The 60,948-nt window shown below is 54.3% G+C and overlaps 2 protein-coding genes and 1 non-coding gene across 6 annotated transcripts; 2 read left to right on the top strand and 1 right to left on the bottom strand.

Annotated features, from left to right (window-relative positions):
* The first annotated feature begins 3,676 nt into the window (after positions 1–3,676).
* On the top strand, positions 3,677–3,785 carry LOC136131703 (U6 spliceosomal RNA). Its single transcript, XR_010656430.1, has one exon. It is a non-coding gene; the product is annotated as a U6 spliceosomal RNA (small nuclear RNA).
* An 11,047-nt stretch (positions 3,786–14,832) lies between these two features.
* Positions 14,833–26,455, top strand: WASHC1 (WASH complex subunit 1). Its single transcript, XM_065887441.1, has 10 exons — positions 14,833–14,981; positions 22,936–23,047; positions 23,234–23,380; positions 23,531–23,667; positions 23,929–24,064; positions 24,219–24,420; positions 24,506–24,670; positions 25,294–25,476; positions 26,112–26,180; positions 26,316–26,455. Exons 1-10 carry the CDS (start codon positions 14,833–14,835, stop codon positions 26,453–26,455), a joined length of 1,440 nt encoding a protein of 479 aa, XP_065743513.1.
* A 1,156-nt stretch (positions 26,456–27,611) lies between these two features.
* On the bottom strand, positions 27,612–55,526 carry DDX11 (DEAD/H-box helicase 11). Of its 4 annotated transcripts, XM_065888295.1 has the most exons (27): positions 55,383–55,526; positions 51,753–52,001; positions 51,228–51,314; positions 50,775–50,923; positions 44,896–44,901; positions 44,275–44,320; positions 43,407–43,514; positions 43,155–43,242; positions 42,585–42,796; positions 41,006–41,158; positions 40,178–40,224; positions 39,783–39,862; positions 38,893–38,937; positions 38,725–38,792; positions 35,775–35,813; positions 35,492–35,603; positions 35,226–35,357; positions 34,627–34,739; positions 30,607–30,679; positions 30,183–30,286; positions 29,412–29,561; positions 29,082–29,150; positions 28,863–28,963; positions 28,431–28,515; positions 28,077–28,155; positions 27,742–27,896; positions 27,612–27,641 (listed from the first exon to the last, which is right to left on the bottom strand). In XM_065888295.1, the coding sequence occupies exons 1-27, from the start codon at positions 55,524–55,526 to the stop codon at positions 27,612–27,614; spliced, it is 2,724 nt and encodes a 907-aa protein (XP_065744367.1). The 4 variants fall into 4 exon arrangements, with proteins under 4 accessions (XP_065744367.1, XP_065744368.1, XP_065744370.1 ...); XM_065888296.1 differs by lacking the exon at positions 44,896–44,901; XM_065888298.1 differs by lacking the exons at positions 29,412–29,561; positions 44,896–44,901.
* Positions 55,527–60,948: the final 5,422 nt, after the last annotated feature.

Genomic DNA, 60,948 nt, shown 5'->3' with positions numbered 1-60,948 from the left:
GCCTGGAGCACAGAGCGGGGGTGAGGGGGGACAACTGACTGCAGGAGGTGGGGGTGAGGGCACGGGCTTTGCGGGAGCAGTGGGACTGCTCTGTACCTTGATTGTGATGGTGGTCACACAGCTATACGCATGTCAAAACTCTCAGAGCTGTACAGGGAAATTGTGAATTTTACTGCATAGAACTTAAACCTTAAAAAAAAAACAACCCACAATTTCTAAACTGAAGCCATGAGTATAGATAAGATTCACTAAGTGAAAAGGATAGAGTGAGAAGAAAAGAGAATGTGTGTGGCAGGGTGGGTGGCTGCTAATCTTACCTACAGGAAACAGGTGTCATTACCCCCATCTTGCATGTGAGAAAAACGAGGCTCAGAGAAGTGAAGTGCCTTCCCTAAGATCACACAGTACTAAGGAGGAAAGCTGGGCCTTGAACCCAGAGCCATCAACCAGGCCTGGGCCCATGGCTGAGCGTGGTCACCAAGCAAGGAGAAGCACCCCAACTCCTATTCTTTGAGGAAGAAAGGCAGTGACCTTGAGGACTGAAAAACCATGTGCTGTTCTCTGCATATGAAAATGACGCTTCTTGCCCATCACCGATCCCCGAGGGTCTGGGATCGCTGCGCTGGCTCTGCCCTAAACCTGCCATATTCCCTCCACCAGCACCCCCCCCCCCACAGTACCCAAGGGAGCCCTCACAAGATGACAGGCCAGGGTTGGGGGCTCTGCTTGGGCCTGTCAGACACCCAGAGAGCCACGGTGAGATGTGCGGCGGAAAATCTCCAGCTGCAGGGGGGCCTGCTTCTCCGTGGTGGGCCTCCCTTCTGTGTGTCGACCCGGGGCCCCAAGCACCTGGCAAACAGCAGCTCCCTCATCTCTGCCTGGTCAGAAAGTGGCCGCATTCAGCGCCTCTCCCAGCTGGAGCATATGCCCCAGGATATGGGGCACTTTGGTGGCAGAGCTGGATTTGGACCTACAGCTGCCGCTTCCTACTCCAGGGGACCGGGCTCCTAGGGAAACTTCCCGTGAGACACTTTCTCCAGCTGCGGACGGTGAGTCCGGAGACCTCCCTTCTGATTCCTAGATCTGGAATGAAATACCTGAGTGACCCGGATTAAGTTCCTGGGTCACGTGAGAATCTGGGTGTCTCGCGAGCATAACGAGGGTCTGACGAGGGGCACCTCCTTCACTACAGACCGCTTACCAGGGGTAACGTTATGTCAGCCTCTTCACATACCTGGAGCAATTCGATGTATCCTCATAGAGCTATTTTATGCAGTCCATTCCCCACCTGCAGGATCCTATTTTCTCTTTTTTTTGGCCGCGCTGCGCCGCACTGCTTGTGCGACCTTAGTTCCCCCGACCAGGGACGGAATCTCAGCCCTCGGCAATGAGAGTGCAGAGTCCTAACCACTGGACCGCCAGGGAATTCCCAGGATCGTATTTTATATAATGAGGAGTGTTTCCGGGAAAAGCATGTCCGAAGTTGGAGTCTGCAGACATCTGACAGCCAGAAAATGCCCTCCAGCCTCCGTCTCTTCCTCTGTTATCTTAACTTTAACCTCATTCTTACTGCAGCCTCCACCAATCTCCCTGGTTCATTTAACTTCTCTGCTAGTATTTGATGGGCAGCTCCTATGATCTGGGGACGCAACGGTAAAAAACAAACCAAAAACCAAGCAAAAATGATTTTTAAAAAGAATTGGAGAAAAATAAAGAAGAAAGAGGGGTAGGGAGTATGGGAGTTGGGTAGCGGTGAGTTGCCATTTTTAAAAGGGTGCCCATGGAAGGCCTCACTGTGATGGCAAAACTTTAGCCATAATCTGAAGGGGGCAAGGGAGTGAGTCCTGCTTTCAAGTGCAGGAAGAGCGTTCCAGGAACAGGGAACAGCAAATGCCACGGCTGGGAGGCAGATGCTTGCCTGGTGGTTTGGAGATCAGCAAGTGGGCCCTGTGGCTAGTGTGGAGTGAGCCAGGGGCACAGTGGCTGGAGATGAGGTCAGAGAGGTGCAGGTGAGGCTCAGACTGAGGACAGCTCAGACTGAGGACGGTGTCCGTTCTCTTCTGCTAGGAACAAATGATCGGAAACTTAGCAGCTTCAAACAACACACATCAGCTCATGGTTTTTGAAGATCGGGAGTGTGGGCACAGCTTAACTGGGTCCTCCGTAAGACGGCAGTCAAGCTGTGGGCCAGGGCTGGGTCCTTATCGAGGGGCAGCCTTCATATCGTTGCCAACTGCTGGACGGAAGGCCTCAGTTCTTGCTGGATGTCAGCTGGACGTGTCTTCCAGCTGCTTGCTGTATGGCCCTCTCCATATGGCAGCTCGCAACATGGCAGCCTCCTTCTTCAAAGCCAGCAAGGGAGTCAGTGCTCTAGCAAGACCAGTGTAACGGTCATGGATGTTACATACTCTGGATACATAATCACATATATACTGTCATCTTTGCTGTGCTTTATTGATTAGAAGCAAGGCACGGGCCCTGCCCACACCCTAGGGCGGGGGGTTATACAATGGTGTGAGTCCCAGGAGGTGGGATCATGCGGGTCACCTTAGAGTCTGTCCACGCTGTCCTCTGTCCCTCAGTGACTCATGTCCAAAATACATTCACTTCCCTCCCAAGACACCCTAAAGCTCAGGGTCCAGCATCTCATCTAAATCGGGTTTAGGTGTAGGTGAGTTTCCTTTAGGTATTCCTCTTACCTGGTCTGTACAACTAAAGATGCAAGTTATCTGCCTGCCCACACATAGCACACCACGGCAGGACAACAGCTACAGACATTTCTGCTCAAAAAGTAACAGGGGAGGGTAACAGGAGAGGTACAGAGGAATCGCTGGTCCATAGAGGTTCTGAAATTCACTGAGCCAATGTTGGGTGTCCCCTGCTTAGGTTTTGTTTTGGCTTGTTTTAATTATTTATTTATTTCATTTTTGGCTGCGTTGCGTCTTCGTTAGACCCAGGATCGACACAGACAATGCTGCAGGAACTGACACAGACAAGGCTCCTGTCCATTTCCGAGGGACACCCCCTGCACTTCCCCAGGGATGAGGGGATGAGGACTCCCCTCCCCCAGCAGGCTGTAGCTGCTCCCCTTCACATCCTGCCCCTCAGGGGGCCTGTCCCAACACACGCGTGTCAGCCCACTAAAGCAAACAGCATTTGGACTGCCAGTCCCTCTGTCGGCAAAACTTGCTAAGTTTATTTATACATGATGTTGAGACTGAGACTACAAAGAGAAATAAGACACGATCTGTGTGCTGGAGAAGCTTCCGGTCCAGTGATGGTTATACCGCTGGAGGTGAGACCCACTCTGCCAGCACCTAAGGAAGACGGGGGAGAAGGGCACAGAGGGTACGGAGGGGCACAGGGACACCTGAGCCTTATGAGACACACAGCAGACACGGCCGGCCCCGTGAAACACATTCTCAACATGGCCAGGTCGAGTTGTCTCTGCCCTCTTCCAGCCCCCACTCCCTTCCTACCCCCAACCTCCACCCCGGCATCAAGCTACCTTTGGCCCTGCCCCAGAGAGCCTTCCACCCTGCCTTGCCACCTGAAGCCGGTTAGGTCTCTCTTAGCCTTTCCCTCTAGAGAAGAGTTGTCCAACAGAAATACAGTGTGAGCAACGTGCATGATTTTTAAATTTCTAGTAACCGTATTTTTTTAAGTAAAAAAAAAAGTGCTTTTGCTTCTGCAGCACGTATACTAAAATTGGAACGATACAGAGAAGATGAGCGTGACCCCTGCACAAGGAGGCCATGCAAATTTGTGAAGCGTTCCATATTTTTTGGCCTCTATGGGAAAAGAATCTAAAAGAGTGGATATATGTATAACTGATTCACTTTGCTGTACACCTGAAACTAACACAATATTGTAAATCAACTCGACTCCAATAAAAAAACTTTTTTTAAACTTAAACAAGTTTTTAAAAAGTGAAATTAATTTCAATAATATATTTATTTAACTTGTATCTAAAATATTATCATTTCAACATGTGATCATGTACAAAATTACTGAGATCCTTGAAAAAAAATTTTTTTTGCACTAAGTCCTGCGTAGTTTTACACTTACACCACATTTCAATTTGGATGCTAAATTTTTGTCGGATATATGTGGCCTGTGTTCAGATTTCACAACGTTCACATTGAAAAGTAAGTTCACATACTCAAATTATCTCACCAATACTTATGTTTTCCAATAACTAAATGGAGAGAGTAACAACTTCTAAATTTTTAGTGAAAATTAAGCACATTACTAGTTCGGTTCCCCAGTTGCACACACAGAAGCTGCATTTCCAGCGCTCGGACACTCACCTGTGACTAGCGGCTACCAGAGTGTAAGCCTCTGCTGTCTGGGCCCCAGGTCCGGCACCCACTTCGGGCTCTCTCCAGTCACCCAGACTTACCCAGACCCTCTATGCGCACATCTCCATTCAAAAGGGGCTCCCCTTCCTACCCACACCCCAGCCTGTGGGAGCCACCCACGACTCATACGCGTCCCTGGTCCCCTGGCACACTTTCACCTACCTGGTCCTCCTACCAAGATTAAGCCTCCACGTATAGACATCAGCGTATCAGAAAGCCAATTTGCATAGGCAAATTCAGGATCTGGAGACATATTCCCCCCACAGATTGGGGACCCAGGAAATCGGGCCTTGTCCTCCAGTCACCCCCTGGAGGAGGTGGGGCTTTCAGAATTTGCTGGGTCAGTGAGACGGAAAGGAGGACGGGAAAAGCACCCAAGCCTGGGTGGCAGGATGGTGGAGAGAAGAGGGGCTCCTCGGGGTGTAGGTGAGGGGCTGGGGGGAGGTACATTTTACATATGGTTCATTGTGTTGGAACGATTTGGTTGTGAAATAAGCACCTTAAGGGATTATTTTATATTTCTTACTTTAAAATTTTTATAAATTAAATTCTTTCCCCCAGTCTGGGTTTTTTCAAGCTTCAGATCTCTGGCTGGAATTGATTTGCATAATCCCACCTCTGAGATTGAGCCCCGCCCCTTAGGACCCCATCTTGCCTGGTCCAGTCTGGAAGCCTCTCTGCTGGGCATTCACCTTTCCCCGTCTTCCCACTGTGGGCAGCCCCCCTTTTCTGGCCTCCCCCTCCCTGGGAACCAACCCCGCCTCGCTGCTGCTGAGAGGCTGGGATAATCCTCCCTGAGTTATTTCAAGGATTAGTCCTGCTGCCCTGTGTCCAGCTCCCACACGGTGGGATTTCAGAGCGGTGGACACCGTGCCAGGAAGGGGGTGCGGCTCCTGAAACGCAGATCCACGCAGGGTGGTGAGCCCCAGACTGTGGGTTCCAGGTTCCTTAGAGCACATCCTGGCGTGTGGAGTTTAGCAGGAAGAGGCAGGCAGCCTGCCAGGCTACGAGCTGGAGAGTCAGAGCCCGAAGCCCTAGGCCCTCAGTCTCTGCCTTGAAACACACACACACACACACACACACACACACACACACACACCCCAACCTCATGACAACTTTCATAGACTAGGTGGGTCCTTTTGACTTCGCGGGGACCTTCCTCCATAAAAAATATTAAAAATCATATTTTCTATGTTGGTACACAGATGACTATATTAAGATATCTTCTTCCATCTGAAGGTCACTTTTCTTCTGATTTTAATGAAAATACGTTTGTGGTCCTCCGAAAGTACTGTGTTACTGTTGGCCCTGCCTGCGCCCCACCCTCTGTTCCCAGCCCTGGTCCTTCGAGGCTGCACAGGAGGCTGGGATTGGGGGTGGCAGGAGAGCCGTAAGGTCCGCAGGTGGGTCATTTTGGACTCAGGGAGGCATGGACTCTCCCTGCCCCCTTCCCTCTGAAAACGGAGAACTTCCTCAGCTGGGAGAGCCAGGTGCTGCCCCAGGAAGGACGAGTTCCTGGTTTCACGAGTCCTTCCTGCCCCACCCCACCCCCGCGCCCTCCCCGCCCCCGCCGATGCCACCGACGACAGGTAAGTCTGAGGAAATCTGAGGGAGTCCAATTTTAGCATCAGAAAGGGATGGCTTCTTCCGAGCCCATCGGCCATTAGACTTCAGGCTCAAGTCCCAACTCCCTACTATGACACATGAGACCCTCTTTGGGAGGTGATATAATAGAATGAGTGAGAGTGTTTATTAACAGGTGGACCTGGCTGAACTTGGGACAAGTTCTTAAACCTCTCAAAGCCTCATTTTCCCCCCAGTGTACATAGGAATGACGGGACTACTTTCCTCACCAAATTCTTATAAATATCGTATGCATACATGTGCTTTGCACACAGTGAAACTCTATATACTCGTTAGGAAATAGGATTGTTATACAAAGCAAATATACACAGGAGATCTCCCACCTCTTCTCCACAGGTCAGACACCCTATCATAACTGAGACTATAGATGAAAAGTACTAGGTGCATTGCCCGGCACAGAGCAGGAGCTCCAGAAACGGTACCCGGTATTGTGGTCTGGTTCCTACTACTTCTCTAATCTCATCCCCACCTCCCCTCTGCCTTGAACTTCAGCGACACCAAACTGCTTATGGCCTTGTGTCACGTCCCACTCCACACCAGCTGCACATTTTCTCACCTCCTGATCACTGTAGCAGAAACTGGCTCATCTATGCATAGACTGTATTTCCCAGCCTCCCCTGCACTTAGATGTGGCCATTTGAACAAGGTCTTGCCAGTGGAAGAGGCACAAGAGTAATCCATGCTGCTGCCAGGCCTGTTGCATCAAAACTCCCACATGCTCTTCATGTTCTTTCCCTTCCCAACCCCAGAAGCCTCATGGTGAAGGCGGCAGAGCCATAGGTGGAAAGAACTCAGGTGCCTGAGTTAAAGCATGAAGGAAAGCCGTCCACGGACTTGGGTGTTCCATTAGTGAGAAGTGATGGAACTGTTTTCAGTTTGTTGCAGCAGCTAGCCTTACCTTAATGAATAGACTCCTGCTGTCTTGTGTTCATGGAATGCCTATAACCCCACCCTCCTTCCCTGGGGTAACTCCTGCCCATCCTTTAAGCTTCATCTCTGGCATTGCATCCTTCAGAAATCCTTCTCTGAGCAAACTTGAACAAAGGTTGGGTGTCTCCAGCAGACACTGCACAGTTGACTACCCTCCTTCTATCCTCTCCTTCCTAATAGAATCCCTATTTTGTTCAGGGAAGTAGTATCCCCAGTTACAATACTTACGTCCCAAGACTCCTCTGTACCTGGCTGCAGTCACGTGGTCCAGTCCTGGCCAATAAGATGTAAGAAGAAGTTGCTGGATGGAGATTGTTAGGGAATCTTTCCTAAAAAGAAGTAGATTGGGGGCTTCCCTGGTGGCGCAGTGGTTGAGAGTCAGCCTGCCGATGCAGGGGACACGGGTTTGTGCCCTGGTCCGGGAAGATCCCACATGCCATGGAGCAGCTGGGCCAGTGGGCCATGGCCGCTGAGCCTGCGCGTCCAGAGCCTGTGCTCCGCAACGGGAGAGGCCACAGCAGTGAGAGGCCTGTGTACTGCAAAAAAAAAAAAAAAGTAGATTGGGCCCACATCTGCATTTTACCATTTTGCTTTGTCCTTCCTTTCTTCCCACCTGGAAGTCAGATGCAGTGTACAGAATGGAGCACACATATTACAAGCATAAGGATGAAAGCCACATGCTAAGGCACAGTAGAAAGAAGAGTCTAGGTTCCTAAAGCCACCACGGATCAGCCCCGTTCCGCTTACCTCCAGTTCTCTTGTAACGTGGAAAATGAAACTTTTTTTTTTTAATTTTTAAAATTACTTTTTATTGGAGTATAGTTGCTTTACAATGTTAGTTTCTACTGTACAGCAAAGTGAATCAGTTATACGTATACATATATCCCCTCTTTTCTGGATTTCCTTCCCATTTAGGTCACCACAGAGCACTGAGTAGAGTTCTCTGTGCTGTACAGTAGGTCCTCATTAGTTATTTTATACATAGTAGTGTATATATGTCAATCCCAATCTCCCAATTCGTCATACCCCTGCTTCCCCCCTTGGTATCCATAAGTTTGTTCTCTACATCTGTGTCTCTATTTCTGCTTTGCAAATAAGTTCATCTGTACCATTTTTCTAGATTCCACATATGAGCAATATTATATGATATTTGTTTTTCTCTTTCTAACTTACTTCATTCTGTATGACAGTCTCTAGGTCCATCCACGGCTCTGCAAATGGCACAATTTCATTCCTTTTTATGGCTGAGTAATATTCCATATACATGGAGAAAGCCATAATTCAAAAAGATACATGCACCCCAATGTTCCTTGCAGCACTATTTACAAGAGCCAGGACATGGAAGCCACCTAAGCATCCATCAACAGAGGACTGGATAAAGACGGTGTGGTCCATATATGGAAAATGAAACTCCTAAGGCTTAGAGCCCTGCAGTGAAGTTCCTGTTTGGCACACTTGAACGCGCGGGCCCCTGCCCCTGCTCCCCAGCGCCTGCTCCCACTCTGCTGCTCTCAAAACTCCATCACACGCTGGCCATCATGCACTCAAGGGGCTGTTTCTCTGACTTGTCTGAAGACACAAAGCAAACACTCAATAAACGTGTGCTGAGAGAACAGTGACAAGGGACAATGTGTGGCTTCCTCATCTTTCTTCTGAAGAAAAGAAAAAGGAATCCCTAGGGGACACACAGAAGAGGCCCTCGGCCAGTGGCCTCCCTGCCCCTTCCAGCGCAAGCTCCACACCAAGGAGAGTGCAGAAGTACAAGACGCAGGCTCAGCCCTCGCGTGGGTGAGGTCGGGGAATGCAGGATAACCACAACTAGTACTTAGCGCTTCTTATGCCCCAGCATCGTCCTTCTGTTTCGTTTTGTACAGTGAGGTCAAAGCCACATAAAACTGTTTTAAAGTGAACAATTCAGTGGCATTTGGTGCATTCACAGTGTCGTGCAGCCGCTCTTTCTGTGTAGCTCCAAAACCTTTCATCACCCCCCAAAGAAAACCTTATACCCGGGACTTCCCTGGCGGTCCAGTGGTTAAGACCTCGTGCTTCCACTGCATGGGGCACGGGTTCGATCGCTGATCAGGGAACTAAGATCCCCGCATGCTGTGCAGTGTGGCCAAAAGTTTAAAAATTAAACCTTATACCCGTGAAGCAGTCATTTCGCATTATCCCTTTCCCTCAGCTCTTGGAAACCACCAATCTGCATTCTCTGTGGATTTTCCTTTTCTGGATGTTTCATATAAATAGCATCACATGCTGGGCTAGCAGAGGCAGGTGGGGCCCCGGTGTCCACATGTTAAGATGACACTTAGCTTTTCTTTATCCAGACTGAGGTCAAAGGTTCCCTCTGTAGCTCGAGTGGCTGAGGTTAAATGTCTCTGCAGTCCAGCTCCTAGGAAATATTTATTTTATTATTTTTTTAATTAATTAATTAATTAGGTTGCACTGGGTCTTAGTTGCAGCAGGCGGGCTCCTTAGTTGTGGCATGAGAACTCTTAGTTGCGGCATGCTTGTGGGATCTAGTTCCCTGACCAGGGATGGAACCCGGGTCCCCTGCATTGGGAGCGGAGAGTCTTATCCACTGCACCACCAGGGAAGTCCCAGGAAATCTTTAAAATTAAGTCTGGGATGAGCCTGTCACCAGCAGATTTGGTAGAGATCTTTGATGAAGTGTGGGTGAACGGTCTGGAGGGTGAACTGGCTGCTCTGGACTGGGGGTGCTGTCTTGCCGCACTTTTGTGAGAAAACACAGCCAGGTTGGATGTGTGATGTGGGGCATGTGGGCACGTGTCTATGTACAGACAGACATCCTGGAGCCTTTTGTGTTCGAGTACACTTTACAGATCACAGAGCACTTAGATGCCCTTTATCTGCAGCTCTCTAAAGGAGGCAGGGCCAGCACTCTTAACTGCAGTTTATAAATGGGGCAGCTGAGGCCCCATCGGATGACTTGCCCAAGGTCGCACAGAGGACGAGGGGCGGAGCCCCAAGCCTGCGAGCTTTCTGTCCAGATACCTTAAGCTGCTTAGTCATTGCTCAGGTGGAGTGAGGGGGAAATGAGCTTGCAGGTTGTATTAGTCAGAAACAAAACACCGTAGAGTGGCTTAAACAGCATAAATTTATTTTTCACGGTTCTGGAGGCCGGAAAGTCCAAGATTAAGGTGCCGGCTGATTTGGTTCCTGGAGAGAGCTCTCTTCCTGGTTTGTGATGGCTGCCTTTTCCCTGTGTCCTTAGTAGTGGAAAGAGAGTAGCCTTTCTCATAAGGGCTGTAATCCCATCGTGGGTACCCCACCCTCATGACTTCATCTAACCCTAATTACCTCCCAAAGACCCTGGCCCAAATACCGTCACACTGGGGGTTAGGGTGTTAACGTATTAATTTGGGGCGGGGGGACGCATTCAGTCTGTAATACATGTGCAAACCCATCTCTTACCCATCATTGGTGGGAACCATGTGCTACAGCCTGCAAGTCATTGGGGTGTTCTCATCAAAAGAGACAATTAACCTAACTCTCTCCCAGGGACGGACGCAGAAGTCGGGCAGGGAAGGAGGACAAAATTCGGAGAGTATTAGGAAGAGAGTAGGGTTGCCAGATTTAGCAAATAAAAATATAAACAATTCTGAATTTCCAATAAACGAGGAATGATTTTTTTAGTGTAAATGTGTCCCATACTTCGTTTGGGACATACTTATACTAAAAAAAATAGAAAACTATTTGTTTTTTTTTTCATCTGAAATTCAAATGACCTTGGTGTCCTGTATTTTTATCCGGCAACCCTAAAAGAGAGGGGCCAAGAGTTTTGAGGCAGGCCAGCGGCCCTCACAAAGTACTATCACAGGGTCTCTGGACAGATTCTTGCTTTACATATTTAACTTTTTAAAAGTCTTTTTAAAAACCATTGAGCTTTTTTTTTCTTGGCGTAACAAAAACGTAACATAAAATTTACCATTTTGACCACTTCTAAATGTACAGTTAAGTGGCATTACGTACATTCACATCGTGGTGCAACCATCACCGCTACCAATCTCCAGAACTTTGTCATCATCACAAACTGACAGGTCAAAGAAAACCAGAGCCGCACAGTCATTAAAGGGGTAAAAGCAGATTTTATTCAGGACTTTGCAACAGGGGAAAAGAGAGGTCAGTACAGAACAGGGGTCAATTCCAAATACAGCGTGGACAAGTGGGGACTTTTAGCCAAGGAGCCGGATTGGGGGGGATGGAAAATTACTAAGAGGGTTGGGTAATTCTTGGCTAGGATTCTTGCTGCAGGCAGTCAGGTGAGGGATGGGACATCACCTGGGGACGGGGGAGGGAGGCATTTGGTCAGATAAGAGGGCGGGGGTGGGGGGTGGGGGGAGGTTCTGGCTAAAACGAGTAACAGGATCCTCGCTAAAACTGGGCGACGCAAGTGGAGGCCTAGTTGGAAGAGGATTCAAAGGAGCCCGACTAAAGTGTGGTCCAGGAGAAAACCGTCACGAGCTCTGTACCCGCTAAACAATAACGCCCCCTCCGTAACCGCCGTTCTGGCTCTCTTAGGATCTGACGGCTCTGAACACCTCGCACAGCGTGGACTCGTACAGCTTTTGTCCTTCTGTGTCCGGCATTTATTTATACTTTTTAAGGCGGGGCGGGCACCGGGCGGACCCTGCGGGGAGCTCGGCCCGCAGATCCCAATCCCAGAAAACCCGGGCTGAAAGAGAAGGGGCAGTCAGTCAAGTACGCCTCCGAGCCTGTGGGTGGAGGGGGCGCGGAGGGAGGGGAGGGGCTGCGCGGGGAGGGGCGGGGCTGCGCGAGGAGGGGCGGGGCTGCGCGGGGAGAAGGGGCAGAGGGCGCCGGGGTCGTGCTCGGTGGCGGGGCGAGGAGCCGCTGAGGGGCTGGCGGCGAGCTGAGGCCTGAGGGATCGAGGCGCGGGCGGCTAGGGCCCCAGAGCCGCGGCGCCGAGCGAGCGGAACTGGCGGCTGGAGGCGGGGCCAGAGCTCGGGGCCGGGAGCGCCGGGGAGGCGGAGCGGGCGGCGGCGGGGCCCGGCCGGCGGAGCGGAAGCGGCGGGCGTCGCGCAGGTGAGGGCGCGGGCCTGGCCGGGACGCGCGGGGCGGGGGTGGGGCCGGTCGCGGAGGGGACGGAAGGAGGCGGGAGCGGCTCCGGGGGACGCCGCCGGGCCGGGAGCCGAGGCGGGAGGCCCGGGCCCGGTGACTTCCGCCTCGGCCGCCGGCTGGCTGGCCGACCCGCGGGGCCGGCCTGGGCCTCAGTAGGAGGGTCGGCGCCCCCCGCCCCTGTCGGTTCGCGGGGAGGGCCCGGCTCTCGGAACGAGCTGCAGTGGATGCTCAGACCCTCCGTTTGCGGCCACCCCTCCCGGCCCCTGGATGACCCCACACCGCTTTAACCCTGCTTGGGTCCCCGTTGCCTGCCTCCGAGCTGGGTGTCGGACGTGGGTCGCGGGAGGGATCCCGAGCACTTCGAAATTTATCAACAGCATTGTGAGAGCGGGTTTGCTCTATGTTCATTTTTCTGGGGGAATCCACAGTTTTTACCAGATTCTCTAAGGTAGCGCCGTCCCATAGAAATATTATGCGAGCCACATATGTGACTTTAAAAGTAAAAGGAGACGGCGAAATTAACTTAGTGATGTGTTTTATTTAGCCCACTGTATTTAAAATATGGTCATTTCAACATGTAATCAATATTTAAAATCTTAGTGAGATACTTTACATTCCTTTTTTACTAGGAAGTTTGAAATTTGGTGTATATTTTACACGTACACTACATTTCAGGTGCTCGATAGCCCACGTAGCCAGTGGCTCCTGTATTGGACGACAGGTCTGAGGTTTTCATTCCGGGCCTGCAGGCTCGAGTCCACACTCCTTGCCGTGGTATTCAGTGTTTTTCACGGTCTGGCCTCTTTTTTTTTGTTGTTACTTAGCCAAGGATGGTTTCATCCTCATTGCCCAAACCACTTGCCCTTCCCCTTCACACCTTTGTTCAATTGTCCTTTCTGCCTGGGGTGCTCGCCCTGCCCTGTCTCCCTGGGTCTGGCAGGGAGGTACAGCTTCTGCTAAGAGCTATTCCTGACTCCCCTGACCCCAGAAGGGGTTTGTCACTCACTCCTTCCTCGATGTCCCCTAGCACCGGATTCGTGGCTGGATTAGAGCACTTAGCACCTGCTGTTTAATTGTTTGCCAGGCTGTCTTCACAGCTAGTGTAGCGTCCTCTTCCATCTTTGTTGCGATCATGGCCAGCACCTGACAGTCGACGAGCACTGGTCAGCAGACAGGAGTAAAGTGCTAAACGAAGCTGTAGTGTTTCCTAATTCCTGAACAGACCTGCTCCTTCCTCGCTTAGGAGCTTTGTGCCTGTTCTGCCCCGTCGTGCATGGACACGCACACAGGGTGTGGTGACTGACCGTGAGGAACACGTCACGAGATGAGCCCAGAAAGTACCTTCTTTCTGCCTTTTACTCCCTGAGGTACAGAGCTAAGTTAGGACTCCAGGCAGATTTGCATCAGTGTAAATGCAAAGAGGGATGGGGGTGGGATTTTTGAAAGGCATGCGAGTTCCCAGAGGGTCAGGTTCCTCAGGTGATTTGGCATCAGCTGGCTCCACTTTGGTCATTTGATAGGTGGGAAGAGAAGTGGGGAGGTGAGTTACTCCTGGGCCCTGATGAGGATTCTCTGCAGGTTCAGGTCTAGGAAGCTGAGGAGCTCACTGCTGGAGAAAAACTTGGAGAGCAGAATGGTCATCTCGGACCAGGAGAAGTGCTGGCCTAGGAAGGGTAGGCAAGAACAAGTTGGGTGGAAGGAAGGGCAGGGGAGGCCAACAGAGGATAAGCTCCAGCTTGCTGAGGAGATTGGCATGAAACATTGAGAATAACCACTTCTCAGAGGGCAGTGCCATTCTCAGTCTGTAGGATGAGAAATGGAAAGAATCAGAGATTCAGAGAAGGCAAACAACTTACCCCAGGTCACACAGCACTTGAAACTCAAATGAAGCCTCCTAAACCCTCCATGCCACACTTACCCAGCCCCACCCACACCTCTGTTGCGACCAGGGACCCCAGCGTAGTGCCTAGAAGAGCAGGTCTGGGGCACAGTGCCAGGCCTGCTTAGTGTCTTCCTCACTCTTCTACCGAGGGGCTGCGATTAGGCCTATTTATAGGGGCTTGGTGCCTTAATATTCTGCCCGATACCTCTCGCCAATCAAATCAGTGCCGTCTGCAGTGTGATTGCTGCTTTGGTGGCACCAGGGAGCGGAGTTAATTAAACCCAGTATAAATAGACTGACTGCCCCCCTCTTGCAGTTCGAAGGAGTGTTTTTCCTTCCTGTCCCCTGCCCCCATGTGCCCCTCCTTCTTCCTGGCCCCCCTTAGCTCTGGCCTGGGAGAGCAGAGCCCGGACATCCTTAACCCTGGAGTCTCCAGCCACTGCCTGTCCTGTCTCGGGAGCAGGACGCTCGAGTCCACGTTGTCTGTGCTTTCCCAGACCCGGGTACCGTTTGGGAGTTGACACAGGCAACTTTCCCCCCAAACCCTTCCCTCTTTTTCACTCTGCAGCCAGGGTTTCTTTCTTAATTCATCTAGGCTTTGGAGGTTGAAGTGAGATGAGGTGGGGAAGGGGTGCCTAGCTGGGTTCCAAGTGCCTCCCAGCAGCCAGTCAGCATTGCACCTCCTCTGAATGCTTCATGTCAGTCTCTGGCCCTTAGCAACTTCCCTCCCTCGTTCACCCAACAAGCTTCAGCAGAACACCAGCTCCTGTGAGCGCCCAGCCTCCCACCCAGTGCTGTGTCCCCCAGCCCCACCCCGTGCAGACTGCTGGGCGGGGGGCTGTGCGCCCATCACCTCGCCCCGTGGCAGGTGGGTGTGCGGGTAGTCCTGATGCTCAGTTCCCACCCCCAGGCACCATGACCCCCACGGGGACTCAGAGTCCGTTGGCCGATCAGACCTACGCGGTGCCCCTCATACAGCCAGACCTGCGGCGAGAGGAGGCCATCCAGCAGGTGGCGGATGCCCTGCAGCACCTACAGAAGGTCTCCGGAGACATCTTCAGCAGGTGGGTGCTGCTGCCACCCTCACCTGATCGGGGGCTGCTCCCCGCCCTGGGCAGTCATCTCTCCAATCTCAGAATGCACCCTCTCAGAGCACCCCTTTTGGTGATTCTTGGTCCTGAGGGGGACCCAGCTGGCTTTCTTGTGCCCAAGGGGCCAAGCTGGGTGCCCAGCTTCGAATTTTATCATAAGAGCTCACTACCTCCTGTCCCTCTTAGCCCCTGGGTTCCTTGTGCATCCACCCAGTGGTGGTACAGCTCTCCCAGCTCATGCTCTTCCCCGCACTGGGGGGCCCTGTTCCTTCGCTTATTCCCACAGTCAGCGAATATTCGCCCAACACTTCTTGTGTGCAGGGCTCTGTGCTACTCTCTTTAGTTGCAGCAACGACTAAGGCAGCATCTCTGCCCAGCCAGAGGATATACTCCAGCAGCAGAGACAGACTCTAATTGATTAATTGCATGTTAGTTAATTAAAATGGTGGCAAAACCTATTTTTAATATTTTTGTAACAACTAATATTTGCATCACGTTGACTGTGTGCCACCGCTGGCCTGAGTGTACTCACTCGTTCAGCCCTTTGTCCTGTACGGGTCCTATCTTTCTCTGGCCATGAGCAAGCTGAGAGGGGCATAGAGCTTCTCCTTCCTGGGTGCCCACACCGTGCCCCCTGAAGGCTGGAGTATTTGACTGCCTGACTCAGGTCCCTCTGCTGGTCAGGTCTCCCACACCGTCCCCTGCTTGTACCCCAGACCAGGAACTCCGACGCTGCGGCATGCAGTCTCCTCCCCCACCAACTGGAATTCCACCTCTTCCAGAAGCCTTCCCCGATGGGGGCAGACAGTGGAGTCACTGTCTGTAGCTGGACACAGTCCAGACATTAGATCCACCTGACTCTTTTGCCTCTGGGCTGCCCACTAATGCACCTGCCTGCCTCACGCCTATCCCGGATGTAAATGTACCCGAGGGCGGTGCCCCGAAGTAGTTAAGGGGGTTGACTCTGGAGCAGACTTCCTGGGCTCCAGTCTGGCCTCCCCATTTGCTTGCTCTGTAACCTCGGGCAAGTTACTTAACCTCGCTGAGTCTCAGTGTTCCCATCCATAAACTGGCAGTAATAATGGTACCTTCCTCAGAGGACTGTTAAGATGAAATGAATTGGAACATGCCAAGGAATTGAAGTGCCGGCATATAGTAAGCATTCAGGACATGTTCCTTCCTCTTACCTGGTGACGTCATCTCTGCTCATTTGCTGCCTATTCTGGCCCTCTGTTAACCTGCTATCAGTAGTTATAGGAAGTGTTAGGTGCCCCTTCTATGCTAATTTTTGTGCTAAATATGCCCAAGGAACACGTAAGCCAGAGGACACAGGCCTTTAAGAGCCATTGGTCCCAGGTTATGGCCACCCCATACCTCGTGATTGAAACGGATGCTAGAAACAATCCATCAGAAATATTGGTGTTTCCTCACCAAGATTGTGACTGCGTGCTTGCCTTTCTGTAAGGGGAGCATTGGATTTTTAGCATACTTTCCTTTCCCTTCCTGGTGTTTGGCACCAGTGGACATTTTCACGTTCCTCTGACCCTGGATGGGGTGAGCAGAGGGCAGGAAGGCCGTCTCGTGGGGAGGGAGTGGCGAGTTGGTTGAACATAGGCTCGGCGTGGCCCAGGGATGGTAGGATGCTCCCAGGAGCCTGGTACCTGCATCCACGCTTCCCTCACCGCTGGGTTCCAGGTCCCCCCATTGACCCCCCACCACGTGCCCAGCATTCAGGTCAGAGGGATACTAGTGGTGTGTGGCATGGGGTTCCCGTCCTCAGGGACGTCGTCGTCTAGGATGGGAAAACAGTCATCAGAGCTGATTCTGAGCCGCGTAGCATGAACTGTGTGAGCTCCTAGGGGCCTAGAGGCGAGAGAGACAAGAACTGGCAGCACATTTATCAGTCAGACTCCCCAGACCAATAAGCAGAAGTAACCCGTGCATAGAGCAGCCTTTGGAGCTGCGGGGCTAAATGCTGTCATCAGGGCCTGGTTTTGCTCTCATCCCATCCCTGCCCGCTACTTCTGGGTTGGCCCCATTCCCAGACAGGCCTCGCTCTTGCAAGGTAACCAGTGGGCCCAGCGTTCATACTCAGGCCCAGGTCCAGCAGGAAGGAATGTCTTCCTCTGCAGCAGTTCCCTCGGAAGTCCCGCCCTCCCACTGGCCTGGCCTGGTTCTCCTGGCCATCCCAGAGCCAGTGGCTGGGGCCGGGCCGGCGGGGAGGGTGACACAGCAGCTGGCTCAGACCTCGGTCACATGCCTTATCCCCAGGCCCTGGGTTTAGCCCCACCCAAAGTGCGGGACCGAGGCTGTGGGAGCGATGGCGCCCCCATAGGAAGCAGGCTGTTACGGAACGAGGAGGGAGCAGATGCTAGAGAGGAAAACCAGCGCCTGCTCCCCCAGGTCAGGGAAGGCCTCCTGAAGGAGGGGTGCGAATGGGGCCACGCGGAAGGGTTCTGGCGAGGCCGGGTGGGGAACGCCGCCTGAGGGCCCTTCGCTGGGGCCCGTAATGAGTGCCAAAAGCTTGAGGCCTGACTGGAGGGCGGTGCGCCCCGGGCCGCGGGGCCCTGAGTACCTGAGTGTCGCCTGTCCCAACGGTCCACTCCTTCGCTGCAGGAGGGGGCTGAAAGTCAGCCCTCCGTGTGTCTGTGCCCTTGGGAGCCCTCCTCCCGCTGCAACGCTGGGGACGGTCCCTGGTGGAAGGAGCGGGCAAGAGGATGTGGCTGAGGGGAGGGCTGGGACGTGTGAGTCAGGACCGTGGGGTTTCGCCCAGCTGGATGGGGCTTTGAGCTTGAGCCCAGGGTTTTGGGAGCCCGGATAGGTTCTTGAGCCGGAAGTGATGGGACAGAAGTGTTTGGGGAAGGTTCATCAGGCAGCCGTCCCAGGGGAGCCGTGCTGTGGGCAGGGAGAGGCTGCGGTCGGGGTGTGGGGGCGGGGTGGGGGGGGCTGCAGGTAGGGAGGCGGATAGGAGACACTGCAAATGGAATAACAACAGGACCAGATGACGGATTGGGAACAGGATGAAGGGGAGGGAGGGGTCGGGGACGACAGGGAGTGGAGAGTGCCAAGCCCCGCCCCCCATTCTGCAGCAGGGGCTCCTCTGTTCTTACGGGCTTTTGCTGAGGGATGTGACCCCAGCTTGGAACCTCTCCCCTTGAACGTGCTCCTCTCGCAAAGGAGAGGCGGCGGGTGGAGAAGAAATGCTTGATGTCTCTGCTCCCCGCCTCTCCCCCCAGCTCAGGCGCAGGCCCAGCCCCTCAGCCCCACCCGGAGCCTGTGCCCCCAGGCAGGTGAGCGTGTGGAAGGTCGGTGTCCCCAGCTGGCTCCTTCCTCCTGCTCCTTGCAGCCCCTCCCTGGCTTGTCCTCCTGCCTAGCAGACCTGCCCTCACCTGCCCATCATCAACTGGGAGAAGCCAGCCCCAGGGTACCCGCCCAGAGATGTCCCCTGCTGCACATGACTTCCATGAGGGCAGAGGGGTAGCAGTGGGGGCAGGGCAGACTGGGACTGTGTGTGGGCTTGCCCTCCCCGGCGGCCCCAGCCCGGCCACTTGGCCTTTGCAAGGCTCCTTCCCTTCCTCTCCTCTTCCTTTCCTCCTCCTTTCTCTCCTCTTCCCCCCTTCCTCCCTTTTCACCTCCCCACCCTTCCTCCTCACTTCCTGCTTCCTCTTCTTGGGCTCTTCCTCCCTTCTCCCCGCCCCCCCCTTCTCCCTGCTGACCCGCACCTGGTGCCTTCCAAGGTTAGGAGGCCTCAATCAGCTGCCCGCATAATTAGCAGATCATTCTTAATTACCCCAGCGAGTGGAGAAGATAAAGGGGAAAGCAAGAGCTGTTCAGGGGACCGGCTGGGGGGTGGCGGGTAGGGCTGGCGAGGGGAGAAGCAGCAGCAGTTAGTGCCAGGGGAGTGGCCCTGTCACAGCAGCTGACTGGGGTGATGATTGGAGGGTGTGGCAGCCCTGCAGGGGCCAGGGGCCTGCTGCGGAGCCCAGGCACTGTCCTGGCCCCCTAGGTGTGTCATTGGCCTTGACCACCTCACCCCCAGGCCCCAGCCAGAAGAGCTCTCTGTGCTCCACTCCCGTGGTGCTCCCTTGCAGAGTGCTGTTTCCTCATCTGGAACTTTTCACTGCCTGGAGCCCCTCACCCCTCCTAGTCTGTGGGTGGTAAAGGTAAATGTTGACCAAGTTCTTGGGACATGTCGGCTTGTACAGCTCATGAGACATCCAGTCTCTCACTTTGACCTTTACAGCAATTCCACGATGTAGAAGTTACAATTCCTGTTTTTCAGCTGAAGAAGGTGAGACATAGATCAGTTAAGTGACTGGCTGAAGGCCACACTGCTGCTCTCCCCAGGTCTGTGGGACATTGTAGTTGTTTATCTCCTTGAGAGCAGATATGTGTTATCTGATGCATCTCTGTCCCAGGCTCTCAGCAGACTGACTGAGCCAGTTCCTTCCCTGCTGGTGTCCTGGTGACATGCTATAGGGACGTGGCTCCAGTGATGAGCCTGGAAACTGACCTGCCTGAAGCCAGCCACCAAGCCAGGGGCTCTAGATAAGGAGCGGCAAACAAGTCGCCCTCTTGCCACCAGCCCCGCTAGTGGTGGGTGTTGTGGGTGTTGCTAATCACAGGCCCCGTGTGGCCCAGCAGGCCATCCTAACACTGCCTGCCAGGCGGGAGAGATGACGCACAGATTGAAACCTTCTCACCCTTGGCCTGAGATTGGGCTGCCTGGGGACTTTGTCAACAAGCAAGGCGTTACTTAGCCATCCTAGGCTCTTGGATAAGAAAAGAACCCTGGAAATCCCATCCTCCATTCCCCCTGTCCCACACAGGAATCTCCCCTGGAGCATCCCTGACAGGTGGGCATCCAGCTGGAATCTGATTGCTTTGCAAAGCCATGCAGCTGTTTACAAGAAAGTTCTCCTTATGCAGAACTGAGAGGTCTGTTTCCATGTAACTCCTCCCACCGGCTGTAATGTGGCTCACTCTCTGGGGTGACAGAAAGTCTAATCGCTTTTCCGCCTGACAGCACTTGTGATCTTTCTGATATCTGAAGGGGATTTTCATATTCTCAAAGTCATCTCATCTTCAGCCAGAACATCCTTCAGTTATCTTGTGTGATGTGAGCTTCCCACCATCACCCTCCTCTGGTTGTTCGTTAGCTTGTCATTTTGTATTCAGCCAGGATGTTACGTGTCAGGCGTTGTCCCAGGTGCTCGAGATGCAGCTGTGAATCAGACAGACCCTGTGGTCTAGAAGGGACTTCAGAGTCCTCTTAACGTGTGGACCCAGTTTGAAGGGGACACGGCTGTGGACGAGGTGGGCGTCTGGCGTAGATGAGCTCTGTTTTCTCCGTAGTGCCTGCAGGAGAGTGGGCGTTCCCTATTTATTGAAGGAAGGTGGGAAGATCTCAGGAGCTGTGTGCTCTGAGACCTCACTTCCTTTCCAAGTTGCTTAACGTGCTTTCAGCTCATAGGTAACCGAAACCTCCGTCCTCTGTGTTTGTACCCTTGGCCTTTTAAACCCGAATGCTGAGCTTCACATTCATTCCTTGTCAGTCTCATCTTTTCTGGCCTCCTGGCCTTTGAGGATCCGTTTGGGGGCCTCCCCATTTGATGCCCCAGCTCACGTCGCACGAGTGCGGCGCCCTGCCAGAGACCTTCGTGCAAGGCTGAGATCAGTCCATTCTTCAGCCGTGCCTTTGGGGCGCTGTTGTTCTCTGGCTCTGATTTTTCCTAAATGTGCTCTCCTCCGGCCCCCATAGCTCCATCTTGTCCGCGGGATTTTGTGAGAAGCCGTCAGAATCCTTGCTGACTCAAGCTGCACTGTGTGTTACGGTTTTCCCCTGATCTGCCAGTCTAATAACCTTGTCAGAAAAGAAATGCTATGAATTTAGAACCGTGCTGGCCCCGGGGACCCGCCTCTTCCATTTCAAATTGCTTACGACCCTCTATTTAATAACCCATTCCGGAAATTTGCCAGAATCCATTGTTAAGCTTGATGTTTGTAACTTGGAGAAATCAGATGGAAGACCCAGACAGAGCCGGCTGTGTCTGGCTCCAGTTCCGACGTCACTCCCACCCTCCGTGGCACCTTTGAGTGGAGCGGTTACATAACTGTGAGGTTGCTTCAGCCCCGGGCCGCGTAGGGCTGAGCCTGGAGCCACAGGAACTGGCCTGTGTGCAAGCAGGGAGACCGGTCTCCCTGCCGGAAAGCTGGGGCTCGGACAGGGTGCTGGTTCTGCGTCTCTCCCGGAAGGAAACCGTGCCTCTTGTTCTGTCTGCCTTGCTGCCCCACTCAGACCAGCCTGTCAAGGAAAACTAAGCTGGTTTGGGTCCCTGCTCGTAGGCCAGCCCCTGCATCCCCGAGCCCTTGCACACAAGGGGCCCGGAGTAACCAAGGAGATTTCATCAGGGGTGGAGACCCCTGGGTTGTGAAGCTGGCCGATCAGGTGTGTTCTCTGGGGGCTAAAACATTCTAAAGTTGGTGGGGGTGGTTTAAGAAGGTTGGGCCAGAGTCTTGACTGTTCACTTCAACCCGTTAAAGGAATCCTAGAGTTCCCTGGCCGCGTGGTCTCTGACCCCAGGGACCGCGGCACTCCTCGGCCATCCACTCACTGTGTCCTCTGGCCGTTCCCCGGGAGCTGAGCTTGCAACTCTGCCTCGTCTCTCATGCCTCGCTGTGTGCTCACTCCTGCCCGGTGAACGTGGAGATGTGACCACCGCTGTGGATGTGGAACACGGTCGCCACGGGCAGGTGTCCCTGGAGGTAGGGGAGCACTCAGGGGCAGGACGCCCTGGCAGGGGAGCCGGAGTCCCCGTGCAGTGAGAAGTACCTCGTGTTGCTGAATAACGCAAGTGAGGCTCGTGTGCGTTTATCTTTGGGGCACATGGTGTTAGCCATTCAGTAACTGCAGAGGGACCCCTGCAGGTGCCAGGCACTGTTCCAGGCTCTGGGAACACAGCGGGGAACAAAGCCCTTAGCCTAGGAGTACACAGGAGACGTGTGGTGACAGGTGGCTCTGTGTAATGGAAGAACCGGCTGGGGGTTGGAAAGTGACAGGTGCAGCTTTAGGTTCCGTGGTCGGGGAGGCTTCGGCGAGGGGCTCAGTGAAGTGAGGGACCAGCCGTGTGGGTATCCGAGGAGACGGCAGAGGCCACGTGACAAGGCGGTGTGTGGCATGTTCAGGGAGTGTAGCAGGGCGCTGTAATCCGGGGAGGGGGCAGTGGCAGCCCCTAGGCAGCTCGACCACAACCATGAGAACCACGATGGGGACTTGGATTTACCAAAAGCTGCCTCTTATGTGCCGGGCAGTTCCTTGTGGACAGCTCCAGGACTTGAATTCAGGCCCAGTCTTGCCTGTCACTCAGCCCTGCTGAGCTCTGGTTTCCTCCACGTAAGTCATGACGATTCTGCCTCTGCTCACCTGGGCCTGAGGCTGAGAACCCCAGCAGGCAGGAACCACGTCCCTTCAGGTGGCACGTACAGGTGCCAACTTGGGGCCAAGGTGATTGCCCATCCCTACCCAGAGCTCCAAGGAACTTAATACAGTCTGTTCCTAGACGCTTCAGGTTGGATGGTCCTCGTAGAGGTCACCTGGGCAGTTCTAAGATCGGGCCTGACAGCAGGTATTGCTGTGTTTTAAGAGTCCTTACCCGAGGACCTCCGTGGCGGTCCAGTGGTTAGGACTCCGCGCTCCCACTGCAGGGGATGCGGGTTCGATCCCTGGTCGGGGAACTAAGATCCCGCACGCCTTGTTTTGGAGCACTGCCAAAACAAACACACGCAAACACAAACAAAAATTTAGGCAAGAGCCCTTACCCGAGCCCCTAGCTTCGCAGGTTTGCCGTTAAAAGCAGAAGGGGTGCAGGAGGCTGCAGAGGCTTGGGGAGCAGCCTTCAGCCCCTGTGACTTTTTCTTCCGGTGGCAGGATCTCCCAGCGAGTAGAGCTCAGCCGGAGCCAGCTGCAGGCCATTGGGGAGAGGGTCTCCTTGGCCCAGGCCAAGATTGAGAAGATCAAGGGCAGCAAGAAAGCCATCAAGGTAGCGTGTGTGGCCCTGTCCCTCTGGCTGGTCGGCAGTCCCAGAAATCCCCTTCCCTCCCCTCTCCCCATGCCTCTGAGGCTGCCAGCTCCCTGCTTCAGCCACATGGCAAGCTTTCCTCCTGCCCAGGCTGTCTGGAACTTCTCAGGCCCCCTGAGGAAGTGCTCAGACTCCCCGTGTACACAGGTGTTCTCCAGTGCCAAGTACCCTGCCCCGGAGCGCCTGCAGGAGTACAGCTCCATCTTCACGGGGGCCCAGGACCCTGGCCTGCAGAGACGTGCCCGCCACAGGGTCCAGAGCAAGCACCGTCCCCTGGACGAGCAGGCCCTGCAGGTCTGACGGGGGTGACCTGGGCACTGGGGAGGAACTGAGGCCCACCCCAGGGTTCTGTCCCCCGAGGACTCTGACTGCAGTGGGGGAGGTCACTCTGGCCTGGTGCTGAAACCCACCATCCCTCGGTCATTTCCCGTCACCCCACCGCAGGAGAAGCTGAAATACTTCCCCGTGTGTGTGAGCACCAAGCCAGAGCCTGAAGATGAAGCCGAGGAGGGGCTGGGGGGTCTCCCCAGCAACATCAGCTCTGTCAGCTCCTTGCTGCTCTTCAACACCACGGAGAACCTGTAAGGGCGGTGCGGGGGGGCGGTGCGGGGGGTGGGTGGCCTGGCTTAGTGGGGGGCCAGGGGCACCAGACTTGGGTGCCGCAGAAGTCTGCAACGCGGGAGCCACGAGGCTCCTGACCAGTTGGTTTTGCCTGGTAAGGCCTGGGAGGCCGTGGTACAAACTAATGGTGGCCCCGATGAGGTAGGAAAGGTGGTCCAGACCACGGGCCTAGAACAGATGCCGGATCGCCTGACCTCCTGACCTCCACCCCTCCTCTGTAGGTACAAAAAGTATGTCTTCCTGGACCCCCTGGCTGGTGCCGTAACAAAGACCCATGTGATGCTGGGCGCGGAGACGGAGGAGAAGCTGTTCGATGCCCCATTGTCCATCAGCAAGAGAGAACAGCTGGAGCAGCAGGTGGAGAGGGATGATGCTTGGGTGGGGGAGGGGACGTGGTGCTGCCGTGTGGTCCTGGCCAGGGGTCTGCTGAGCCCCTCACCCCGGCCGGCTGTGGCGGGGATGCGCGAGGCCGCTGGCTGCCCGAGGCCCGCCACATCCCCCGGTCCCACAGGTCCCAGAGAACTACTTCTACGTGCCTGACCTGGGCCAAGTGCCTGAGATCGATGTGCCGTCCTACCTGCCCGACCTGCCAGGCGTGGCTGACGACCTCATGTACAGTGCAGATCTAGGCCCCGGCATTGCCCCGTCGGCCCCTGGCCCCATTCCAGAGCTGCCTGCCTTCCACACGGAGGTGGCTGAGCCTTTCAAGCCCGGTGAGCCGAGAGCTGGGAACGGACTTGGGCGGGAGCACCCCTGCTTGGCCACTTTCTCGCACAGGCACCTTCTCACGCTTTTCCCACCTAGAAGATGGGGTGCTAGCAGTACCCCCGCCGCCGCCGCCGCCGCCACCACCAGCTCCGGCCCTGCTGGTCAGCGCTCTCCCACCTCCGCCCCCAGCCCAGACTGTGGCCCCGCTGGGACAGCCAGCCAGGGAGGATGACAGCGGTGGCGCATCTCCTTCAGGTAGCAGCGGCATAGGGCACGCGGGGCAGGGAGGGGGGGTCTGCTTTCTCTGAGGGTGCCCCTCATTTCTGGATCCCTGAAGGATTTTCTGTCGCTTAGTTAAGTGGTCATAAATGCTAGATTTTCAGAGTAGTTCCAATTGCAAACTCTTGTTCTACTGGGTTCATAACAGCAGTTTCAAACCATGTCTGTGGAGCCTGGACAGGGGGAGCCATGGGCCCCCCATTCCCCCTTAAACCAGCGGGGAAAAGGGGGCAACTAATAGACATGGAAAACTACAGCGACAAAGTATCCACGTGGCCCTTAAGTTGTAGGGTTTCAGTTTTACTCCTGTATCTCCCAGTCCGTCTCCAGCACCCAGAAGTGGCCCAGAAATCCCGTTGGCGCCTGTGTTAAGTTCACTCAACACACTGGTGACTCCCAGGGTCCACCTGTGCAGCGTGGCACCTAAAGCAGGTGGGGCTGCACAGGGACCGGCCGAGCCCGGGCAGATGCAGGCAGCGTCCAGGCCCCGAGTCTCCCGAGGCGCTGCCTCACCACTGCCACCTCGCCGAGGAAGAGCCCTTCCTCAGACACCGCCCAGAGCCGCCTCTGGGCCGCACGGCCAGGCCCTGCCTGAGCAGCCTCTCTTCCTTGCACCCTTCCCACCCCAGTCCAGGGAGCGCCCAAGGAAGTGGTTGACCCCTCCGGTGGCCGGGCCACTCTGCTGGAGTCCATCCGCCAGGCCGGGGGCATCGGCAAGGCCAAGCTGCGCAGCGTCAAGGAGCGCAAGCTGGAGAAGAAGAAGCAGAAGGAGCAGAAGCAAGGTGCGGCCAGACCCGCGCGGGAGGGCTCCTTCCTGCTCCTGGAGCCTGCTCAGTGGAGCTGTTCTCTCTACGCCCGTAGGGGACAGAGCCTCGGCCACTCAAACTGCAAGAGCCTTCTTAGACTCTGCCAGTTGTCCAGGAAACGGGCAGGGACCTGGGATGTTTTTAGGGACGGAGACCTGGCTAAGTCCTGCTTCTCTAGGCCTCTGAGACTCTGGATTACGTCAGCTGTGAATCCCCATGGCTGACATAAATACCACACCTGGGCCTAAAGCAGCGATGCCCTGGGAGTCCAGTCCTGAGTTTTGAGTCCCAGCTCTGCTTCTGAGCTTTGCACTGTGACCCCAAGCAAATTGCCTAATTTCTCTGGGCCAGATTCCTCATCTGTCCAGTGAGGCCGCTCGTCTGTGCCCTTGTCTCACAGGGTAGCTGTGACTGTTGTTACTCAGAGGTTACCTGTGTTCTTATGATCACTGACCAGAGCTCCAAGAGCTGTGGTGACACATGGCCGCGGAAGGGCCGGGTGCGTTGACAGCACAGAGGACACTGATTGATAGAGCCCTCAGGGTGTTAGGCAGGCTGGATCTGGTCCACCCCAGCCCCTTCATCTTCTCCCCATGGCTTTCCTGTTGCAGTGAGAGCCACCAGCCAAGGTGGAGACCTGATGTCGGATCTCTTCAACAAGCTGGCCATGAGGCGCAAAGGTAGGAAGCAGGACGCCGCTGCCTCCTTGGCTGAGGTCGTCCACATCCTTTTTTCTCACTGTTTCAAGTCTCTAGAGCCCGGGTGGACTGGTGCCCCAAACCAGCCCCCCTCACTTTCCACCTTTGCCCTCCCAGGTATCTCCGGGAAAGGACCCGGGCCGGGGGCCGGCGAGGGGCCGGGAGGGGCCTTTGCCCGAATGTCGGACTCCATCCCACCCCTGCCTCCCCTGCAGCCAGCCCCGGGAGAGGAGGATGAGGATGACTGGGAATCCTAGGGGCTCGCTCGCTCCGCCTTCCCCAAGCCCCCGACTTCATCACGGACAGGCTCCCGGGAGGGAAGGGGGTCACAGAGGACCGGTCAGCTCTGTTGCCTGGAGCTGCTTCAGGGGCTGCGCTCTGCCTGTGCCTCACCCAGCCCCTCGGCCGGCGCGCGTGCCTTTTCCCTAGAGACGCTTTGCGGAGAAACAGTACGTGAGTCAATAAAGAAGTATGACGCCAGAACCGAGCATAAACCAACAGCGCCCTCTTAATTAAGAGACCACAGCTGCACAAAACGCAGGTGATGTCCCTCCAGGCCGGGTCTCAGGTAGCGGGGGCAGGGAGAGGTGCGGTCAGCAGGCGCCAGCGGAGGGAGGGACATTTCCACGCAGGAAAATATGTCTCAGTGGCAGACACGGGGTCGCTAAAAATAGCCTCGTTGAGAGCCTGATGGCCCTCAGCATAATTGCTGATGTCAGGCGAAGAGGAGTCTCCGCGTGGGCTCCAGTGCTGGTGCTGGTGGGGAGGGAGGGAGGTGGGGGGGGGGGGGGCCCTGCCTGGGAGGACCTGGAGCCGCCGGGAAGCTGATCCTGCTGCAGGGCCGGGAGCGGGCATGCAGGAAGACCTGCGGACAGCGGGCGGGAGTGGGGAGCAGTTCTTAGCAACTCAGAGCAAGAAGGTGGTTAGGGTGAGCAGAAGCCCCAAGAGAGGGTGAAAGGCCTAGAACAGCTACTTTTAGTGAGAAAGGAGAGGGAGGGCGGGCCTGCCCCACCTCCCTTCTAAGAATGTGGATACTGAGAAGCAAGCAAGGGCAGAGATGCTGTGGCCTCCACAGTCGCTCACAAAGGCCGGCCGGGAAGCAGGTCAAGGAGCTGGCCTCCGGGCCGTGCCGAGTGGAAGACAGGCTCAATTCCAGGGAGAGCAACTGCCCTGGGACAGGCCCAGGAATGGTGGGGCACTGTTCCTTCAGGATCAGCCTCATTTTCTCCTGTTGGCTTCTCCACCTATTCCTAGGTCCCGGCAGCCCACTGATTCCAAAAGGGGGCTACCGCGCTCGCCACCTGGGCTTCACAACTTCTTAGGCAGGATCACTGCAGACCAGGCCCAAGACAACATTTCTAGTGGGCGGGGTGAAAGGAGGGCCTGGTGACCAGGCAGTGGTGCAGCCATCTGTCAGGAAGAGCCAGACTTCTCTCTATGAAACTGTGGAGAGAGGAAAGACAGGGAGACACCGGCTGTGGGCGGGGCGGGGTGGGGCTGGGGGGTGGGAGGTTCTGGGGACAGAGAGAAAGGCAGGACTGACCTTCCGCAGAGCAGCAAAGGCAGGGCCAAAGGTGGCTTTGACCTGCACGCGGTCCCGGATCCAGGCCGGCAGCTTTGCCAGGATAGGAGGGCGGGCGTACCGCTGGTCCAGGAGCACGATGCTGGCAAAATCCTTCTGGTGCCTGATGGCCCTGCCTGGATGGGGACAGAGGTTGGGGGTCTGAGTTAAACCTGCCTCCCCCCACAGTGCGTTTCTACTGTGTCCCCTTCCCCTTGCTCAGCGCTCGGGCTGGAGAGATGGCAGGTGAAATCCCTCCTTCCTGTCGCCTCACTCTCCAGCCAGCCATCTCGCCAGCAGCGTCAGCCCAGGCTCACCTATGGATTGGTTGACGGCCTTCATACACAGGTTCTCCACCAACGCCTTCCCAGGGGGCACCTGGCCTGGGGCTCGGGGCTGGAAAGGGCAAAGGAGGTGACCCGTCAGAGCGGACTCTTGCCTCCTCCTAGTGTTTTCGGTGACAGTGACACAGCCGGGCTCTGGAGCGGGACCCGTGGGCCTCGTGGGCACAGCAGCCGGCATGATAGGTGATGGCATGGAGAAGCTCAGGGGCTGTGGAGGGGCGTACTGTCGCTCTGGAGCAAACGGGACACACGCGTCCCAGGGCAAGGGGGAGTCACAGCCGTGGGGTGCCCCCTCCCTTCATCCTCAGAGGCACTGGCGGTACTCACAAGGGTCTGGTCCAGGTAAGCCATCTTCTCCTGCAGCTCTGCAGACCTGATGCTGGGGAAGGGCATGCCCACCATGACCACACACCTAGGGCGGAGGCACACGCGAGTCACGGCAGCTGGGCGGTGCCCAGGACAAGGGGCCCGTCCTCACCCACACCTCCACTCCACTTCCTTCCGCCTCTCCCTCCCCTCGTCCCTACCACCTGGAGAGGGTTTTCTCAGCGGAGGTATCTGGTCTAAACCAAGGAACTGAGTTCTGATCAAGTGAGGGGCTGCCTGATTTTCCGCCTGGCCCCAGAGGGCCAAGTCCAGAGTTGCTGCATCCGTGCGCCTCGCGGGTGACGGGCCTGAGCAGTCAGCCCGGGTGTGGACTCCGAAGGCGCCAGATGGGTGGGTGTCAGAGCCGCGGGAGATGGGAAGCCCACCCCTTACCGGCCAAGGTTGTCAGAGAAGTTGATGCCTTCACTCATCTTCCCTCCGACCACGGAGAACATCAGGGCCCCTGTCACCATGCCCCCTGCCTGGCCACAGTGCTGCAGGAAACACCCAGCCCAGAGCTGCAGAGCCAGGGCGTGGACGCCAGCCACGGTACTTTCAGCTGCCAGCGCCACGTGCCCTTTGGACCCAAGGCCTCAGAACCACACCTCTTACCTGAATGCACCTGGAATACTCCAGCAGCACCTGCTCCACCTGGTTCACTCTCTGGGGCTCCTGAAATATCTGAAGGTAAACATATAATGTCTCCCAGAAAAGGGTTTCAGAATGCCTGGGTCTTGGGTGGCTCTTGGCCTTCTGTTTTCCAGACTGGGGACTGGAGAAGCCCACAGGGCCAGGGCCCTTGGGGAGATCCCTTGGATGGTTATCAGGGATTGGAAGCGGGGGTGAGGAACTAGCGGAAGCCCCTGCACACAAGAAATCCAAGGAGGAGCTCTGGGTGCCAGCGTCCTCTCGAGTGGGAAGTCCAGCGGAGCAGCCACTCACCTTCTTCCTGACAGCCAGGCGGGCCAGCAGGCCACTCTTGTCCCAGTGGGCGTGGACCTGGCGTTGGTACGCATAGGAGGGGAAGAAACAGACCACCCCTCCCGGCACCACGTTGCACAGGTTACAGAGGATGCGACCCGTCTCATCCATCTAGGGAGGAAAGACAAGGAACCCGCCACGGAGCCATTCCTGAAGCCCCCCAAAAAGGCTCAAAGCCAAGTATAGCAACCCACGGGTGACTGCGGGGGAGGGGGGCACGGCCAGGTGGCTCCCTGGGGTGGAATGTGCCACCCTCCCTACCACACACCCGATGATGCTTCTGGTGCCTGGTAGCATCTGTGACACACCACCGTGCTGGCACACCAGAGCTAAAACCCACTGTGGGATGCCGCTCAGTCCACTGTTCTCCAACTCCCAACATCCTGGAGGGGATTAAGCCCCGTCTGTGACAAATCAGGCACTGAAAACCCCAGGCATGCCACTAGAGGTGTGCTCCCAACACCCGCATTCCTGCCAGGCGGAGCCCACAAAGCCGGACGGCAAGAGAACCAAAGGCGCGGAGCAGCCTGCTCGTGAGCTTCGTTTAAAGAAAACGTCCTCGGCAGCCGGAGGCATGAGGCTGGGGATGGCTCAGACCTTCCGTGGTAAACTTCTAGATCCTGCCCACCCTGTGCCAGCTGTGATGCTCGGCCCTGGGCAGGGTGCCCCCATCCCTAAGTCTGCCTCCTGCCCCCGCAAAGGCCGTGGGAAGGCAGGCTGCCTGGTACAGACCATCTGAGGCAGCTCTCTCTTCTGGTACGTGAATTCCAGCTGCTGGTTGGAGGGCCCGCTGCAGATGACGAGGGGCAGGATGTTGTCTGCAGGGATCACGTGACCTGGCGAGACCCAGTGAGGCTGAACTGGAGTCGACTGTCCCGCAAGGCAGAGTCCAGGAAGAGCTTCCCCCGACCCTGTCTTCCAGACTAGGAAGAGCAATTCACGGCCCCCGCCCCCCACCCCGTTTCCACACGGGACCGACTCGGCGATGCCCAGGCCTCTCCGTGCAGACACAGGGGACGCAGAGCAGGAGAGCCCAGAGATGGGGAGCTCACGAGGAAGCTGCCCTCTTGTGGCCTCAGCCCCCAGGCCTGATAACAGCACACGGCTGAACACTGACACGAGGCCCAGCCCCGAAACCCTGGGCATGGGTCCTCACCACAGGAGAACTCCACCACGCGCTCAGCTTCCACCCCGGCACACGCCAGCAGCTGCTCCCGGAAGTCGGACACCTGCAGACCACAAAGCCAGCTCTGTCATCTCCCAGAGGCCTGGGCCAGGAGGCGACAAGTACGTAAGAACAGAAAAAAGAGGCAAAAGGAAAGGCTGCTAACAGATTCATTAAAAGAAAAAAAATAAATAATGATACCCAGTGTTGGCAGCCTCATTTAAACCACTTGTGGGAACAGCAAGAGAAATTCAGCAATTTGAAACAGTGGTTCTAAACCCTGGCTATGCAACAAAATCACCACTTGGAATTTAAAACATATATATATGGTCAGGGCCCAGCCCAAACTATTGAATAAGAATCTCTAGTGGGAAGACATATGCATTTGTATTTTTAAAGAGCTCCGGGTTTTCACCTATCAAACTGGCAAAAATCCCAAAGTCTGACTGCTCTCTGGAGAACCAGGCATTCTTATATGTTGCCTGCGGGCCACAGGCTAGCACAATTCCTGTGGAAGGGGGATTTGACACTATTTAACAAAGTAGACATATTTTTACTTTTTAACCCACAGTCCCCTATCTAGGCATCTCCCCTGAAGTACAGCTCCACAAACCAAACATATGCGCAAGGACAGTCCTTGTGAGGTTATCCGTAACATCCTGCATTTCAAGAGAGACTGGCCGAAGGAGCTACCCTATCTCCCCCAGCAGACGACCCCGCAGCTAACAGAAGGAACGCAGACCACCCTGTGCACTGCTAACGTGTGATCGCCAGAGCATGCTGGGAAGTTAAAGCTGACTGAGCTCCCTTTAATGTAAGAAAGGAAAGGGAGGGCTTCCCTGGTGGCGCAGTGGTTGGGAGTCAGCCTGCCGATGCAGGGGACGCGGCTTTGTGCCCTGGTCCGGGAAGATCCCACATGCCGCAGAACGGCTGGGCCCGTGAGCCATGGCCGCTGAGCCTGCGCGTCCGGAGCCTGTGCTCCGCAACGGGAGAGGCCACAACAGTGAGAAGCCTGTGTACCGCAATAAATAAATAAATAAATAAATAAAATAAAAAGGAAAAAAAATTTGCTCATCTTTGCAAAAAAAAATTAGAATGAAACACTGGAGGAATAGACCAGTAGCTAATAAAAATGATTACCTTTGGGAATGGGGAACGGTTTGAAGAGGGACAGAGGTGAGACTGAATACGTCTTGCTATATGGTATAGCAAAACTTGTTTAAAAGTTTCGACTTTTGAACCATACAGATATGGACATTTTTAAGAACATAAAGTAAAAAGGCAAACTAAAATTGAAAACAAAAACTGAAAGCCTACCTCCCTATCAAACTCAGAATATAGCCACACAGAGAAAAGCTTGACTTCAAGTGACTTTGTATCACTAATGACCACATATCCTTAGTGGGGTACTTTAAAGGCAAAAAATAAATGCATGTAAATGAATTCAATCAGTAGTTTCTTGTTAGAATACTGGTATAATTTTTTTTTTGGGGGGGGGGCCACAGCATGTGGGATCCTAGCTCCCCGACCAGGGATCGAACCTGTTCCCCCTGCACTGAGAGTGCAGAGTCTTAACCACTGGACCGCCAGGGAAGTCCCAGAATACCGGTATAATTTTGAAACTATTTTAAGTATATTCGAGATAGAGCAAATAAGTAATTACGTTAATGTGACAAGAAATCAAGCTGCAGCCTAACAGATACTACGTAAGGTCAAGTAAAATGACTGATTTTGATACAGAAATGTCACTGTGGACTCATAATGTCTGAAAACTATTCCCTAGGTCTGTCCCCTGAAATGGCCTATAAACGGTGATGACCCAGGAGCACTGTGAACGCCCTAGCTCCCAGATGTTGGTTTCTAAGTACCAATCCCCCTTTGAAGAAACCAGGGCACCCTGGACAAATGAATGATTCCAGGTCTCGGGCAAAGAAAGTGTTAAGGTGAGCCCAGGACATTTTTTTGTGCTGAAAGCAGGGAAGCCTCCCAAGACTAAGGGGGAAAAAAAAAAAAAAAAAAAAAAAAGACTAAGGGGGCCATGTCAAAGGGGCCAGAGCAGCATGAGGGGTTCCCACAGGCCAAGTCTCAGAAAATCTGAGCGTCAAAAACAGCGACTATGGACTTCCCTGGTGGCGCAGTGGTTAAGAATCCACCTGCCAGTGCAGGGGACACGGGTTCGAGCCCTGGTCCAGGAAGATCCCACATGCCACGGAGCAACTAAGCCCGTGTGCCACAACTACAGCGCCTGTGCGCCACAACTACTGAGCCCGCAAGCCACAACTTCTGAGCCCACGTGCCTAGAGCCCGTGCTCCGCAACAAGAGAAGCCACCGCAATGAGAAGACCGCGCACTGCAATGAAGAGTAGCCCCCGCTCGCCACAACTAGAAAAAGCCCGCGTGCAGCAACGAAGACCCAGCCCAGCCAAAAATAATTAAAAAACAACAGCAACAAAAAACAGCAACTATAAATGATTCTAACACACCAGTGAATAAAAGTCTACTTCTATACACAAGAAAGAAAAATGGAAAAATAATACAGCTACAGGGGTGACTCTAACAGGAAGCTGAGGTTGGGAGCTGACGGCTTGAGGAGGTTGAAGAGCCTTTGCCTTTCAGCCAGTAAGTCTTGGTTCTAAGACACATCCTAAGGAAGTGACCGCTGTGCAGAGATGCAATTGTACCTCCCACTCTATCGTTTAAAACAGAGGAACTGCAAATCGCCTAGATACCTGACAAAAGAAGGGTGGTCGTATGTGACAGATTCACATAACGGATAAAGTGTAGCCAGAGCTGGGCAGGAGAAATGCATATTCGCTGACAAGGAAGAATGCTGAAGGTGCTCTGCTGAGAGAAGCAAGTTGTAACAGCAGCGCGTGGAGACACCATTCTTGTTTATAACAGCAGCGCGTGGAGACACCATTCCTGTTTATAACAGCAGCGCGTGGAGACACCATTCTTGTTTATAACAGCAGCGCGTGGAGACATCATTCTTGTTTATAGCAGCAGCGCGTGGGGACACCATTCTTGTTTATAACAGCAGCGCGTGGAGACACCATTCTTGTTTATAGCAGCAGCGCGTGGGGACACCATTCTTGTTTATAGCAGCAGCGCGTGGAGACACCATTCTTGTTTATAACAGCAGCGCGTGGAGACACCATTCTTGTTTATAACAGCAGCGCGTGGGGACACCATTCTTGTTTATAGCAGCAGCGCGTGGGGACACCATTCTTGTTTATAGCAGCAGCGCGTGGGGACACCATTCTTGTTTATAGCAGCAGCGCGTGGGGACACCATTCTTGTTTATAGCAGCAGCGCGTGGGGACACCATTCTTGTTTATAGCAGCAGCGCGTGGGGACACCATTCTTGTTTATAGCAACAGCGCGTGGGGACACCATTCTTGTTTATAGCAGCAGCGCGTGGGGACACCATTCTTGTTTATAGCAGCAGCGCATGGAGACACCATTCTTGTTTATAACAGCAGCGCGTGGAGACACCATTCTTGTTTATAACAGCAGCGCGTGGAGACACCATTTTTTTTTTTTTAAATATGTATGTGTATTTGTAAAAACTATGAATACAAAGACTATTGTAATGCTATACACCTAAACGAATCTTTTGTTGGCGGAATTATCTATTTCCTGTTTTTGCTTGTCTCTGCTCCCTACAATGAAAATGTTTCCTAAATATGTATACTAAAACTTAAATTTATAAAAGAAAGAGAAGGTTTTACCTATGGTGGGTACAGGAATGGAAAGGCACTCTATTCTGGGTCTGAAACTCCAGAATGGCTTTCTCTGGAGAAGTGGCTACAGAAACACCAGGGCTAGGCAGTGCCCACCCCACCCCAGACCCAGCCACGAGACAGGACAGCAACGCCACCTGGTGGACACTGCTTGGCTGGCTCAAGCTAACCCCCTTCTGGTTGGGGGACTCACAGGATGGGAAGAGGCCTGATGCTACATCCTCCCCAACCCAACAGCTGGGCGCGAGAGGCTGGGCCGTGTCCTTACCGGTTGCATGGTGCCCCCTGCAAGGACCACCGCCCGGCATTCCTTTACCACCTGGGCAAAGTGCACGGCTGGATTCAGGAGCAGGAATTTGAGGCTGCTCTGACTTAGGCTGCCTAAAGAAAGAGAAAGACAGCTACATGGAGAAGGGCAGGTGCAGGCCCAACAGAGACCTCCATCTGCCTGAGACAAAGGGATGTCCAGTCGGGTCCATGTAGAAGCCATAAGAGATACAACTTTCTCTTTAAATTAGACCCATCTCATCTCCAGGACAATCCTGAGGTAGATGGCAGGACTGTCTCCCTTTTCACATGAAGAACTGAGATTTAGGGAGAAACTGGTCCAAGTCATGCAGCTCATAGGTGATGGAGCCACGACTCCAACAAAGCCCACCTGACCTTCACACTGGGCTACGCGGAGTCTCTGGCAACCTCGCCCGAGACCAGCCAGCAGCCCAGCACCTCTTCATCCCTCCTCACCCCCCTCGACTACTGGCGTGGGTCACAGGTGGCCAGTTTTCACCCATTTCTGTGTCCCAAGCTGGTGGGGTACCAGATGGAAGTAAAGCAGCCTGGCTCCAGGCTGGCTCCTCCCGGGGTTACCTTGACGGCTCAGGATGACCCTGCCATCCTGGTTGGCAGTGGTGAGAGCTGCGAGGAAGCCTTCGATGTGCATCAGCGGGGAAGCGGGCCGCGGTGCCCTGTCCTCCCCCTCCTCCGCGGGGGCTGCAGGAGCTGCACAGAGCAGAGGAAGGAGGGTCTGGGAGCCCGGACAGCAGGGGGCTCCCTGCACCTGGGCTAAAGCCATCCTCCGGGAAGACCATGCGTGAGGAAGGCCAACTCTTGCCCAGGCTCCCCCTCTGACTCACCCGCAGTCACCCCCGGCTGCAGGCTCTGCAGGAAGTGCTGGAACCCGGACAGTTTGGGCTGCTCCCTGGAGGGCGCCAGGACCGCCCCGTACCTCTCTGTGAAGCCGAAGAGCTGGGACAGGGATGAGAGCAGTGGTTGTGAGAGGGAGCCGGATGGGCCCCTCCCCGCCCCCCGCGAGCTGCCGCACGGTGAGCACGGAGACAGGGCGTTCGGAGGTTCGGCCGGCCAGGAGAAGAGACGCACGGAGGACAGCGACGGGGGCCCGCGCAAAGGGACACCTACCTTTCTGCTGACCATGCTCTTTTCACAGTAGCGCTTCACCTGCGAAAGCAAACCCAGCCAGAGGCGCCGGGAAAACAAATCCAGCTGGAGAAAGCCACCTTCCAAACGACAGGAGCAGGCCCACGCCACCCCCCAGGTGCCCAAAGCGCCTCTTGTGGTCGCATCACCCTCCTGCCTGAGGCCTCCCCTCTGCCACTGTCCCCCCACTGCGTGCGCGCACACACGCACACACACACGCACACACACACACACACATGCGTGCGCACACGGTGCCCTGCCACAAGGGACTCGGCAGCACGGCACAGCCTCTCCTCTCTAAAGGTGCTTGGTGATGGCCACGTCCCCTCTGCTCTCCTGCACCATGACAGCAAAGCTGGACCTTGAGAATTAAGAGGTAGTTTTTTAAAAATCCTATGAGCAAAAGCACAACACAAAAGGGAGAGCTGGGGCTTCCCTGGTGGCGCAGTGGTTGAGAGTCTGCCTGCCGATGCAGGGGACGTGGGTTCGTGCCCCGGTCCGGGAAGATCCCACATGCCACGGAGCAGCTGGCCCGTGAGCCATGGCCGCTGAGCCTGAGCGTCCGGAGCCTGTGCTCCGCAACGGGAGAGGCCACGGCAGTGAGGGGCCCGCGTACCGAAAAAAAAAAAAAAAAAAAAGGGAGAGCTGGGCTAGGTCAGGGGCATGCGGAGAAGCTTGGTTGTGAGCACAATGTGCAAGATGAGGGGTGTGGAGCCCCTGAAGATCTCTGAAAAGGGGCCATCTTCCACTAAGATTCACTGGGGATGAGAACACCACAATTCAGAAAGAGTCACATACCACCATGTTCACTGCAGCACTATTTACGACAGCCAGGACATGGAAGCAACCTAAGTGTCCATCGACAGATGACTGGATGAAGAAGATGTGGCCCATATACACAATGGAATATTACTCAGCCATAAAAAGAAACGAAATTGCGTTATATGTGTAGTGAGGTGGATGGACGTAGAGTCTGCCATGCAGACTGAAGTAAGTCACAAAGAGAAAAACAATACCACATGCTAACACATATATATGGAATTTAAAAAAAATGGTACTGGGACTTCCCTGGTGGCGCAGTGGTTAAGAATCCACCTGCCAGGGCTTCCCTAGTGGCGCAGTGGTTGAGAGTCTGCCTGCCGATGCAGGGGACATGGGTTCGTGCCCCAGTCTGGGAGGATCCCACATGCCGCGGAGCAGCTGAGCCTGCGTGTCCGGAGCCTGTGCTCCGCAACAGTGAGAGGCCCGCGTACCACAAAAAAAAAAAAAAAAAAAAAAAAAAAGAATCCACCTGCCAATGCAGGGGACATGGGTTCAAGCCCTGGTCCAGGAAGATCCCACATGCTGTGGAGCAACTAAGCCTGTGCGCCACAACTACTGAGCCTGTGCCCTAGAGCCCATGAGCCACAACTACCGAAGCCCGCGCGCCTAGAGCCCGTGCTCTGCAAGAGAGAAGCCACCGCAACAAGGAGCCCGCACACCGCAACAAAGAGTGGCCCACACTCGCTGCAACTAGAGAAAGCCTGTGTGCAGCCATGAAGACCCAACACAGCCAAAAAATAAATAAATAAATTTAATAAATAAATAAATAACGGTACTGATGAACCTAGGGGCTGGGCAGGAATAAAGATGCACACAGACGTAGAGAACACACTTGAGGACACAGTGGGGGAAGGATAAGCTGGCATGAAGTGAGAGAGTGACATGGATTTATATATACTACCAAGTGTAAAACAGACAGCTAGCGGGAAGCAGCCACATAGCACAGGGAGATCAGCTCAGTGCTCTGTGACCACCTAGAGGGGAGGGGTGGGATACGGAGGGGATATGGAGATATGTGTTACGTATAGCAGAAACGAACACACCATTGTAAAGCAATTATACTCCAATAAAGATGTTAAAAAAAAAAGATTCACTGGGGAACTCCCTGGTGGTCCAGTGGTTAGGACCCCGCGCTTTCACTGTCGAGGGTGCAGGTTTGATTCCTGGTCGGGGGACTAAAGACCCTGCAAGTTGCGTGGTGTGGTCAAAGAGAAAAAAGAAAAAACGTCACCGGACTGTAGTCTGTAAAAGACACGAGGCAGAGAACAGGACCAGAGACCAGAAAGGAGTGAGGAGGGCGACTGCCTGCTCTGGGGCAGCAGCTGTGGGATGAGAGCACGGCGTCAGGGCCTGGCAGCGTGTGGATGCGAGGCGAGGGGGAAAGGAGTCCAAGGCCATTCGGCCTGCCGCCCGCCTGGCGGGGGATGGCAGCGACCAGGCCAGGGGGCAGCTGGTGTGAAGGGGAAGGGGGAGCAGGGCCTTGAGCCCACACAGCCGGGTCGCCCTGGGCTCCACCGAGCACCACCAGCCCCCTCGTGTGTGTGGCGTGCTGTCCTCCTGAGCTGGGGAGCCTGAATGACGTGGTGCCCCTCCCCTGGAGTCACGGGACCCACGCGCTGCCCTGGACATGGTGCTCCGTGTCGTCAGCAAACCAGACTCACTAAGGTGGTCTGTCAAGCAACAGAGCCTGTGCCCCATCTGGAGGGAGCAGAGGTTGAGGCTGGGCCCAACCCAGGCCAACCCTAGCTGCGTTCTCAGGCACCTCAGCCCGACAGCTGGATCGCAAAGTCATTCGTGCTCTGCCCAGCGCCCAGGAAGACTGTGCCCGAAGACAGGTGGAGGGGAGGCACCTGCGAGCGTCCGCTTATTACACAGAGAGGAAGGCACGGCTCCCCGTGACCCTCTGCCCCAGGCTGAAGACTCCGCCCTCCTGCGACATGAGCTGTGTGTGAGGGTCAGGTACAGTAACTCTACAGACCCTCGGACCTCGAGGCTGCTCAAGGACAGAAGGAATTTACTTTCTATTCCTTCCACCGTCTTAACGCTGTTCCGCCCACAGGGGGCGGGCAGAAAAGGAACCTGGATGTGCCACACAAAGGTGAAAACCTACCTTGAACAGGTTGATGTTGTCGATCTGGCTCTGAAAGAGGAAGTCGCTGACGGTCTTCAGCTCCGTCCCTAAGGGCAAACAAGCGAAGGGCCCTGAAGCCCTCGCTCTGAGGACCGTGGCCTCCGCGCCCCAGAGGGCAGCTCGGAAACGGCTCCCACCTGCTCTTACCTGCCTGAGACAGGCTCTGGGTATTGGGGCTTTGCTTAACGTTCCCTACAAAAGAGAAACAGGTCAGGACGGTGGGCCTCTGGCCCCCATCTTCCCCCTCTGCTCTGTAGTTATCAAGTAAGAACGCTCCTATCTGAAGGGGTCTTCTGCCATTTACAGCACCCAAAGGCCCCACGAAGGGGGCAGGGGGGCCTCAAGGTCTGACCCACGTGCACACGCAGCCCGAGCCTGGCGATGTCATCCTTTCCCACATCCTCCGAGGAGGCGGGGACAGGGACACCCCACTCCACACGGGCGCCAGCAGGAGACGCCCAGGCTGCACGGCAGAGACCCAGTGAAGAGCATCAACGTGAGACAGGTCCCCCCGAAAAGCCCTGCTGCCTCTCTGCCCTTCAGCTTCTATAAAAGCTCGCATAGGAACTGCCAGAGGGAAGTCATGTGGCTCCGAATGACGCCAAGAAGTGTGGGCCCCGGAGCCAGAGGACTCCAGTCCCTCTCACCGGGCTCACGAACCACAGGCCGGTCACCTCTGCTCTGGGCTTCAGTTTACTGGCCCGAGGGTTACCGTGCCTGCGCCGCCTTCCTCACAGGAGCACCCGAGTCCTGAGTCCCATCACTGTGACGTAAAGTGTCATACACACATTTATATCACAGTATATTATTATTACTGCCACCTGTGGGGTCGGGCCTGGCAAAATAACAAGGACTCAGAACAGGGGCAAATCAACCAGGGCTCTAAACAAAGGTCTAAGGCCGGACAAATAAGAATTTTCTAAGTCAATGGCCAAGGCGATTCCTGAGAGACAGAAACCCCAGGGGTCCTGACTGGCATCCGGGGGACGGAGCCCAGCAGGCTCAGCAGCTGGCCGCAGGGCGGGGAGGCTCCTTACCGCCCAGCACAGTCACGAACTTCTCCAGCACATACAGGATCTGCTTGATGTACATCAGGTTCTTGGCCTTCAAGCGCTTCCTGGGGAGAAGCCAGTGGACATCGGCGGGAGGACCCCGACTTCCCCTCCCGGTGCCTGAGCTGAGGCCCTCCTGTCTGCTGTCCTCCCAACTGGGTCACGAGCTACACACGCTCTCCCAGAAGGGCGGCTCACTGTGGCCCAGGGCCCGCACGGCCTCCTGGGGTGCACGCCTAACAAACAGGAGGCGAAAGCACGCTGGCCCCCATCATGCCGGGCCTGGCCAGATGCTACCCCGGTGCCTCCTCTCGCAGGCTGGCTTTGGGGTGCCGAGGCTGAGCGGGGCCTTCCCAACCCCTCGGGGGGCAACGTCTCACCCATATCGTTCCGTGTACTGGAGCAGCTGGGAGTGGGCCTGGCAGAGCTGGGGGGAGAGCAGAGAGCGATGTGATGGCAGAGCAGGCCCTAGACCAGCAGCCTGGGGCCGTGCCAGAGATGCCCTCGACGATGCCTGGACAACGCGAGCCCAGGACACTTGGGGGGCAGTCGAGGTGAAGGGGCGCTGGTGCAGCGGCATCCGCTGGGGGTCAGGGAAAGGGGGGACGATGACTCGCAGATAACGAACGTCCCTGCTAGTGCTTCCTGGGGTGGGAAAGCCATGCTGTCTGCTGGGAGAGCCGGTTCCAGGCAACCATCACGGCTCCGTCCAGGCCAGCCGGCACTGGGCAGTCCAGGGGGTGGGTGTCACGTGGGCTTGAGGGTCAGAAACCGCTGGTCAAATCCCAGGCTGACCTCGGGCAGCGCTTAACCCTCTCTCAGCCTCCGAGTCTCTACTTAAAACAGCCACCAGCCCGATGCAGAGTCAGCGTGAAGATTAGAGGCACCCCACGTGGTGCAGGGCACATAATGGGCAATGAACAGCGGCTTTCAGAAACCTTGAGCATCCCTCAAAGCAGTATCAACAGTAACAACCAGCTGCACAAGGACCCCTGCTTCTCATCCCACCATCCGGGTCACAGAGACCTAGCTAGCAGCACCCTGGCCTGGAGGACTCTGGGTGACACAGGCTGGGGAGAAGCAAGCGAAGTGCCCGCTGCCTGGGCTGGGTCCCGTCCTAAGTCACGCTGGGGAGCCCCGGCCTCGGCTCAGCGCGCCCGCTGCCCCCCGCAGCAGGCCCTGGCCTGGGAAGGCAGAGGCCGACCCACCTGGGAACCGCTGACCTCCACGCTGTGGATTCCGGTGATGGTGTCGATCAGGTTGTGGGCCTCGTCGATGACCACGACCTGGCCCTGCAGCCGGATCCCCGCCGCCTGCCGGGCGGCCGCGTGCAGCAGTATCTGGTAGGGCAGCACCACCAGCTGGAGGGGGAGAGGCGGCCTGAGGTGGGAGCAGGACCCCTCCCACAGTGGGCGGGCCCAGCCCCCGGAACGCGCGTAGGCGGGCACTCCGGAGAGAAAGCTAGAGCAGCTTACTGTGCTTTGAGCTGGAGAACCTTCCCCGGAAAGTCTTATGTGGAACGTCAGCTACAGAACAGATAAAACTGGAGCCGACTGCACTTCCGAGTGGACCAAGGGCGGAGGGGCCTGGAGCCCCTGCTGCAGAGCCCCTTCTGCGCCCCCAACGCCCTCAACACACTGTGACAGCACTGGGGCCCAGAAAGCAGCCCTGGGTTCTGGCCCTGGAGCCGCCACTTCCCAGCTGTCTGACTCTGGGACAGTCAACCTTTCTGAGCCTCGGTTTCCTCGTCTGCAAAACGGGCTTGAGGAAGTCTATCTCAAGTGAGGGTTAAGGGGGGGGCGAGGCGGGGTAACAAAAATAAAAGCACTCTGTCAATTTCTTAGGTGCCGTGTTGTTATGACGATTTTCCAGTTAAAAGGATACCGATAAAGTGAAAATCCAAAAAACTGGAAACTTAAGGCCCAGGCTTTAACACTGGCCCTGCTACTCATGTGCTGTGAGGAAACAGATCAATCACAAACCCTCCTGGGCCCCGGGGGTCCTCACGCGTAGAATATGAATACCTGCCGTAGCCACTTCAGTGGGCTACTGTAAACAAAAACGACGTGCCAAGGGCCTTAAAAAGTCGAGATCATAAGAGTTTCAGGATATCTCACTATACGGGCACCCAAGTGTGTCCAGACCCCAGGAGGGCTGAGACCACCGTGAGGCTGGGTAGGCTCCCCTCACGCTCAGTTCCGGGCAGCACACTGACAAGCGTCTAACTGCCAGGTAAATGTTATTACTAACACAGTTCCCGCATCTTTAAAAATCTATGAAAAAAGTCTTCTCTTGATTATATGAAATTCTCCATAAACGATACATTATTTCCAAAAGTCATTCAAATTCAGGGAGTAGAAAGAAAACAGTTAAATCATACCACCAAATAACAATGATATCATTTTTGACTCCATACAGCAAGTCTAGGGAAAGGGTCTCCACCTGTGCTGCAGGCAGGTGCGCGAGGTGGGACGACCACGCACCCAAAGGGCACCTGGAAAGACCTTTACGTCCCGTAGCTCCCCACGGCACTCTAGTTTCTGCCCTGGCGCTAAGGTGCCATCCCCCAGGACGCCAACTGTCCCTGCAGCCCAGAGCCACCTAGGCACCTGGGGCCTCCTCCAACCCTATGTACCAGGAGAGAGTGGGTGACGTGTCCTCAGTGGGCGGTGTGTCGGGCAGACAACCACGGCCAGTGACACCCTCCTGAACCAAAAGAGGAGTGAGAACTCCCTCCTGGGCCCCGCTCAGAGCCGAGAGCCACCGCCCAGCCTCCGGGGTCTTCACCTGGGCTGCTGGAATGGCGAACCGGCTCCCGTAGTAGGGACAGGCCCGAGCCTCCTTCCCCAGGGCCACCAGCTGCTCGATGTCCTTCACCTCCAACAGGACCTCGTCCCGGAGGAGCTGCAGCTGCTTATGGCTGTAGAAGGGGCAGGTGGCCCGCGGCTCCAGCCTCCTCCTCCGTCCGGGCTTCTCCTCCTCGGCGACGCTCTTCTTCTCTGAGGGGCGCAGGCACAGGGGCAAAGGCAGAAAGAACCTCAGCTGAGGTTCTGACCGCGGGGCCAGAAGGGGTCTGCACCACGGGGCGGGGCCGCTAAACCCTTCCGGAACTGCTGCTTAAGGACTCTTCGAAACATCCTGGCATTTTACCTCGTCTTCTCTAAGAGGCCTATGATATCGCCTCCTAGCCAGGGTACTGGACTAGATCCAGACTAAAAAGCAAAAAGACCTTTTTCCCCACGTGAGGCTCTTTAGGAAGGAAGCCCGGTCTGCTCTGCCCTCGTTCCCGCCGTTCCCGTCCAGGGCCGCACACGGTCCCAGAGGCCCTCCCTACAGCCTCGGGGCGCTGGAGGCTACCGTGTTTGCTTCTCTGCAGCTCCACGCAGCGGTCGTTGATGAGCTGTACAGAACCTAGCTTTCTCACATCTTCATTGACACAAAGATTCTACAAGACAGAGGAGAGGGTAAGGGACACGGGGCTGGCTAAGCGACACAGAGCAAGCCACCGGGCCTGCCCGCCTCCCAGGAGCAGGTCCTTCCTTCCAAGGACCAGCGAGGCACAGGGACCGGTCCTGCCCTGCTCGCCCGCCCGGCCCCGCCTGCGCTCACCTGCCGAGAGCCCAGGGAGACAAGCCGAGTGTCCTTGCCGAAGGGGCTCTTCTGCACCTCGTGCACGAACTGGGCCAGCTGCGAGTGGGTCCGACTGCAGTAGTAAATCTGCTCGGGGTAGCGGGGTTCAGGGCAGACTGTCAACCCCAAACATTCTCGGCACAGCAAGGAGGGCTGGGGCCTGAGAGGCCGAGGGAATGGAGAGGGCACCCGGGACACAGACCTACGGAAGGCGACCCCCCCCACCCCGCAGACCTCTGCGAGCCCTCAGGCCAGGGCGTCCCCCTCCCCTGGGTCATGCTGGGCCCCTGCTCCTGCCCCTCTGGGAGGCTCGGTCATCTCAGGAAAGGGAGTTTCTCCTCAGTGGTGGCTCTTGACACAGGGAGGACTCCGAGAGTCCAGGGCGTAGGGGGAAGCGGGGCGGGCGGGTCCCCATGCACCTGCCAGGGCTTGGGGGGCGAAGCAGGAAGAGGCTGAGTTCACCTCTCTGTGCGCCCCTCCAAGATTTAGGAGAGCCGGGGAGGAAGAGAGGAAAAGGGGGGTGGGGAGGTATCTGATGTCAACAGAGAAAACCCGAAGTCCCACACACACGAAGCCTGAGCAGCGTCAGAACCACACACAGCTCCCAGCACCCCAGGCAAATGCAAATTCAGACCAGAGGACAGGGGACGAGCCACTGAGAGCCAGGGGCAGAGCACCCGTCCCCCACCTCCTGCCACCCCCAGTGGAAAGGCTGCCCCTCGACGCCCTGGGGCACAGGCGTCTCCCGGGGACCCAGCCCCCCTGCCAAGCACCTGGAGACTCGGGGGCTCCCACCTCCTTCCTGGACCCAGGTCAGTCACAGGAGACCCAGGACCTGGTGTCTCACCTTAGTTACATGTTCTTCCTCCAGGTCATCCTCATCCACGTCTACTCTGAGAGAGGAAAAAACACACAGCACGGAAAAAGTCTTCTCGGGCTTTTGTGTTTTGTTTTTATTCACCTGGAAATTCAATTTTTAAAGGCAGAAATGTGCATTGTCTACAGCTCTCAGAGGAGTTATCAACAGGGTCGGCCTCCGGTCAACAGACGATTGTTCAGGCAGCTCTGTGTGAAAGGCCGGGGTTTAAATCACATGCCACGTGGGGACAAAGTCGGCAGGACCCCATGAGGGGCTGCATGCAGGAGGGAGTGAAGAACATCTTGTGTTCAGAACCAGGTGGGTGTGTCCTCGGAGGCTGCTGTCCCCCGAACCCAGGGCGCCGGAAGCCAAGCTGCAGGACTGGCGGCCCTGGCCTGGACCCTAGCGAGTACTTTTTTCCTTGAATATTCGCAAACTCCACTAAAGTTTTTTACCTCGTCCCCTGGGGAGGAGCAGAAGAGCAGGAAAGGCCACAGGGCACTGGCTGCTCCTGTCCCCCGCCAGAGAGAGATGGGGGACGCGCAGAGCAGTTGGCATCTCAGCCCTGGGCGGGATCACAAGTGTTAGTTCTAATTCAGGCCCTGGAACCGGTGCCTCAGGGCAGGACTCTGAGCACCAACATGGAAAAGCCCAGGACCAAACGGTTTCACCAGTGAATTCTACCAAATAATTAAAGAAGGGCTTCCCTGGTGGCGCAGTGGTTGGGAGTCTGCCTGCCGATGCAGGGGACGCGGGTTCGTGCCCCGGTCCGGGAAGATCCTACGTGCCGCGGAGCGGCTGGGCCCGTGGGCCATGGCCGCTGAGCCTGCGCGTCCGGAGCCTGTGCTCTGCAACGGGAGAGGCTATGGCAGTGAGAGGCCCACGTAATGCAAAAAAAAAAAATTAAAAAAAAAATTAAAGAAATAATGCCAATCGTTCTCAAATGCTTCCAGAAAACCGAAGAGCAGGGAATATTCCCAAACTCATTTCATGAGGCCAGCGTTACTCTGATACCAAAGTCGATAAGGGTACCAGAAGAAAAGAAAATTACAGGACAGTATCCCTGCTGAATATAGATGCAAAAATTCTCAACCAAAGCACATCAGATTCAACAGCACGTTATAAAGATCATATTTCACGATCAAGGAGGATCTATCCCTGGGACGCAAGGATGTTTCAACATAAGCAAATCAATAAATGTGATACATCACATTAACGAAATGAAAGACAGAAAATCATATGATCATCTCAACAGATGCAGAAAAAGCATCTGACAAAATTCAACATCCTCTCATGATAAATATTCTCAACAAATTGAAGAGAAGGAACATACCTTAACACAATGAGGCCATATGTGACAAGCCCGCAGCTAACATCACACTCAGTGGTAAAAGGCTGAATGCTTTTCCTCTAAGATCAGGGACAAGGGTGCCCATTCTTATCACTCATCCTCTACATAGTACTAAAGTCCTAGCCAGAGCACTCAGGCAAGGAAAAGAAATAAAATGCATCCAATTTGGAAAGGAAGAAGTAAAATTGTCTGTTTGAAGATAACATGATTTTATATGTAGCAAACCCTAAAGATTTGACCAAAAAACTGTTAGAATAAACAAATTCAGTAAAGTTGCAGGATTCAAAAATCAACATACAAAAGTCAGTTGCATTTCTATAGACTAACAACAAACTATCTGAAAAAGAAATAAAGAAAACAATCTCATTTACAATGGCATTAAAAAAAGTAAAATACTTAAGAATAACTTCATCCAAGGAGCTGAAAAATCTGTATGCTGAAAACTACAAGATTTTGATAAAAGAAATTGATGAAGACACAAACAAATGGAAAGATAGCCCGTTTATGAATCAGAAGAATTAATGCTACTAAAATGCCCATACTACCCAAAGCCATCTATAGATTCAACTCAACCGCCACCAAGATTCCAATGGCATATTTTACAGAAACAAGAGAAAACAACCCTAAAAATCATACAGAACCAGGAAAGATAGCCAAAGCAATCTTGAGAAAGAAGATCAAAGCTGGAGGTATCAACACTTCCTGATACCAAACTATATTACAAAACTATAGTAATCAAAACAGTACAGTACTGGCATAAAAGCAGACACATAGACCAACAGAACAGAATTGAGGGCCCAGAAATAAACCCCTGTGTATAGAGTCAACTAATTTGAAAATGGGGCCAAGAATACCCAATGGAGAAAAGACAGTCTCTTCAACAAATGGTGCTGGGAAAACTGGATATTCATATGAAAAAGAATGAAACTAGACACCTATCTTACACCACTCACAAATTAACTCAAAATTGATTAAAGACTTAAATGTAAGAAACCTGAAACCATAAAACTCCTAGAAGAAAACATAGGGGAAAAGCTCCTTGACATTGGTGTTGGCAATGATTTTCTGGGTACAACACCAAAAGTACAAGCAACAAAGCAAAAATAAATAAGTGGGACTACTTCAAACTAGAAAGTTTCTGAACGAAAGAAACCATTAACAAAATGATAAGGCGACCTATGGAATGGGAGAAAATATTTGAAAACCATATAGCTGATAAGCGGTTAATATCCAAAATATGTAAGGAACTCGTATAACTCAATAGCAAAAAAAACACAAAAAACAAAAAAAACACCAAAAGCCACATATAATCCAATTTCAAAATGGGCAAGGGAACTGAATAGGCATTTTTCCAAAGAAACATACAAATAGCAAACAGGTATAGGTACATGAAAAGGTGCTCAACATCACTAATCAGGGAAATGCAAATCAAACCCACAGTGAGCTATTACCTCACACTTGTTAGAATGGCTATGATCAGAAAGACGAGATAAATGCTAGTGAGGAGGTAGAGAAAAAGGGAAACCTTAGTGCACTGTTGGTGGGAATGTAAATCGGTACAGTCACTATGGAAAACAGTATGGAGGCTCCTCAAAACATAAAAGTACCATATGATCCAGCAATCCCACTTCTGGGTATTTATACAATGGAAATGGAGTCACTATCTCAAAGAGATATCTGAATCCTCACATCGCTACAATGTTATTTAGAAAACCAAGACATGGAAGCAACCTAAGTGTCCCTTGACAGATGAATGGGTAAAGAAAATACAGTGTGTTTTACATACATACACACACACACACAAAACGGAATATTATTCAGCCACTAAAAAAAGAAGGAAATCCTGCCACTTGCAATAATATGTATGAACCTTGAGGGCATGCTAAGTGAACTGTGTCAGAGAAAGACAAATTCTGTACGATCTCATGTACGGAATCTAAAAAAACCAAATTCACAGAAACGAAGTAGACTGGTGATTTGCTAGGGACTCGGAGGGGGAGGGTGGAGAAATGGGTGAAGGTGGTCAAAGGGTACAAACTTCATTATAAGATGTACAAATCCTGGGCATGTAATGCATGGTGACTATGGTTAATAATACTGTATTGTAAACCTGAAAGCTGCTAAGAGAGCAGATCCCAAACGTTCTCACCACACAAAAGAATGTTAAGTATGTGAGGTGATGGACGTGTTAAACCTTACGGTGGTCATCATTTCACAACATATACATATATTGAATCATCACTTAGGCACATTACACGTCGAGTACAGGCGGGCCTCATTTTATTGCTCATTGCTTTACTGCTTTTTTTTTTTACAAATTGAAAGTCTGTGGTGGCAACCCTGCATCAAGCACGTCTATCGGTGCCATTCTTCCAACAGCATTTGCTCACTTCGTGTCTCTGTGTCACATTTTGGTAATTCTCGCAATATTCCAAACTTCCATTATTATTATATTTGTTACGGTGATCTGTGATCAGTGACCCTTGATGTTACTATTGTAACTGTCTTGGGTGCCCCGAACCACGCCCACACAAGATGACAAACATAACTGTTAAACGTTGTGTGTGTTCTGACTGCTCCACTGACCAGCCATCCCCCCATCTCTCTCCCTCTCCTTGGCTCTCCTCATTCCCTGAGACACAGTCTTGAAATTGGGCCAGTTAATAACCCTACAATGGCCTCTAAGTGTTCAAGTGATAGGAAGGGTCACATGTCTCTCACTTTAAATCAAAAGCTAGAAATGGGGCTTCCCTGGTGGCGCAGTGGTTGAGAGTCCGCCTGCCGATGCAGGGGACACAGGTTCGTGCCCCGGTCCGAGAGGATCCCACATGCCGCGGAGCGGCTGGGCCCGTGAGCCATGGCCGCTGGGCCTGCGCGTCTGGAGCCTCTGCTCCGCGGCGGGAGAGGCCACAAAAAAAAAAGCTAGAAATGAATTTAGCTTAGTGAGGAAGGCATATTGAAAGCTGACAGGCCAAAAGCTTGGCTTCTTACGCCAAAGAGTTAGCCAAGCTGTGAGTGCAAAGGAAAAGTTCTTGAAGGAAATTAAAAGCGCTGCCCCAGTGAACACAGGAATAATAAGTAAAACGGTGTTATTGCTGATATGGAGAAAGTCTGAGTGGTCTGGATAGAAGATCAAACCAGCCACAACATCCCTGTAATCAAAGCCGAATCCAGAGAAAGGCCCTGACGCTCTTTACTTCTATGAAGGCTGAGAGAGGTGAGGGAGCTGCAGAAGGAAAGTCTGAAGCTAGCAGAGGGTGACTCATGAGGCTTCAGGAAAGAAGCCGCCCGCATAACACTCAAGTGCAGAGTGAAGCAGTGAGCGCTGAGGGCGGAGCTGCAGCAAGTTACCCGGAGGATGTAGCTGAAGTGGCTACACCGAACAACGGATTTTCAGTGTAGACGAAACAGCCTTACATTGGGAGGAGATGCCATCTATGACTTTCATAGAGAGGAGTCAGTGCCTGGCTTTCAAAGCTTCAAAGGACAGGCTGACTCTCTCGTCGGGGTTAATGCAGCTGGTGACTTTAAGTTGAAGCCAACGCTCATTTACCGCCCGAAAACCCTAGAGCCCTGAAGAATTATGCTAAATCTACCCCGCCTGTGCTCTGCAAATGAAACAGCAAAGCCTGGATAATAGCACATCTGCTTATGACACAGTTTATGGAATATTTTAAGCCCACTGTTGAGACCTACTGCTCTGGAAAAAAAGGTTGCTGTCAAAATATTAATACTCACTGATGACGCGCCTGGTCACCCAAGAGCTCTGATGGAGACAGTGAGATGAATGCTGGTCTCATGCCTGCTAACACAACACCCATTCTGCAGCCCACGGTTCAAGGAGTAACTTTGACTTTCAAGTCTTATTATTTCAGATACACATTTGTAAGCCTTTAGCTACAGATGGACCTGGGCAAAGTCAATTGAAAACCTTCTGGAAAGGATTCACCATTCTAGATGTTATTAAGAACATGTGTGATTCATAGGAAGAGGTCAAAATATCAACATGAACACGAGTTTGGAAGAAACTGATTCCAGCCCTCATGGATGACTTTGAAGGGTTCAAGACTTCAGTGGAGGAAGTCACTGCAGATGTGGTGAAAACAGCAAGAGAACTAGAATTAGAAGCGGAGCCTGCAGACGGGACTGAACTGCTACAATCCCATGACGAACTTTAATGGATGAGCAGTTGCGTCTTATGGATGAACAAAGAAAGCGGTTTCTTGAGATGGAATCTAATCCTGGTCAGGACGCTGTGAAGACTCTTGAGATGGCAACAAAGGATTTAGAAAATTACATAAACTTAGTTGACAAAGCAGCAGCAGGGTGTGAGAGGACTGACTCCAATTTTGAAAGAAACTCTACTGTAGGTAAAATGCAGTCAAACAGCGTCGCTACGACAGAGAAACTGTTTGTAAGACGGGGAGTCAATCGATGGGGCAAACATCACTGTCGCCGTATTTCAAGAACCTGCCGTGGCCCCCGCAGCCCTCAGCAACCATCACCCTCGTCAGTCAGCTGCCACCAACACTGAGGCAGGACGCGCCACGCCGACAGCAGAGGCTCAAAGGGCATTTGTGAAATTAAAGCACGAATGACGGGGAGGATCTCACGGGGACAGCGTGTCCTAGAAACGGCCCAGGTGTTACCTTCAGCGTTTCTAGCTCACCCAGGAAGTTACAGCTCACAAACTAGAAACCTATGAACCTAGACCAAGCCAAGCCTTAGGTGAAAAGAAAAACATGGGCTGAGGACACCTCGAGGGCTCACATCACAAGCCTCACACGGCCCAGTTTGGTATTAAGAGCCTGAGACTTAGAGCCGGGCCAGCGGAGGTTCAAATCGCCGGCTGGTGGCCTCGGCCAAGGCACAGCGTCCTGCTGGGCTCGGCGTCCTGGGTGCAGAGTGGAGACAAGAATACCACAGAGGGTAGGGAGGTGACGCCTGCCTGAGCTGGCAGAGAAAGGGCCCCTGTCATCATCCTTTGTGCCCCGAGGAGGGGCCTCGCCGGGGGAAGAGGGCAGGCAGCCGGGTTTCCGCCCCGTCGCTGCCCCACAAGTGACTAAGAAGCCAGGCCCGAGAGGAAGGAGCCCCGCGCGGCCACCCCAGGGCAGGGGTGTAGGGGACGCGCTCTCACCCGCTGGCTGAGACTCTCTCCTCGTCACTCTCGTACTCGGCGAGGACCAGCTCGTCCTCCCCGCAGGCCAGCTGCTCGGGCCCCGTGCCTGCTGCCAGCATCGCCCTGCTGAGGCGGAGGAGACGCTCAGTTTCTTCATCTTCCTGTCTCTGCGGAGGAGCGGGGCCGGCGGGGAGAGAGAAAGAAACCTCAGCGCCAGAGCCCCACCCCCTGGCGAGGCGGCCTCTGGGGGCCAGGCCAAGGGCAGCGACACACACGCCATCGACACGGGCCTCACCCGACGGGTGTCAAGGCCCCAGGATGAGTCCCTCAGTGCAGGCTGCCCTGCTACCGGGCGAGGGGCACGTAGCCAGAGGGCACTGGGAGGGGCTGAGGTCCCGGCGCTCGCCCGGATCAACTGCACCGTGAGGCCCCATGCAGGGGGACGCCACCCTGACACGGGCCGCCACTCACCATGCGCTTGGCTGCGAACTTGAGCGAAGCATTGTGACGGATCTGCCGAAGGCGCTCCTCTCGCTTCTTCCTCCTGACCTGCCCCTCCTAGAGGGGAGGGAGCCAGAAAGGAGACCCCTGCAGGAAGCCCCAGCCTCCCCCAGCCCCCATGCACCTCCCTGCCCTGCCAGCCTCCTGTCGGCCAAGCTGTCGAGCTCACTGCTGCGGGAAGTGTGCGCCTCCCTCCCGAAGCCCCACGCTCTCCACCCAGTGCAGCCCGTAAGCGAGTCTGCAGCCAGGGAAGCCTGTGGCCAATGGCAACGGTGCGGTTCCTTTCCTGGGAAAGAATGGGAACCGCCAACCTAGGGAAGGCCTGGTGACATCAGCTTTCTACTGACAGCGAGGGCGTAGCACCATCCACCAGGGCGGTGGCCGGGGGGCTGAGAGGCACCGCGAGGACACGAGCTGTCCTGCTTCGGGATCCACCCAAAATCCTCCCGGAGGCCCCGTTTCCGGATCACCCCACCTCTCGTAACCCGATCTCACCTTTAGTCGGTCCACCAGGTCCCTTTCTTCTTTCTTCTGCACAAACTGAGTGACCCAGTCGGGCTCTCCAGTGGCCCTCGGGGAGCCTGGGCTCTGCTGGCAGGAGGGTGGGGGACACGGGGCCTGGTCCTTCCCATTGTTTAAGGGGTCGGCTCCGGCCTCAAGGAGACGCTCCTCCTCTTCCTGCTTTTTCTGTTCAAAGTCGCGGAGCCAGGAGAGGGCCCCACAAATGAGACTTAAGGATTTTCCCTACAGGAAGAAAAACGTTCTCAGAAATAGAGGATGAGAAACGAAGCTTCCCTAATGACCTTTCCCGTTTTGTTTTTTTAAAGCTTTTTTAAAAAATTTATTTTATTTTATTTATTTTTGGCTGTGTTGGGTCTTTGTTGCTGTGCACGGGTTTTCTCTAGTTGTGGCGAGCAGGGGCTACTCTTCGTTGCGGTGCGCGGGCTTCTCATTGCGGTGGCTTCTCTTGTTGCGGAGCACTGGCTCTAGGCGTGCAGGCTTCAGTAGTTGTGGCACGCGGGCTCAGCAGTTGTGGCTCACTGGCTCTAGAACGCAGGCTCAGTAGTTACGGCGCACGGGCTTAGTTGCTCTGCAGCATGTGGAATCCTCCCAGACCAGGGCTCGAACCTGTGTCCCCTGCCTTGGCAGACAGATTCTTAACCACTGCACCACCAGGGAAGCCCACCTTTCCCGTTTTAATAAAGCCTTCGAGGGAGGTCTGACTTTAAACATCAGAGGGTGCTCTAAGACCAGACTCGGAAAGGAAGGAAAAAGAAGGGGACTGGCAAGAGAATGGCTGGGGGAAAAAAATAGGAAAAAGGGAGAAATAAAAGTGAAATTCTTTAATTATATGGCTCACTGGTCCTCAAAGAATGAAAGTGGCTTATCAAGTTGCATATAAGTACTGCAGGTCATCATAATTAGAAGAACGGGAGAAACTGAATCAACAGCCCAGAAAATAAAGCCAAAAAAACGCACAGCCTGGAATCCTGGATACGACTTGCTGGCGGGGAGATGCAGCCAACGTGCGGACAGAAGGTGATCAGCCCCATGAGTCCCAGTGTCAGGAAGCGTTAAAGCAAGCCAATTGCTCTGGGGAGCACAACTGTTGGTTTAAAGACCAGAATTCTCCCCGTAGGTCCTTGATATGGGGTGAATTGTGTCCCCCCAAATTCACATGTTCAAGTCCTAACCCCCAGTGTCTCGGAATGGGACCCTACTTGAAAATAGGGTCATAGCAGGTGTACTGAGTTAAGAGGAGGGTGGCCCTGACCCAGTAAGACCGGTACCCTTGTAAAAAGGGGAAATGTGGACACAAAGGCAAGGAAGGCAGACGATGGGCAGAGCCGTGGAGAAGCCCGCCGTCCACACGCGGAGGAGGGGGCCTGGACAGCCCTGCTGACACCTCATTCGGGACCTCCGGCCTCCAGACTGTGAGACGATAAATTCCCGCCATTTTGCCCACTCCATCTGTGGTGTTTTGTGATGGCAGCCCGGGCAGACGAAGGTAATAATTTTATGATGAAGTGTGATACTGAGAGACCACTGGATGCTGTGAGCGGAACAGGCATAAGTACCTTAAAAACTACACAAACCTTTAAAAGACAACTATCGACTCTTAAAAAAGAGACAAAAGATCATTCAAGAAAAAAAAGAGACTAAAAATATATAACTGCACCAGGAAGGAAGCTCCATCTTATCTATCACAAGAAGGTCCCAATGACTAAAATCAATAAAGCGAGAAACAGCAGCATAAGCTTGTAATTTCAACATATTCTATCTAAGTGTATTTCTTGTATTCTTTTATTATTTTTTTTTGCGGTACGCGGGCCTCTCACTGCTGTGGCCTCTCCCGTTGCGGAGCACAGGCTCCGGACGCGCAGGCTCAGTGGCCACGGCTCACGGGCCCAGCCGCTCCGCGGCATGTGGGATCTTCCCAGACCGGGGCACGAACCCGCGTCCCCTGCATCGGCAGGCGGGCTCTCAACCACTGCGCCACCAGGGAAGCCCCAGGTATATTTAAGAAACAGTTAAAAGACTTAAAAGCACCTGCCCAAGGAACAGCGTTTGATACATGTGACTTTTTAGATGGTGGGCTCCGTTCTTTGGGTCAGTTTCACGCGACTCTAAAGAGAGGAAGATGAGATGCTTGACAATGTCAGGCGCGGCAGATGGTCGCTGGGGACCCGGCCTCCTCAGATCGAATTACAGGAAGTTGCTCCTGACCCTAACCAGTCTGTCGGTGGGTGGGTCAGGAGGGGAGGAGCCCCACGCACTGGGTTTATTTATTTATTGTCGGCTGCACTGCACAGCACGCGGGATCTTAGTTCCCCAAGCAGAGATCGGACCCACAGCCCGTGGAGCGCAAGCGCAGAGTGGACCACCCCGGAAGTCCCCACGTGCACCGGGTGTAAATGCAAGGTCGGATGCTGGCAGAAAGATGCTACTTTAAAAACCCCTCGGGCTTCCCTGGTGGCGCAATGGTTACGAATTCGTCTGCCAAGGCAGGGGACACGGGTTCGAGCCCTGGTCCGAGAAGATCCCACATGCTGTGGAGCAACTAAGCCCGTGCGCCACAACTACTGAGCCTGCGCTCTTGAGCCCACCAGCCACAACTGCTGAATCCCACGCGCCTAGAGCCTGTGCTCCGCGACAAGAGAAGCCACCGCAATAGGAAGCCCGCGCACCACAACGAAGAGTAGCCCCCGCTCGCCACAACTAGAGAAAAGCCCGCGCGCAGCAACAAAGACCCAACGCAGCCAAAAAAAAAACCCAAAAATACAAAAAACCCTCACTCTGCACAGTATCTTCATGACCCACGTTGTGTGAACTGGCGGAACGGAGCCTCTCCCACTCGCTGTATCTGAAGGAACAAAACGGAACAAGAGCGGCCCGTCCACCCTCTTCCTGCCCCAGGAGATCGTGTCATCCCCGGAGAGAGCGACACACTCCCGTCAGTGGATGAGAAGGAATAAGTCACTTTCCTTCGTTCATTCATTACACACACACAGCTTAAGAGCCCCGAGGCCGACAGTGCCAAGCTCCCCGCAGATGACGGGGACAGAGGAGAGGACCTCAAGGTCCTCGTCCTCCAGGAGGTCACAGCAACACCCACACAGGCAGCTCGCTCTCACGCAGCACTTGCTCTAGAAGGTAATAAAGGGCAAGAGAGAAGTGGGAACCTAACAGTCCTCTGCGGCCAACCTCTAACAAACCCCCTCCTCCCAGGCCAGGAAGGAAAACTGAGGGGCTCTGGACTGGACCCCTCCGTCCCTCAGTAACCCAGTTCCTGGAGAGTAAACCAATATGTCGGATCTGAGGATAAGCCAGAGTAATTTCCACGTTTCTCAGCACCAAAGCGGTCATGCGCCCAGAAAAACCCGGAAGGTTTCAGTGCCACGGTCGTGGTTTCCATGGCCATTAAAATTCTCGTTTGCCTTTAGCCTAATTTTTCTCAGACCCCGGGCCTGTGTTTAACGGCTTAATAGACAGAAACGGCCACTGCTCAGAAAGAACGACTTTGCTCAACCTCAAACCACGACTCTCTGCACATGCAGACAAGCACGCTGGCTCTGCCCTGTCATCAGCGTCTCCCTAGACCCTCTTCAGGCCCCAAATACTTACGGTGCCGGTTGGACTCTCAAATATCCCAATCTTGCCAGCCTCCAACACCTGGTACAGCGCTGCCATGAAGTCTTTCTGGATGGCATAGGGTGTGAAGGGAAAAGGGAAGTGGACGCCACCAGCCTCCTCCGTTTTGTCAGCCATGGTCCTGGGGGGTAAAAAGAAAATCTAGTAGCTCTCTGATGGGCCAGGCAGTACTGGCCCGAGATCCTGAACGGTTCCTAGGAGGGGCCTCAACACTAGTCATGGACTTCCTCCCCAGGAGGGACATGTTTTGCAAGCGGAGGCCATGCTCCTTCCCTCACGTGCCTCCCCATGAGGCCTGGCCACGGTCGCTGTCCATCCAGGAGCGTTCATCACAACAGGATATAGGGGGACGCGGCCCAGGAAGCCCTGACGGAAACCCCTGCCGTTCCGCCCGCGTGCACACCTTTCTAAGGGCCTGGAGATTTCTTTTGGAGAGCCCGTAATTACTTCTGCAGTCATTAATTTCTCTTCTCCCACATCTCCCAGCCGTGTCTCCCAACATCGCAGGACAAAACTGCTTCTCCTGCCCCTGCTGTGAAGACCTAAGAGGTCGTGACCCACAGGCGGAGAAACCCGAGGTGCTCTTTCTGCACGTCACACACCCATCCCTACCCAACAGGCATCTTCCATTTGCATCTAATTCATCCCAGCCGCCACTTCCAGTACAAACCAGAGCCGCCCCCTAAGAGCCTTCCCTGGGGCCCCAGCCTGGAGGGCCCTCGGCACGGCGGCTGAGCCCTGGCTGGAAGGGCTTCCCAGAACTGAGGCCTCGGCACTTCTCTGCCCCTACAGGCCCAGGTCTAAGAAAAACATCTCTGCTCCACATTTATTCCACGTTTTTCCTCCTCTTCTGACCCTGATCTCTCTGAGACAGCTTTGACACACCCCTTCTTCCTTTAGTCACCATCTTCCATCCGGGCCCCACTCTGTCTTTGGAAGTCACTGCTCTATTTAAGCAGGCCCAGCTCACCTCAGTACAAATATGAATAAATCTAAATCCCATTTATGCCTTTGCTACATAACTGGCCTCAGGAAGACCAGTGACCACGTCAATTCATTGATCAGAGAAGGGAGTTGCGTGATGTTCTTCCAGTTAAGAGTTTAGGGGCAGTTAAAACGAGGACCGAGGTGGAGGGATAACGATAAGAAGGATGACTTAAAACCAGGACAATTCAATCCAAGAGGGAAGTGTGTAATCGGAAACCCAGTAAAACGTGAAGGGAAAGGAGAACGGCCCTAACAAACTCTGAGCACCTGCCCTGTGTTAAACGCTCCACAGGCCCTTCCACTTCTGGTGTCTCGTTTAATCTGTACAACACTGTAAGCAGATGGTCTTTGGATCCTGACGCTTACAGAAATTAAGTAACTCTTCAAAGACTCAGCACAGAAAGGAAACCCAGGGATCCAAACCCAGGTCCACATGGCTCTGTTTGAGTCCAACCCGTGTGTCTGCAAAAGAGAACTAGCATAAATAAAAGGGAGATTTACTGAAAAGATACATATTGAGAGACTGAGAATACAGACCACCTGGAAAAACCAAGAGCAGAAGCCACGGACAGGGTGGGACTTCCTGCAGACTAGAACTGCAAAGTGGTTCAGGTTTCAAGATGGACCCAGGAAGCCCACCAACGGTAAACACCCGCGGATGCCCCGCGGGATTCCCATTCTCCTGCTCCGTCATCGCAGGCCAGGTGAAGCCTGCCCGGCTTCCTCTGCTCGCTTGGCAGCTTCTGCTTTACCCCAAAGTCAGCCTGCACGCCACCTCTGCCTGCAGCCCCCTAGACCTCTGGCTTCAGCTCCCACTGCCAAGCGAAGTCTTTTCTTGTTTCGTAGTTCTAAATCCCAAGAGAAAAATCTGACCCATCCCTCCTCTCCTTGTAAGACAGATCACTGGGCAGCCTAGAGACGGCTGGGTGAGGACCTCACCCTGATCCAATCAGCCTGGGCCTCGCACCTGGCGTCCCCGCCTGCTTGGAGTCCTCAACGTTTAGGACTCAGCTCAGCTCCCTCGAGAGGCCTCTCCCTGTATACACACACACACCACTCAGCTTAAGTCACTTTTTTATCTCATTGATCTGAAGTACTCTTTCTTTTGTTCATAGGTCTTAGCACTGTGTGAACTTATTTACTGTCCTCCCCCACTAGAATATGAATAGCATAAAAGGAGGAGCCTGGTCTGTCTTGTTCTGCCCTGCCCCCAGCATTCAGAACAGGTGCTTTGACACTCAGCAGGCATTCAGGAACAATTTGATGAATCAATGGCCAGCTTGAGGTGAGAGCCGTGGGGCGGGTTTCTGCTCCTCAGAGGGGTGGGGAGAGGAAGTCTATGACTGAAATATTTAGGCCGAGGGCCAGTTCTTTAATGGTTTCAAACTGCTTCCATATAACCTCACAACCCTATGTGGCCAGGATTTTTATTAGCTCTATTTTACAGCTGAAATAACTGAACCTCAGAAAGGTTAAGTGACTTGCCCACAGTCACTCAGTAAGGGCTTGAATCCAAGATTTGAAAGCACATCTGCCTCCAAGCTGTAGATTTCTGATCTTCCTCCCACCAGGGTAAGTAGGGTGGAAAGACTCAGTTACCAAACTTTAGAATGACAACACTTAACAATACAGAACAAAAGTAATTATTATTCCACTTCTCCGTGGGTGGTAATTACGGATCTCATTATTCCAGGAGCAGCACAAGCTAAACCGTAAGTTAAAAGAAGGGTTTAGCTAAATCCATGAATAATGGATATACTAACTGCTATTAAGGATGTTTGGTGGAACTTTTCCCGACCTCTTGAGGCTGGCTGCGTGGACACGAGCTCCCATCCAAGTTCTCCCTAGAACTCCCCACCAATGTGAAGGCAAATCTCATGCTCATTAAATGGGCTAAGATACGTGAGAGCATCTCAGGGGCACGTTAGTCCTGAAAGTGCTCATTTTCTTCAGTCTTCGATGATCACTTATTTGTCTGGGTACAAACTATTGCTACAGACTGAACCGTGTTCCGCCCCCCCGCCCCGCCTCCAAATTCATGCGTTAAAGCCCTAACCCCCAATGTGAGGCTGTATCTGCAGAGAGAGCTTTTAGGGAGTAATTAACATGAAATGAAGGAGGTAACCAGGGTTAAATGAAGTCCTAAGAGTGGGGTCCTAAACTCTTATAAGGACTGTGGCCTTGAATTCCCAGCCTCTAGACCTGGGAGAGAGAAGTTTCTATTGTTTAAGCCACCCAGTCTATGGCGCTTTGTTATGGCAGCCTGAGCCGATGAGACATCCATGTCCAGGTACCATCCTACTGTCCCCCTCCTAAAGTGCTTTAACGCCACACACCTGGGAGACGACCCGGCTCCAGCGCACATGCTGGAAACCCGGAGCTGGCCCCAACCCCATATTCGCATCTTGCTTCTGCCCCCTCCCAGCTCCGCCCGCAGAGCTCTCACACTGGGCTAACATTTCTCTCCACTTTCCACGGCACTGCCTCCCACACGCTGGTCCATTCCAGCCATCGCACTCCTCCTGCTCCACCTTGGTCCCCCGAGCGGCAGGAGGGCTCTGGGGTCAAGACTGCCCAATGTGGGATCCCGGCTGTATCCGTGCTAAAGTCCACACCCCTGAGCCTGTTTCCTCACCTGCGGGGGACAGGTAACGGCACATTCGGTAGCGCTGCAGGGACCAGCAGGTACTACAACGTAAGGAACTCACGCTTCGCACGGCCGGCTGACCCGCCCCGCGGCCGGCGGCTCACGGCCAGGTCCCGCCCCGCGGCCTCCCCAGCCCTTGGATTGGTGGCTGGCCTGTCAATCACATGTCAAGCCCGCCCCAGCTCGGGGACGTTTTCCCGCCGCCGGCCCGGCCCGCCCCCTTGCATTTCTCCCGGAGTCTGCCCTTTCTCCTTTTGCTCCGCGTCCTCGGCACCGCGCTCACCTTCCTCGGCGGGAGGGCTGCTCCGCCGAGACCAGGCCGGCGAGGAGTCGGAGCGTACGCCACTGAACCTGAAACCCCCGCTCGCCCGTGTCGGCGTCCCCCACGGAAGCCCGTCGCGATGCACGCCCCTCGCCAGTGCGCGTGCGCACTCCGGGGCTCGGCGGGGGCCGATCGCCTCTTGTGCCACTGCGCTTGCGCGGCGGGCTCGTCCAGGCCTCGGTCTGCATTACCCGGAAGACCGACCTGTGTTGCACAGTCCTTTTCGCTGCGCGTGCGCACTCCATGTTTTGCTGGGGCTGGACCTCCCCTTTTGCGTCACTGCGCTTGCGCGGCTGGCTCGCGGGAGGGAGGGGCCGTCGGAGGCTGTGGTCGCGACAGGGTGTTCTTCCTACCCCTACCGCGCGCCAGCTGTGGAATGTTCGCGCCTCCGCTAGCTGGCGCCCATAATCCTGGGAGCTCAGCAGTCGCTTGACTTCAGTTGGCCGTGTTTGTCAAACACCTGAGGGGCCAGGTGCTGTAGCTGACTCAGGAAGCCTGTATTCTGGTCCTGAAACTGCGCCCCTGTAAAACCAGTTTCCTCTGCTCAGTTTATGATTAACCTCTCTGTCCAAAACTTTATTCCCTTTCTTATTCCGTGCCTGTTCCCCTCAGGATTGAGAAGTATCAACAAAAAGAAAAATGGGGGAATTGGAACTGAGCAGGGCCCTCCCGCCCCAAAGCCCCCCTATGTCCTCCGTTTCTTGTTCGTAGAAAAAGACTTTAGGGGCTTCCCTGGTGGCGCAGTGGTCAACAATCTGCCTGCCAATGCAGGGGACACGGGTTCGAGCCCTGGTCCGGGAAGATCCCACATGCCGCGGAGCAACTAAGCCCCTGCACCACAGCTACTGAGCCTGCGCTCTAGAGCCCGCGAGCCGCAACTACTGAAGCCCGTGTGCCGAGAGCCCGTGCTCCACAACGAGAAGCCACCGCAATGAAAAGCCCGCGCACCGGAACAAAGAGTAGCCCCCGCTCCCCGCAACTAGAGAAAGCCCGCGCACAGCAACGAAGACCCAACGCGGCCAAAAATAAATAAATAAATTTTTAAAAAGAAATTAGAATTTCTTTTAAAAAAAAAAAGAAAAAGACTTTAGCTTCCGACGGTTCCCTAAGTTCCAAGGGACGGCACAGGTAGTTACTAATGAGGGAAATGAGGCAATGCAGAAACAAAGGAAAGCAGTTAACCAAGAGAAGTAACAACAATAGTTCAGGGATAAACTCTTATGTATATGCCTCCTCAAGGCATATACCTAACCATCTGACACTTATCTTTGAGTTTTTCTGCAGAAACTAAGACACCTCCCCCGGGTGGAGGATGGTGACTACACGCTGAGCACAAGCACTGGACTCCAGATGGTTAGGAACCAGAAGGTTGCCGGTTAAGATTCCTGAAACACCACCCTGCTACCTCACCACTGACCAATCAGAAGCGCTCACCCCAAAGGTTGCCTTTAAAAACACTTCCCTGAAAGCCATGGGGAGTTCAGGTCTTGTGAGCCTGAGCCGCTGTGCTCCTCTCTGGGCCCTGCAGTAAACGCTGTCCTTTCTTTCCCCACAGTCCAGTGGCAGGAAATTGACTTTGCTGT

Source organism: Phocoena phocoena, chromosome 11, assembly GCF_963924675.1.
Source record: "Phocoena phocoena chromosome 11, mPhoPho1.1, whole genome shotgun sequence".
Lineage (NCBI taxonomy): Eukaryota > Metazoa > Chordata > Mammalia > Artiodactyla > Phocoenidae > Phocoena > Phocoena phocoena.
This window is presented reverse-complemented; position numbering and strand designations above follow the sequence as displayed.

Bases quoted from the DNA above. Each gene is read 5' to 3' on its own strand.
- WASHC1 (XM_065887441.1), top strand. From the start codon at position 14,833: ATGACCCCCACGGGGACTCAGAGTCCGTTGGCCGATCAGACCTACGCG. The intron at 23,048-23,233 runs GTAGCGTGTGTG...CCGTGTACACAG, and splicing joins GCAGCAAGAAAGCCATCAAG to GTGTTCTCCAGTGCCAAGTA. The intron at 24,671-25,293 runs GTAGCAGCGGCA...CTGCCTGAGCAG, and splicing joins CGGTGGCGCATCTCCTTCAG to CCTCTCTTCCTTGCACCCTT.
- DDX11 (XM_065888295.1), bottom strand. From the start codon at position 55,526: ATGGCTGACAAAACGGAGGAGGCTGGTGGCGTCCACTTCCCTTTTCCC. The intron at 42,797-43,154 runs GTAGCCTCCAGC...TGCGCCCCTCAG, and splicing joins GCTGCAGAGAAGCAAACACG to AGAAGAAGAGCGTCGCCGAG. The intron at 30,287-30,606 runs GTGAGGACCCAT...GGGTCTCGCCAG, and splicing joins CGTGGTGGAGTTCTCCTGTG to GTCACGTGATCCCTGCAGAC.